Genomic DNA, 72,089 nt, shown 5'->3' with positions numbered 1-72,089 from the left:
ATATATAATATATATATGATGGTATATATAGTATATATATATAGTATATATATATTTTTTTTACGATTTCGGCCCCATTTTAACAGCTAGAAGCTTCAAATTTCACCAACTGCTTACGTGTACAGCATATATTGATGTTTAAAAAATCATTGAGATCGGTGGTACACATAATATATATCTCATACAACCGATTGTTCAGATAAGAAACTTTGCGCAATTTCTGCCCCGTTTTAACAGTTAGAAGCTTCAAATTTCACAAAATGCTTACGTATATAGCATATATTGTTGTCTGAAAAAATCATAGAGATCGGTCGTATATATATTATATACTTCATATAAACTGTCATTTTGACCCCTTTTTTACGGCTAGAATCTTCAAAATTCATCAAATTTCATCAAATAGTTACGTTTTCGTCATATATTTTTGAAATACGTGATTCGTAGTCATAGTTTTTACACGCAGACCACAAAAAACCTGAAACTTTGCATCCTCACACAAAGTACCTACCCGTTTTTTATTTTATATTTATCTTAAAAATCGTTAAGGTATGTAGATCTGTTCACTATATATTTCTTATCTTATACATCCGATTATTCGGAGATTACGAACGGGATAAGATTATTGTTCAGCCCCATTCATGAAAGGTATGAAGTCTTCGGCACAGCCGAAGACAGTCCCGTTCTTACTTGTTAATTTTGATTTAGAAACTCGCTACTTTAATTCGCTGCTTTAATGAGCTTCTTTTCTCACAACTCAAATCTTTTAAACTTTACAATTTCATCTTAACGTTTATTTATAAAAATTTCGTTTCTACTACTACTATTTCTACTAAAATACAACGTTCACTTAGCTGCAACTTCTTGTACTCCGCTCTACTTTGATATGCTTCTTCCACTTAAGAATTTTTGCGAATTTCTTGTTGTTGTTGTTGGATTCTTCCTTTGATCTGCTGGCGCACTTGCCTTGAAATTACTAGCGTCTCTGCTACTGCGTACAGTTGACTTAAAAAATTTGCTGTTTCACAATTTTCGCATGATGGCGAATTTTTCCAGCCTTTTCACAAACTAGCGGAGCATCTGATTTTGGTTGAGCCCCCAATTTGTAGTTCAATATTTATTGTGTTTATTAATTGTTAATTAGGTTTAGTTTTTACACATAGTTGTAGATTAAGTGTAGTTTTAGAATAGTAATAGTTGTAATTGTTGCTTAGATTTTAGAAAAGCATGTAAGTTCAAACATAGTTTTAGTTGTAATTGTTGCTTAGATTTTAATTTCGCATGTAATTTCAAACATAGTTTTAGTTGTAATTGTTGCTAAGATTTTAATTTCGCATGTAAGTTCAAACATAGTTGTAGGTTTTGTTGGTTCAACCAATTTATGAGTTCGTAAACGACTTTAAAAACTTTATTGCAGAAAGATATTACAATTAGAATTAATTAAACAGGTTAATATTTTGTATTAGTATACTCACATTTGGTTTTCCCAACTGCACGTTTTCACGCCGTAACCAAAGAGATCAAAGAATATACGAAAAGGAAGTAGAACGACTAAGCAATTTAGAAAAGGGTTACCTAATTGCGTTCATACATACAGCGTTGCCTGATAAATTTGTTGTGTGGTTGGAAAGACCAAGTGTGAGTTTAGACATGGAGATTAGCCAGTGACGGTGTTTCCAACATTCTCCCCCCCGGTATTTCCCTCATGAGGGAATACCCGGGCAAATTAAACACCGGCTCGGGATACCTCCAATACGGCTAACTTCGTCGCTGGGCGATGATACTGTCCTTGCGTAGTTCGAACAATCGCACTTCTGACCTGGCCGTCTCTTCCTGGTATTGTGGATATGATGATACCCTTCGGCCAGGAATAACGTGGTGAGTTTGGGTCGACAATGACGACCATGTCCCCGACTTCAATCGGCTTGGCTTTGTCAAACCAATTAGTCCTCCGTGTGAGCATAGGTAAAACTTCCGCCACCCATCTCTTCCAGAACATTTCAGCAAGGTATTGAGAGTGCCGCCAGGAGGCACGAGCAAATTTATATGCATTTTTGAAGTCGCCTACTGGTTTGAGTCCTGACGACGAGCCCAGCAGAAAATGATTGGGTGTTAGCGCCTTTTGGTCGGCGTTTTCGAGGGGCAAATACATTAGAGGTCGACTGTTTACTATATGCTCCACTTCGACGAACAAGTTGCACAGCTTTTCGTCATTTAATCTTGTGGTCGGCGTAACAATTTGGTACATAACTGTCTTTATTGAGCGCACCATGCGTTCCCATGCCCCTCCCATATGGGGCGATGCGGGTGGAATGAATGTCCATTTGGTGTAAGAGCTGGTAAACTCGACTTCTAGGCCCCCAAAGTCAACTTGCGATAATGATTCACGCAGTTCTTTTTCTGTCGCTTTCAAATTCGTTCCGTTGTCGCTAAAGAATTGCCTCGGATTTCCTCTGCGGGCGATGAAATTACGCAGAACAATGCAGCATGAGCTAGTAGTCAGACTATATGCCATTTCGATGTGCACCGCACGGCACGTCATACATGTGAACACCACTCCATATCGCTTTTCAGTACGTCTTCCGATGGTAGTCAGGAATGGTCCGAAAAAGTCCAAACCCACATAAGTAAATGGTCGTGTATAGGGCGATAACCGCGCTTCAGGTAGGTCGGCCATCTCAGGTGCGTGCGGATGAGCGGCGTTTATCTTGCAGAATTGACAACACTTTCGTACGGACCGTAATAAAGTCCTTAATCCTGGTATGTAGAACCTCTGGAATAACTCGTTGATTACTGTCTCATGGTTCCAATGCTTCCATTTTCTGTGGTACCAATCTACTATTAATCTTGTAACAGCATGTTCTTTTGGTAGTAAAATTGTGTTTTTTGTATCATTATTTATAAATTCGGCTCTTTCTAACCGGCTACGCATTCTAACTATCATTTGCTGGTCTAGAAACAGCGATAGCTTACGAATAGGGCTTGCTTTTGGCAGGCAGCATCTTGGATTCTGATGCAACATTTTTATTTCTTTGTGAAAGGCTTGGGCTTAGGAAAGGCGATATAAATAGGTTTCGCTCCAGACCAGCTCATCGGTACTAAGGCCACCTTCATTGGGGAGACCACGTAACTTACCTACAAATCGTTTGACATATGCCGTACTCCGGAGTAACCGTTCCCATTTTGAAAAACGGCTAAAATCTATCAGGGGTAAGTCTTCTACTGTAATGACGGCAACTAGTTGTGAACGTAGTTCCTCATGCTCCTGCAGAACGACATCTTCTTGCTTGAGATCGACATTTGTCCAGTTCTCAGCCGGCTGACGCAAAAAATTAGGTCCGGAGATCCATTGACCACCCCTTGAAAAATCTGGTACGGAAGTCTGCTTTGTTCCTAGGTCTGCGACGTTTAATTTCGATGGCACATAGCCCCATTGTGAGATATCGGTAGTCTCCTGCACTTCTCCAACACGGAACATAACGAACTGCTTGTATCCCCTAGGATCGGACCGTAACCGGGAAAGAACAGTTTTTGAATCTGTCCAATAGCGTACTCCATCGACTTTGCAGTCAAGGGCTTTCATCACCGTGTTACCAAGTCTCACTCCCATCACCGCAGCGAGCAGCTCCATTCGAGGGATAGATACAGGGCGTAGCGGTGCAACCTTAGATTTGGAGCACACCAACGATACTTCGATGTCATCACCTGTCTCTATCCTTAGGTATGCTACAGCGGCGTAAGCGTTTTCACCTGCATCTACGAATACATATAGTTCAATATTGTCCACCTGACTTTTTACTCTACTGAAATAGCACCTGGGCACCTTCATACTCTGGACTTGCGGGAGGTAGGATAGCCATCTCATCCAATCCCCTGACAACTGCTCTGGAATGGTGTCGTCCCATCCAATACCGCTTCGCCATACTTTCTGTAGCAGGATCTTTGCGTCGATTAAGAAAAACGTTAATAGTCCCAATGGGTCGAATATAGACATTAGCAGTCGTAGTAGTTCTCTTTTTGTTGGTAGCTTAGCTCCCTGGAGGATCTCCTCGTTTGCTTTAGTGAACTTTAAATTATATGTTAGTGTGTCATCGGACGTCTGCCACCACATACCTAACACCTTACTAGTTTCACACACTTGATCCACTCGTTTAGCAGCACTACAGAATTCGCCTGTTTCTCCTGCTTCTCCTAAGGCTTCAACAACCTCTTTAGAGTTGGATAGCCATCCTCGAATATGGAAATTCGCTTGTTTATGTATGGAGCGAACATTCTTCGCCAATTGAATCGCTTCTTGAATTGTGTCCACGCTATCAAGCATATCATCGACGTAATGCCGTTCCAAGATACTTTTAGTTGCTCGTGGATGCGTTTCGGCGAACTCGATAGCGTTGCGATTTTTTACAATTTGAGCTAAGGATGGCGAACAGCTTGCGCCAAAGCTCATTACTAATAACATATAGACATCTGGTGAGCGGGCTTCCTCGCAGTTTCTCCGCAGAAAACGCTGGGATTGCTGATCTTCTGCATCCACATATATTCTGTGAAACATTTCCCTGATATCCCCAGACAACCCTATTTTTCCTTTCCGGAAGTTCAATAAAACGTCAAAAAGAGAAGTCAGTAGATCTGGACCCTTGTCCAAGCAGGAATTCAAAGAGAGGCCTTTATATTCTGCAGCAGTATCCCATACTACCCTGACCTTCTGTGGTTTATTTGGGTTTTGTACCGCAAATATCGGCAAATACCACTTTCGAGGATGATAGGCGGAAATCTCACTAGTGCATAATTTGCGAATGTACCCTTTTTCCTCCATTGAACGAATGTGATTGTTTATAAGCGACCTAAGGTCGGGAGACGACTCCAGCTTTCTTTCGAGGCATTTGAGCCTGCGCAAGGCCATCGGGTAGTTGTCTGGCATAACAATGCTCTCCGTTTTCCATAGCAATTTTGTTACGAAATGTTCACCCTTACGTACCACTTTGTCCTGCATATCCTTTAGATATGTTCCGTGAAACTGTTTGTTTTTGCTGTCCTCCCCATAATTTTCCAGGGACATGTATTCTGTGACCAGCTTTTGCAAGGCTGCATCGTCATCGCATTCGCAAATGTGCATTTGCATGTTATCAACTTTATTTTTCTCTCCGTTATTAATGACCCCATAAACGGTCCACCCAAGACGAGTTTTGGTTGCAGCTGGTTCATGTGCATTGCCTTCTCGAAACTTTAGTGGCATCATCACATTTTTATTGTTTAATCCAATTATCACTTGTGGCACTACATTGCGGTATGAGTCTACTGGAATTCCTCTCAGATGCTTATGCATTTTGGCGAGCTCCGTTATATTCATTGTCTGGATTGGGATATCAAGGGTGTCCACAGAGCGTACGTTATATAGCGTGAGTCTTTTACTTTTCCCACGCGGCGAAATACCTAAATCAATCCTATCAGAGTCACGCTGTACACGTACAGTTCCGTCTGTCCACTTTAGGCATAGATCTGCTTTACCCCCTTGTAGTTGCAATCGTTGCAACACATCTTTCTCAATTAAAGTTGGACCGGATCCATCGTCTAAAAGGGCATAAATGTCGCACGAAGTGCCTTTGCCGTAAATCGTTATCGGCACAACACGATAAAGTGTGTTGGATACCTCCTCATGATGAGCCACAACTGCGGGTGAAACATCGACGGGTTTGTGTAGAACCGGAGAGTGCTTGTATGTGCAACCGTTCACGCCGCACGCCTTTCTCTCACGGCAGCTTCTAGAATCATGCTTTCTTAGACATACCCTACAAAGCTGCAACCTGTGCACTGCATTCCATTTTTCGTTGTATGGTAAATTTTTAAATTTGTCGCATCTCAATATTACATGCGCTTCTTTGCACAAATAGCACGCTAGTTTTGGTTTAACCCGCTCTACAGATTCTTTTCCCTGGTCCTTTCCCTCAGCATGGAGACTCACGCGCTGAACTTTGCGCTTCTCCGACTCTGTATTGCCGGCAGAAATTACCGGTGTGACGTTACTGGCTGCGTCTGCCAAATCGAAAAGCCAATCGCTAAACACCTTCAGAGTAGCGTCTGAAGAGGGTCTAGAAAACATTGCCCATTGTAAACGTATTTGAGCTGGCAACTTTTCAACTAGTTCTTGCATCAATAAAGGATTCGTCATATGCGCTTGTAGCCCTGACGCCTCCATAGTGGCGGCTAAATTTTTTACTTCAAGTGCGAAAATTATGAGAGTGTCAAGCTTGTTAACATTGACAGGCGGTGACGAACGTAGCTTTCCCAAGAGACTATTCAATATTTGTTCTCACTTGCCAAAATCCATCCGTAGCGTGGACATTATTTCGGGTACAAGTGCCGGAATCATTAGTTTGCTACTGACATACTCAAGTGCCTTACCCTTCAAGGCACGTTGCAATCGAAGCAAGTTTTCATCGTGGCTAAATCCACACAGGCGCGTGGAGTTCTGAAAGCTGCTGACGAACAGAGGCCACTCCTCAGCCTTACCACTGAACACTGGTAGGTCCTTGTGCACCACGTGTCGCGAACTAATTTGCTGTGCATTCAAGCTTACAGCATTTGCTTCCGACGTATTGCGTGCCTGCATATGAGCCTCGTTATGCCCCCTGCCTATTACTACCCCATCGTGCCCAGCACCTGTTCCAAGCTGCCTTTCTCTATTACTACATATATCACCCTGACCCTTGCCATTTGCCCATTGAGTTGTTCGATGCACCTTCAGCGCATCCAGACTGCTGTCATCATCCGATTCTTCGGAATTTTCATATCTCCGCATAATTTCGAATTTTTGCTCTAAATATGACAGTTCTGCCTTTTTTCTCTCTTCTAAACGAGCCAATTCTATTTCCATATTGCGCTTCGATTTCACGGAGCCCTGCCTGTTTGCCCTGTTACCCTTTTCACCTACCTTTTCCGTTTGTTTTTCTACATGTTCGGTTGTTGTACATGGCTTTGATGTATTTGCCTTTGGTAACGTTGCAGATATAATGCGTCCACTCGTCGCATACATCGCACTGCACCATTTCTTCATTCTCCGGCTCATGACATACAGCACATTTAACTGGCGCACTTGTCTCCGTTATTGTTCGTCTCATATTAAATAATTTTTCGGCAAACAGATTTTCTAACCTCAATGTTGTAATGGCAGATAGTGCAGCAAATTTTTTAAAGAATTGTTGGTTCAACCAATTTATGAGTTCGTAAACGACTTTAAAAACTTTATTGCAGAAAGATATTACAATTAGAATTAATTAAACAGGTTAATATTTTGTATTAGTATACTCACATTTGGTTTTCCCAACTGCACGTTTTCACGCCGTAACCAAAGAGATCAAAGAATATACGAAAAGGAAGTAGAACGACTAAGCAATTTAGAAAAGGGTTACCTAATTGCGTTCATACATACAGCGTTGCCTGATAAATTTGTTGTGTGGTTGGAAAGACCAAGTGTGAGTTTAGACATGTGACGGTGTTTCCAACAGGTTTTATTTTTACACAAACGTTCAATATTTTAATCAACTTTAGTTATTAAACAATAGTTATTTTCAAGGCTAAGTAGCCGTGCGCATGTTAAACGCGTCCGTCCGTTTCGAGTGCTTTAATTCAACTGTCCTTTTGGTATTTTTTGATCGTCCATTCGTCCGTTATTTATTAAGCGTTGGTCAAGTTTTCGTTGAGTCTCAGAGTCACTTTTTATCAGGGCCGCTTAGGTCAGAGTTGCAATCCCACATAAATAATAATAAAAGCTTTAAATTCCATAAAGCTGGTAAACATTGATAATTTTCAATAAATTTTAATATGAATTTCTGTTCTTCCGCGCACTTGTTCATTTTGAATGTCGACACAAACTAAATACAACACTGCTGTTTTGTCAATCACACCCCGCGACTATCAAATAAGCTAGCGTCAGATGAAAAAATCAAAAATTTTTGATTTTCATCAGCGTGTAGCCGACAACAAATACGTGTGTCACCCGACTGCACTAACACACACAAAATTCAGTCAATCTGGTTGTAAATCGCAGGAGGCTCTTATTTGATAATCGTGGGGCAAGCGTAAAGCTGTAGTCATTGGTGCCGTTTTTCGTATCGCTGTAGTCATATCCCTAACGTAATCAGCTGTTTATCGTTACGACGGAAAATGACTCAAACTGGGAAAGCTTCGGATACCTGGTACAGAACAAAAGAACATACAGCAGATACCATTATGCATGTGAGACAGATACATAATTCTCAACGGAATTTGATGTCTGCGAGAACAGTTTGTCCGATTTAATCATGTTGTCACTTCTGACTGTCATATGCCAATTAAAGGATTATTACGGTTTTGTTATTTTTTAAATTGCGCAATTTTCAACCGACGAATACCAAATAAAAAATAAGTTTAAAAAATGAAAAAGAGAGCATTTCAAAGCTCCATGCTAAAAGAAAAAAAAAATTCGAAAATAAAATTAAAAAATACAAAAAGCTGTCGGAATGTGTGGGGCGCACTCAAAAAATTGATGCGGGAAAAATAATAGTGGTTAGTGGTGATTCGTTTTTAAATGTGTTTCTGCATGAGGAAAGCGCTCTTCTCGCAAACTCCATTGGTGCAATTGTACCAGAAAGTACTTCCATATTCGGGAAAGCCAGTTCTTGCAATCCATCTGCAAGTGCGCTTTCATCAGAGTTAAGCGTTCCATGTGCAAGGTCTCTGAATTATGATCATATTGCATCCGAAAGTCCGTTTTTAGCTTGTGATACAACTGCAACAGAAAGTGACTTCTTGATTGAGGCAGGCGTTACTATTGCAAGTACTTTAAATTATGGTGCAATTACATTAGAAAGTGAAGTTAACAATGCCAAAGAAATAAGGGCATGGGCCATTAGGAATAATGAGTCCCAAAATTCTGTTGATGATTTGCTTAAAACTTTGAATAGAATGAAAGTAAAAGGTTTACCATTTTCTGCTAAAACCCTTATGAAAACCAGTAGGGATCGGTGAATATTCGAACTATTCCTAATGGTGAATACCTATACATCGGTATTCAAAGTTATTTTAATTTTTACCCTTTTACAAATCTTGAAGATGTTGATGAAGTCCTAGTTGATGTAGGTATTGATGGTTTAAGCCTTTTTAAAAGTTCCGACCGAGTTTTATAGCCAATCCTTGGCGCACTTTCTAATTTTCCCGATGTTGATCCCTTTTTAATTGCATGCTTTGTAAAAAATAACCCTGGGCTACGCCATGCCAAGTCCGGGTGTGTGGTATAACCGTGGCTACCGCCTCGGTGATGCACAAATTTTTTTGTGGGTACGAACACAACAACAACCACATGCAAATCGCCAACTTCAACTGCAAATATCTCCGGACATGGATAAAATTTTTCTTTTCCGCCATCGGATTATTGTTCTCGAGATTAATACGCGTCTTTTGACACCTCTCTCGATATTTTTGGTAGCGTATTAGCAGTCGACCCCTCAACTAGACTATTACCGTAGTATAATTGTTTTATTTTGTTAATCAATATCCAGCTACCAAATAATGAAAGGAAAGCACAACTTGTTCTAAATTTTTGACCGACTCCGTAGTCATTGTGTCCCACCACTATCACACAATCCAATTGTTTATAGATTTGCTTAACGCCAACTGATGCAAATATCGTGCGCGCATGCATATTTGGGATCAACATTTTTCGAATCTTCCAATTTTATGGCGCACATAAAGTCTGAACAGAAGGTACAGAAATGTGGATCTTGCAACGCCTAAACTCCTGTCCATGAGCGTCACCACCACCGTGAGAGTGAACATGCCCTCTCCCTCCATGTAAATGACCATGCCCATGTTGAAAAGCATATATTCCAACCAAATTTACCAATAGTCCAAGCACAGATACAACAAACAAAAGTTGGTGCTCCATTTATCGTTCCACGCCCTCGAATAAAATAAAAACGGAATGAAAAGTAAATCGAGGGTATAAACGTAGCGGTGCTAAAGCTTTCGCATGCACATAACCGTATGAAAATTCATCATTAGCCTTCCTTACGCAAAAATTTTAACTCGTTTAAAAGATTTTAACGAAAAACCGAAAAAAGTCCCTCCGAAACCGGTAGTGAAATCCATAGTACTTTTGGGTAGAACACCTTTCTGCGTTGGCGGCCTTTGGCCGCGCTTATAAAAAATAACCCTGGGTGGGTCCAACACCGGTTTGGAGACCAAAACCATTTCCGCACAAAACACTTATGTTCACAATTTTTTTTGTGAGTACCAACACCACAACAACAACAATCACATGAAAATCGCCAACTTCAACTGCAAATATCTCCGGACAGAGATACAATTTTTCTTTTCCGCCTTCGCATTATTGTTCTCGAGATTAATATGCGTCTTTTGACACCTCTCTCGATATTTTTTGGCGCATATTAGCAGTCGACCCTCAACTAGACTTTTGCCCATTGTACAGGTTTACAAGTATGATATTTATGAGAGGGAAACAATTTCTTTCCCTTTCTAACACACGGCAGTTTGACACTTCGGTCAGTGTCAAACTAGCGTGGAACCCAGTGGAACCTGCGTGGAACATGAGTTTTGACACTGAACGAAATGTCAAAATTACCGGGGTTGCTTCGTCGAAAGCGACACAGGGAAGCAAAAAAGGGATCGGAATATCAAATATGGGTTGCTGTGATGGTAAATTTCTTTTAACGAATTTAGTAGGAAATTTTAAGTGCACCCATGTGGGTCCTTCAGAAAATTATAAAAAAGTCTTCAATTGGGGTATCTGAGGACGCGTAGTTATTTCAGTATTAAGAAGTTAAGTTTTTCTACCCGTTCAAAAGTTCTCCGCGAAAAACAGTTTGAAACTGAGGTCGGCTGCAATAACCCGTCCAAAAAAGCGGAAAGAAAAATGAATAGACGCGTTTTGTCCTGTTGTCAATAGTCCGAAGAGAAAAAGTATTCGAATTATTGGAAGCGAGGCAAAAAAGGGTCTATTAATACCTCCCCCGACGGTTTTGGTCGTGTTTTAGCAATCGTCCCCGTAAAAAAGTGTCACAATTTGTTAATTAAAATTGTCCAAAATATATGGTTATTAAAGAGAGATGTAATTAATTGCTCGTTTGAAAGTAAATAAGTATATTTCTTTGTAATATAAGAAAAAAAAATTTTAAGCAGTTTTCGATAGCAGCTACTAAACTTTGTTTGGTCCTAAGAAGTACAACAGTGCCAAATAGCATCAACAAAAAAAACGAACAAGAACAAGCATTTTATCAGGTGAGCGTGGCTGTGTATGTGCGTGCTGCTACATATCCTACTTGTAGACCTGTACAATGCTTTTGCCTTGAATTGTGGGTATGTAGCGAATTGAGTGGAAGTCAGTGGATGAAGACAGTCGAATGGGGTGGAATGAAGGAAAATAGGACAACAGAGTTGATAGAGGGTCAATATTAATTTAAAAAGCAATTAACAAATAACTAAAAGCTTTATTATAAATTAAATTTTATGGTTTATATTAATAAATGAGGTACAATAAATGCCATATATTCAAAAATTGGTAAAGTTTATGGCTTTTTAATATATAGATTGAATTATCTTCAAGATTTTTGAAGTGTTGAGTACAGTAATGTTTGAGTGAATGTGCAAATTTTTAGCAATCAGTTCGTTTAGGACCTACACTCGATCCACCATTTCAATAAATATTGTTAATATTTATCACGATCCAAGTATAACGATATTTATTGAACGTGTAGGATCTGCCACACCTTGTGGGTGTTTGAATCATGGTTAATTCTGTATTACTATTTTTAATTCCATACTTATGTATGTATTTATATTTTTTTAAATTTTTTTAATAAATTTATGTACATCTCTTCATTAAAGCAAACAAGTATTATGGAAACAGTTGCATCTGTAATGAATGGCGTAAGCTTACTTACTTACTTAATTGGCGCTTAACCGTCTAAACGGTTATGGCCGTCCAACAAGGCGCGCCAGTCGCTCCTTCGCTCCGCCAACCGGCGCCAATTGGTTACACCAAGGGAGTTTAAATCGTTTTCCACCTGGTCCTTCCAACGGAGTGGGGGCCGCCCTCTACCTCTGCTTCCATAGGCGGGTTCCGATAGAAACACTTTCTTGGCCGGAGCATCATCTTTCATTCGCATAACATGGCCTAGCCAGCGCAGCCGCTGCGTTTTAATTCGCTGAACTATGTTGATGTCTGCGTATAGCTCGTACAGCTCATCATTAAATCTTCTTCGGTACTCGCCATCGCCAACGCGTAGAGGTCCATAAATCTTTCGAAGAACTTTTCTCTCGAACACTCCCAAAGCCGCTTCATCTGCTGTTGTCATGGTCCATGCTTCTGCCCCATATAGCAGGACGGGTACGATAAGTGACTTGTAGAGTATGATTTTCGTTCGCCGAGAGAGGACTTTACTTTTCAATTGCCTACCTAGTCCAAAGTAGCATTTATTGGCAAGATTGATTCTTCGCTGGATTTCAGTGCTGATGTTGTTGCTAGTGTTGATGCTGGTTCCCAAATAAACGAAGTCTTTTACTATTTCGAAATTAGGGCTGCCAACAGTAGCGTGGTTGCCAAGGCGCATATGCGCTGACTCTTTACTCGATGACAGCAGGTACTTCGTTTTGTCTTCATTCACCATCAAACCCATCTTTACCGCTTCTTTTTCCAGCTTGGAGTAAGCAGAACTAACAGCGCGGGTGTTTAGGCCAATGATAACAATGTCATCAGCATATGCCAGTAATTGCACGCTTTTATAGTATATTGTTCCAGTGCGGTTAAGTTCTGCAGCTAGTATAATTTTCTCCAGCATCAAATTAAAGAAATCGCACGATAGGGGGTCACCCTGTCTGAAACCTCGTTTAGTTTCGAACGGCTCGGAGAGGTCCTTCGCAATTCTGACTGAGCTGATGGTGTTGCTCAACGTCATTTTGCACAGCCGTATAAGTTTTGCGGGGAAACCAAATTCAGACATAGCGGCATATAGACAGCTCCTTTTCGTGCTGTCGAAGGCGGCTTTAAAGTCGACGAAGAGGTGATGTGTGTCGATTCTCTTTTCACGGGTTTTTTCCAAGATTTGGCGCATTGTGAAAATCTGGTCGATGGTAGATTTACCAGGTCTGAAGCCGCACTGATAAGGTCCAATCAGCCGGTTCACGGTGGGCTTCAATCTTTCGCACAATACACTTGAAAGGACCTTATATGCGATATTAAGAAGGCTGATTCCACGATAGTTGGTGCATTTTGCAGTATCCCCCTTCTTGTGGACTGGGCAAAGAACACTTAGATTCCAACCGTCGGGCATGCTTTCGTCCGCCCATATTTTGCTAAGAAGCTGCTGCATGCGCCTTACCAACTCCTCGCCGCCGAACTTGAATAGCTCCGCAGGCAATCCATCAGCGCCCACGGCCTTGTTGTTTTTCAATCTGGTTATTGCTATTCTAACTTCGTCATAATCGGGCGGGGGGACATATATTCCATCGTCATCGATTGCGGGATCGGGTTCTTCATCTCTGCGCGGTGAATTGCTGCCTCCATTTAGGAGGACAGAGAAGTGTTCCCTCCATAATCTAAGCACTCTCTGGACATCAGTTACAAGGTCGCCGTTTTCATTCCTACAGGAGTTTGCCCCGGTCTTAAAACCTTCCGTCTGTCGCCGTATTTTTTGGTAGAATTTTCGGGCGTTATTCCTGGTGGCTAGCAGCTCAAGCTCCTCGCACTCACGCCTTTCTGCTTCTGCTTTTTTCTTCCTGAAAAGGCGTCTCGCTTCCCTTTTCAACTCACGATAGCGTTCACACACTCCTCTTGTCGCGCTCGCTTTTAACGTAGCCCTGTAGGCAGCGTCTTTTCTTTCGGTTGCAACGCGGCATTCTTCATCATACCAGTTGTTTTTTCGTGGCCGCCGGTAACCAATTTTTTCCTCGGCGGCAGTATGAAGTGCTTTGGAGATATGCTCCCACTGCTCCTGTATTCCTTCAGGATGAGTTGTGCCCTCAGAGAGCAGGTGTGAGAGTCGAGTTGCGAAATCATTGGCAGTCTGTTGTGATTGAAGCTTTTCGACGTCTAGCTTTCCTTGTGTTTTTTGTTCCTTGTTTTTAGCCGCGTTGAGGCGGGTGCGTATTTTGGCTGCAACGAGATAATGGTCCGAATCGATGTTAGGTCCTCGGATCGTTCGCACATCTAAAACACTGGAGGCATGCCGTCCGTCTATCACAACGTGATCGATCTGATTGCGAGTATTTCGATCAGGAGACAGCCATGTAGCTTGATGTATCTTTTTATGCATGAACCTCGTGCTTGATATGACCATGTTTCGAGCACCGGCAAAGTCAATCAGCCTCAGTCCGTTAGGAGAAGTTTCATTGTGTAGGCTGAACTTTCCGACTGTAGGGCCAAAAACACCTTCTTTGCCCACCCTGGCGTTAAAGTCGCCAAGCACGACTTTTATATCATGACGGGGGCAGCGCTCGTATGTGCGTTCTAATTGTTCATAAAAAGTGTCTTTCACCTCATCGTCTTTCTCCTCTGTCGGCGCATGGGCGCAGATGAATGATATATTAAAAAATTTTGCTTTTATTCGAATAGCGGCGAGACGCTCGTCCACAGGCGTGAACGCCAGAACTTGGCGACAAAGTCTCTCTCCCACCACGAATCCGACGCCGTAACTGCGCTTATTCGCATGGCCACTCCAATATATGTCACAATTTTTGATCTTCTTTCTTCCTTGCTTCGTCCAACGCATTTCTTGGATGGCGGTGATGTCAGATTTTGCTTTGACGAGGACATCAACCAGCCGGGCATCTGCACCAATCCCATTCAGTGAGCGGACGTTCCAGGTGCATGCCCTCAATTCATTGTCCTTCAAACGTTTGCCATGGTCGTCATCAATAGAGAGTGTATTTATCCGAGGCTTGTTGTTATATTTCATTGGAGTATGGTTTTACGTGGCGGGTCCCAAGCCCAGCGCACAACCCGCTCAGCGGGGGTGAAAATATTACTTGGCACGTTTATATAGCGAGCCGCTTGCTCCAAGACAGACGCCCGCTTGCAGCCGCACCTAGAGGTGTACAGACGCTGCCGATGAAATCTCCCCCGGCTAGCCCTTAAACCGATTATGTCAGAGTGGCCTAGCCAGGTTGTCGCCTTCTCACATTAGCTCACCGCTAAACACCCGTGGCCGCTAAACATACTTGGCCGCAAGCGACCGGCAGTAGTGAGCTGCTTGAACCGCATGCAAAAGAATCGCTCTGGCCATTTCCAGGTGAATGGCGGTCAGAAGCTTTCCCCACTTTCGTGGACTTCTACACACGGCCCCACCCTCCTGGCGTAAGCGCCATCACAAAAAATCAGATTGTCATTGTGCAAAATTTGGAGGCACACGATCAAAATGTAAGTAATGATGTAATGCAATTATGGAGACATAAAATTTTTTTTTTTATTAGTCAGCGAATACGTTGGAAATGTTGGCGCAAAATGCGCTGCTGCGTGAGTGCAAAGTAGTTGCAGAGCATATTGAGAGGTCGGTGTGCCTCATGACGGGAGAAATCCGAGATAGCGCGTTGGACGAGATTGCAAGTCTCCTACCTCTGCAATCCCTTGAAGTGCTCTTAGAGGTGGAGGAAAAATTGAGCAATGCCGATTTCATGCAATCCATGGTAAGAATTATTTTGGTGTCGAACTCCTATTTTCAAATTGAACTTAAATGATAGTAAAAATTTCAAAAATCAATTTTATATATATTTTGTGTTTTATTATTTTACAGATTACATACATCCACAGAATAAAAGGAGCCTCGACAGAGGTGGACAATGTCTTGAGACACATTTTCGCAGACTCGCTTTTGGACGAGTTCAATTGGGATGGCAGGGGAGGGGTCAAAAGGGCACTGGGTAACCTAACATTGGTTGATCCAGTGTTAAGAGGTAAATAATCAGTAAATTTTTAAACATTTATGTCTACTTTCTAGGCGTTTTCGAAAAAGGTGCCTTGCATTTCGAAAAAGACGTCAGGGCAGCGTTAACGAAGAGCCACCACCGAACAACACAACAAAAATATGTTCAAAAAAAAAAAAATAAGGTTTATAAAACTATTTATTTTCAACAAATAAGAAACACTTATGCCTTTATCACATACAAAATTAAAAACCTAGTGAAATAAAGTAAATAAAAAGCAAAAAGCATTGTTTCATTTTTGGCGGAATATAACAATGGTCATTTGTGATAGTATAACAGTCAAACCTGATATCTACAGTAAACTATCATTTATGACACTTTTTGATAGTTAGAGTGTCAGCACTGATCCAGGAAAAGGAATGAGAGTGAGCAGTACGGCTATATACTTAATCAGTGGGCGATGTTGGTGTATAAGAAGGAGACAAAAACTCACACGTACACAGTTGTTTACAACACATTTGCGCAAGTCCCCTTAAGTTTGTGATAGAAAGTTTGTATGAGGCGCTGATCGTTAGGTTGACATTGCTGACAATCATATGATAGTCATATGATAGTCAGTATTCTTGTAGGGATGATAGTCAGCATTCTTGTAGGGTGGTTGGCTACGATACGGTTACGACCTTAGCGGCACCAATAATCGAGTGCATTGATTCTCATAAGGTTGGTCGAATCAGCTGTCATAAGGTTACCAATACGGTTACCGATAAAGCACCAATGTCTGCAGCTTAGAATACCCGACACGAACACATACAAAAATTCATTCAATCTCATTGTTAGTCGTCGGAGCCCTTTAAGCTGAGATGAGCAGCAAATTTTTCATCGGTTTACCATGAACCGATAAAAATTTAACATGGAAATGCAACACAAATCAATGTGATCGATTAATGGTGCCTTAACCTAAAAATCGTGAAAATTTCATAAAAGTGAAGAAAACGCAAAACATTACAAACATATTCCACAAAAAATAAGTCTCTTAGTGATAACGTATCCAAAACAATGAATAAAATCTACAAAAGGTTCCTAAATTCACCAACTCAAATATTTTTAGGTTATGGCTATGGTATAGTTATGGCGTTATGGTATGGCACCATTAATCGATTACATTGATTTCCATAAGGTAGGTTCGATCAGCTGTTTTATCTGGTTATGGCTTTATGGTTATAAGTCACCATTAATTGGCCCTTTATATTAGTGCTACCAGCTCATTAAGTTGATCCAGACCGTACCAATGAGAGCTCGATAAGTCAATGGAACGGTACTAATGAGTTCCCTCTTGGAACCATGATGGAATTATAGAAGGTGGCGCATTGCGCATGTAAACATTAGTTAAACTGTTTTTTATGGACAATTTTTACGTAATTTTCCTTCAGCTCTTGTTTTTTTCTCTCTTTCTTTCATTCCCTGAAGCAGACAAGTGTGACGTATATGCGCAGAACGAAGCAATTTTGAACTCGTGAATGCACAATCTGTGTGAGATTTGTGCCCTGGAACAAATGTTTCGATATATGTCGCAATTTTTGATCTTCTTTCTTCCTTGCTTCGTCCAACGCATTTCTTGGATGGCGGTGATGTCAGATTTTGCTTTGACGAGGACATCAACCAGCCGGGCATCTGCACCAATCCCATTCAGTGAGCGGACGTTCCAGGTGCATGCCCTCAATTCATTGTCCTTCAAACGTTTGCCATGGTCGTCATCAATAGAGAGTGTATTTATCCGAGGCTTGTTGTTATATTTCATTGGAGTATGGTTTTACGTGGCGGGTCCCAAGCCCAGCGCACAACCCGCTCAGCGGGGGTGAAAATATTACTTGGCACGTTTATATAGCGAGCCGCTTGCTCCAAGACAGACGCCCGCTTGCAGCCGCACCTAGAGGTGTACAGACGCTGCCGATGAAATCTCCCCCGGCTAGCCCTTAAACCGATTATGTCAGAGTGGCCTAGCCAGGTTGTCGCCTTCTCACATTAGCTCACCGCTAAACGGGTGTTTAGCGGCTACCCAGAGGATACTTGGCCGCAAGCGACCGGCAGTAGTGAGCTGCTTGAACCGCATGCAAAAGAATCGCTCTGGCCATTTCCAGGTGAATGGCGGTCAGAAGCTTTCCCCACTTTCGTGGACTTCTACAAACGGCCCCACCCTCCTGGCGTAAGCGCCATCACAAAAAATCAGATTGTCATTGTGCAAAATTTGGAGGCACACGATCAAAATGTAAGTAATGATGTAATGCAATTATGGAGACATAAAATTTTTTTTTTTATTAGTCAGCGAATACGTCGGAAATGTTGGCGCAAAATGCGCTGCTGCGTGAGTGCAAAGTAGTTGCAGAGCATATTGAGAGGTCGGTGTGCCTCATGACGGGAGAAATCCGAGATAGCGCGTTGGACGAGATTGCAAGTCTCCTACCTCTGCAATCCCTTGAAGTGCTCTTAGAGGTGGAGGAAAAATTGAGCAATGCCGATTTCATGCAATCCATGGTAAGAATTATTTTGGTGTCGAACTCCTATTTTCAAATTGAACTTAAATGATAGTAAAAATTTCAAAAATCAATTTTATATATATTTTGTGTTTTATTATTTTACAGATTACATACATCCACAGAATAAAAGGAGCCTCGACAGAGGTGGACAATGTCTTGAGACACATTTTCGCAGACTCGCTTTTGGACGAGTTCAATTGGGATGGCAGGGGAGGGGTCAAAAGGGCACTGGGTAACCTAACATTGGTTGATCCAGTGTTAAGAGGTAAATAATCAGTAAATTTTTAAACATTTATGTCTACTTTCTAGGCGTTTTCGAAAAAGGTGCCTTGCATTTCGAAAAAGACGTCAGGGCAGCGTTAACGAAGAGCCACCACCGAACAACACAACAAAAATATGTTCAAAAAAAAAAAAATAAGGTTTATAAAACTATTTATTTTCAACAAATAAGAAACACTTATGCCTTTATCACATACAAAATTAAAAACCTAGTGAAATAAAGTAAATAAAAAGCAAAAAGCATTGTTTCATTTTTGGCGGAATATAACAATGGTCATTTGTGATAGTATAACAGTCAAACCTGATATCTACAGTAAACTATCATTTATGACACTTTTTAATAGTTAGAGTGTCAGCACTGATCCAGGAAAAGGAATGAGAGTGAGCAGTACGGCTATATACTTAATCAGTGGGCGATGTTGGTGTATAAGAAGGAGACAAAAACTCACACGTACACAGTTGTTTACAACACATTTGCGCAAGTCCCCTTAAGTTTGTGATAGAAAGTTTGTATGAGGCGCTGATCGTTAGGTTGACATTGCTGACAATCATATGATAGTCATATGATAGTCAGTATTCTTGTAGGGATGATAGTCAGCATTCTTGTAGGGTGGTTGGCTACGATACGGTTACGACCTTAGCGGCACCAATAATCGAGTGCATTGATTCTCATAAGGTTGGTCGAATCAGCTGTCATAAGGTTACCAATACGGTTACCGATAAAGCACCAATGTCTGCAGCTTAGAATACCCGACACGAACACATACAAAAATTCATTCAATCTCATTGTTAGTCGTCGGAGCCCTTTAAGCTGAGATGAGCAGCAAATTTTTCATCGGTTTACCATGAACCGATAAAAATTTAACATGGAAATGCAACACAAATCAATGTGATCGATTAATGGTGCCTTAACCTAAAAATCGTGAAAATTTCATAAAAGTGAAGAAAACGCAAAACATTACAAACATATTCCACAAAAAATAAGTCTCTTAGTGATAACGTATCCAAAACAATGAATAAAATCTACAAAAGGTTCCTAAATTCACCAACTCAAATATTTTTAGGTTATGGCTATGGTATAGTTATGGCGTTATGGTATGGCACCATTAATCGATTACATTGATTTCCATAAGGTAGGTTCGATCAGCTGTTTTATCTGGTTATGGCTTTATGGTTATAAGTCACCATTAATTGGCCCTTTATATTAGTGCTACCAGCTCATTAAGTTGATCCAGACCGTTCCAATGAGAGCTCGATAAGTCAATGGAACGGTACTAATGAGTTCCCTCTTGGAACCATGGTGGAATTATAGAAGGTGGCGCATTGCGCATGTAAACATTAGTTAAACTGCTTTTTATGGGCAATTTTTACGTAATTTTCCTTCAGCTCTTGTTTTTTTCTCTCTTTCTTTCATTCCCTGAAGCAGACAAGTGTGACGTATATGCGCAGAACGAAGCAATTTTGAACTCGTGAATGCACAATCTGTGTGAGATTTGTGCCCTGGAACAAATGTTTCGATATCAAACTTCCTTGGTATTGGAGCAAAAATATCGATACTTGTGTTTGCTGCTATACATTTGCCGTCTTTCAGCGAGTTTTACAGCTCCGGCTCACGCTCAATGCTCACGGGAATGCTCTGGATTATTGGGAGACTTGAGAAGCAGATGTCGTGAAATTTTCGCACACGTGAAATGTGGTAGGCAGATGTCGCCCCTGTTTTTCATTTAACTCATACGGCGAAAGGCTAAGCAGCGACATCTATTTTTGAAAAAGAAGGTATATTAAAGGCCGCGTTGCCAACCTAAAAAGAAGTAATTAACAAATTATCTGGCTCACAAATTGAACCAGGCTTCTATTTGGATTTATCTGGCTCAAATCGTTGTTGTTGCATTTACATGCAAAATTATTTATCTGGCACAGGATTTTGCCACCGGATGATGGCTACTGTTTACTATAATTACTATATTTACAATTGCAGTCTTTCAATGGGTTTTACAGCTCCGGCTCACGCTCAATTCTCACGGGAATGCTCTGGATCATTGAGAGACTTGTGAAGCATGAAATTTTCGCACACGTGAAATGTTATAGGCAGATGTCGCCGCTGTTTTTCATTTAACTCATACGGCGAAAGGCTAAGCAGCGACATCTATTTTTGAAAAAGTAGGTATATTAAAGGCCGCGTTGCCAACCTAAAAAGAAGTTATTAACAAATTATCTGGCTCACAAATAGAACCAGACTTCTATCTGGATTTATCTGGCTCAAATCGTTGTTGTTGCATTTACATGCAAAATTATTTATCTGGCTCAGGATTTTGCCACCGGATGATAGCTGAGCCAGATAAATAATTTTGCATGTAAATGCAACAACAACGATTTGAGCCAGATAAATCCATACAAAAGTCTGGTTCAATTTGTGAGCCAGATAATTTGTTAATTACTTCTTTTTAGGTTGGCAACGCGGCCTTTAATATACCTACTTTTTCAAAAATAGATGTCGCTGCTTAGCCTTTCGCCGTATGAGTTAAATGAAAAACAGCGGCGACATCTGCCTATAACATTTCACGTGTGCGAAAATTTCATGCTTCACAAGTCTCTCAATGATCCAGAGCATTCCCGTGAGAATTGAGCGTGAGCCGGAACTGTAAAACCCATTGAAAGACTGCAATTGTAAATATAGTAATTATAGTAAACAGTAGCCATCATCCGGTGGCAAAATCCTGTGCCAGATAAATAATTTTGCATGTAAATGCAACAACAACGATTTGAGCCAGATAAATCCAAATAGAAGCCTGGTTCAATTTGTGAGCCAGATAATTTGTTAATTACTTCTTTTTAGGTTGGCAACGCGGCCTTTAATATACCTACTTTTTCAAAAATAGATGTCGCTGCTTAGCCTTTCGCCGTATGAGTTAAATGAAAAACAGGGGCGACATCTGCCTACCACATTTCACGTGTGCGAAAATTTCATGCTTCACAAGTCTCTCAATGATCCAGAGCATTCCCGTGAGAATTGAGCATAAGCCGGAGCTGTAAAACTCACTGAAAGACGGCAAATGCTGCTATAGTTTCATCTCTATTCTGAAGAAATTGAAAGGGGGTTTTGAAGAAACATACATCCTTTTATATAGTTAATTTCATATATGTATTACATATATGGTTAATTTATTGCTACAATAAATACGTCATTAAAACAAGTAAAGGATAAAATTTGGTATGTATGCACCATTTTGTTTTTCTGATTTTTTTCTTGCTCTTATTCTGTTTTTAGTTTACCTCATAAAAACTTCCTCACAACAGTCCTTTTGATAAAATTGTTGGACAATAATTTACGCACAAAAACAACTAGTTTGCAAATCAGTTTATTTACGCGCCACCGTTATATCAAATAATTAGTGAAAATTTACCATAAAATAGAAGTTGCATAATGATTCCTGTTTGGCAAATGATGGTGGGTGTTTGTGTAGGTTTAGTTGCTCTTTTATTGATCCGGCCGCCGCCACTAAGTTATGAAGAAAAGAAAAAAAATGCGGGTGGTGCACGTAACGCAAAATTCAATTCGTACGTGCATTAAAGTCATAATTCATTTGATATTTAACTAAGGAAATTATATATATATATTATATATTTCAGCAAACCCGGAGATCATTGTACAATCTGCCTGATCGAAATGACAAACAACAATATGACTTATTTACTGTGCGGTCATGCGTTGCACGACGAGTGCTGTAAACAACTCATGGAACATACCAAACAATGTCCGCTTTGCCGCCATCAACCGTTGTGAAATCGCGTCGATTTAACTATTTTCATCTAATTTAAAATAAAAATATAGTACTTTCATTTAAAGGGTAATTCTATACGACAGCATGACACTCTTAACACACGTCCAAAAATATCAAGAGGGCTATCAAAAGACGCGTTTTGGATCCAGCATCGCGAATCCGAAAACGGAGCTAAAAAATTTGGTAATAGTCTAGTTGAGGGGTCGACTGCTAATACGCTACCAAAAATATCGAGAGAGATGTCAATCGACGCTCTTGACATCAGTATTAATAATCCGAAGGCGGAAAATAAAACTTAACTCGGTCAAACGATATTAACGAAAAACCGAAAAAAGACCCGCGGGTACCTCCGAAACCGGGTGTGGGATCCATAGTATTTTTGCGCAGAACACATTTCTGCGTTGGCGGCCTTCGTCCGCGCTTATAAAAAATAACCATGGGCTACGCCATGCCAAGTCCGGGGGTGTGGTATAACCGTGGCTACCGCCACGGTGATGCACAATTTTTTTTGGGGGTACTACCACAACAAAAACCATATGAAAATCGCCAACTTCAACTGCGAATATCTCCGGACAGACACAATTTTTTTATTATTGTTCTCGAGATTAATACGCGTCTTTTGCCACTTCTCTCGATATTTTTTGACGCGTATTAACAGTCGACCCCTCAACTAGACTATTACCAAAATTTTTGGGTATGTCAATTGGTATTTGCAAAAGAAATTGAAAATTGCCACGTGTTTGTAATTTTAATTATTTTGGTGTACCGAAAAAAAAGTGAACACAAGTGTTTTTCGCGGATATAGTGCTGGTGTCCATACCGGTGTTGGACCCACCCAGGGTAGTTTTTTTATAAGCGCGGCCGAAGGCCGCCAGTGCAGAATGGTGTTCTGCGCAAAAATACTATGGGTCACACCCCTGGTTTCGGAGCACTCCGGGGGCATTTGTCTATTTTTCGTTAATATCTTTTGACAGACGCTAAATCCGTTTTCGGATTCGCAACCCTGGACCCATCCGTCTTCTGATACCGCTCTCGATATTTTAATATCAAATTAAATGCAAGTTATCTTCAATTGGAGATTGTGGAAAGGACTCTATGGCTGATATTTTAAGAATTGGTTGCTTTTAGTCTGAAGCTTAGTGTAGATCAGCGCCTTTTACACTGGAAATATAGCCGTGAAAGATTACCGAGAAGCAAAGTATGAGCGCAGCGTAAAGTAGATAAAATTTGATTAATTAAATTTTAGTTCTAGAAAAAAACCCCATGTATAAACTACCTAATATCTATTCAGCAGCACAGCGATTTATCGCTATCCGGCCTTTGGATTCCTAAAACGTTTAGCTATTGGCAAGCAGTATCGAATTGCCAAAACTTTTGCGACTACGCGTTCTCGTGTGAAAAGAGATAACTCTACACTAATGACTGAATTTCAACCTTTTCTGAAACCTTTTTTTCAGTCTTTGGAAAACATAAGTATTGTCGATAACGGTTTTTGGACTATCAGGGACAAAAATCGTTGATAAACTCAACAGAATTATTTTAAGCTTAAGCGTTCTATCAATCTATATAGCGTTTTAAAAATAATACAGAATGTATGTAGTTGTTCTACCCTTTGTAGAGTTAACGATATGATAAGTCAGATGTATTTTTATAATATTTATGCGTTATGATAATGTACACTTTCCGAGTTCGTAGCACATATTCGTTCGGAAATTTTTAATCGACAATAAAATAACAACAAAATGTTTTGGTTTTGCAGCTGTTCTGTAGAGTTTAAAGAAAAAACTAACTTCCTTGTAGTCTAAGAGCCCGTGACCGCTAGACCTTCGTCGTTTTTTAAAAGCCGAAATTTCGCACTGCAATTGTTATAGTGCTTGTGTTCACACCTAGCCTGAAAGTGACCATGGGTATACCTACCTGCCTCTTCTGGCCACCTCATCTGCTTCTCTGTTGCCTTCAATATCCCTGTTCCCAGGTACCCATATAAGGCTGATACTAGCACTTCAGTATCATCTCGTTAAGAGATCTGCGGCATTCAGTGACCGACTTTGCGTTGTCGACGAATGAGTCCAGGGCCTTTGAAGCGGCCTGGCTGTCGAAAATGAGCACCCGTTTACCATCCTTAGGCCCCTCACTAGGGTAGGCACCTTGTCGTTGGTGTGAGGGCTTAGCCGAACTCCATAGCGCCCGACTATGAGGCGGAGCTGTTTAGGACTGACATCTACGCCGTTTCGCCTCATACGAGGGCGGCGGGATGTCGGTGACCAAGAACTCGCAACCCCCTAATCCAGGGTGTTATGCGGACCGCGCTTATTGGACGATTTGCAGCCAGGGGATAAATTCGGCTGCATTCGAACGGAGCCTTCCCGATACCGGGCCACCTCGGGAAGTATTAATGGCCTTACCACAGTAAGGGGCGCTGCTGTGGCGGACGGTTCTTTCCCCGTATATAATACTGAACCGCTGAGCCCGCCTTGTCGGGCAGGTGGTCGTACGACCAAGATGAACGACTCATTACCTGACTGTAATAAGGACGATGTAAAGAGGAGGACTGAGTCGCAATCCAAGGACGACAAATACGAATTAAGCGATGCGTCGGACTCGGGGAGCGAGAGTAGGGCTGATTCAATGAACTCTGTGTTGGAGAAGCACACAAATGAAAACGGAGTAGAAGAGTGGAGAAGGGTACGGAGCAGAGGAAGTAAAAGAGCTCTCTCGCAGTACCGTGCAGCACTAAGAATTGTACAACGCTTGGGAGCAGTGGTCGACCCAACAGAAGTGGAGATCGAGCGCTTGGAATGGGCCCATGAAGCGGTAGAAGTAGGTCGAAGGCAGTTCAAAAGGTTTGCTGCGAGAAACCCTCGGTTCTGCAACCGGTACGAGGAGGAAGAAGCGTCGAATGGCAGAATGAAGAGGCAACGTTCGGCGACAAGCCTGCTTTCAAGAGGCAGAAAGGACCCAGTCCTAGAGCCGCGAGGCAGGGCAGTCGCATAGACAAGACGAGTAGGCCCAAAGCTGTAAGACAGATGGGCACCAATAGCGAGGTAGCAACTACCTCGAAAGCTGCGAGTCAGAGGGAAGTTCCAATTAAGGAAGTAGGAGATAAGCCAAAGGAAGATAACGCTAAGACTCCGGCTTTCTCGGAGGCGCTAAAAGGAGTTAACGCTAAGACTCCGGCTTTCTCGGAGGTGCCAAAGGGAGATAACACTAAGACTCCGGCTTTTCCCGGGAAGATGTGTGATGTGGCAAAGCAGTCACTGACTGTGGCGCTGGTTGATCGTAGCAGTCCTTTCGGACAAATGACTACTGAAAGGTGGAGATCTGTGGAAAGGAAGCTTATTAGCTTAATGCTTAAGATGATGTGGGAACAACCAAGTAAGCGCCTTCCAACCTTTGATTCGGGGGGATGGTATAATGGTGTGAAGATGATAGCGTGCGACAACATCGCGAGCTTGCGGTGGCTGGAGGAAGTGGTTACAAACCTCCAAAGGCAAGGCACGAACGCGCGGTTTGAGGTGGTGGATAAAGCGCAAATCCCCACGGTACCAAAAGTTAAGGTATGGATACCATGCGTGATGAAGTCGGAGGATACACTGCGACTTCTGCAGAATCAGAATCCGAACATACCGACACAGGATTGGAAGGTACTTACTGTATCTCGGCCTACCGAGGATGGTCAGTTCTACATCTTCCAAATAAACAAGCAGGCGGAGGATATTTTGTACACGCAGCTTGGTAAAATGTCCTTTGGCACTGGCAAAATTTACATGCGACTCAGGAAAAGAAGTCCCGAGGATAAAAACCCTAACACGCTAGAGGTGGGCGAAGTCGAAAAGGACCTCAAAAGCCTAAGGGAAAAAAGACAGGTGGAGGTCCCCGACGTTACCACGAACGTGCTAGAAGAGGATCAACCGCTAAATAGTGCTGTGACTCGCACAGAGGAACACCCTGCACAACAGTCACGAGAGGCTGAAGGGGGCCTCGAATACTCTAAACCAAAAGGGCAAGGGGAGGACGACGACGTCAAGACAAAGGTGCTGGAGGGTGACAAACAGCCCAATGGTGCTGGGAGTCCTACAGATAAACCTCCAACACAGTAAAAGGGCGTCGAGCGAACTCCTCCTAACCCTTGAGGAGGGTTCGTTTGACGTGGCGCTGATCCAGGAGCCGTGGCTCTCATCGGGAGGAAAGGTTTCTGGACTTAGCGGGCACGGGTTTGGCGTTTACTACGCGCAAACGGAAGGACGGGTGCGAGCTGTAGTAATGGTAAGAAAACAGCTGCATTCATATATGCTGCCTAATTACACCACTGGGAAGAATATAAATCTGCAACAGACAGCAGCTTTGCTGCCCTCCCTATCCCGACTGATGACCGCCAAGGGGAGCGTGCCTTCCGTAAGGTCATTGAATCCGCCTCGGCACATTTCATTCCCGCCGGGAGAATTCCCGAAATCCGGCCCCACTTCCCGGCGGAGGCCGCGAGCTTAGCGAGGGAACGCGACCTTATAAGACAGCTTGATCCAGGCGACCCCCAAATAAGGGATATAAACCAACGCATCAGATTGCTTGTGGACGAACACAAGCGGGCGAAATGGGAAGAGCACCTAAGAGGTTGTAACCTCTCTACCGGTGTAGGTAAACTTTGGTCCACCGTAAAGTCCCTATCGAATCCGACTAAGCACAAAGACAAAGTTTCCATCGCCTTTGGCGATAAGGTGCTGTCGGATGCGAAAAAATGCGCGAGCGCTTTCTGTCGACAATATATAATGCATCCTACGGTCGACAAAGATAGACGGAGAGCCAATAGACACGCACATAAACACAAACTCAGCGCGTCACCAATTACCATCACCGCTAGAGAGGTTGAGGACGCCATTGGTCGCGCTAAACCATCCAAAGCAGTGGGCCCAGACGGCATAGCCATGCCGATGCTTAAAAACCTAGGGAGGTAGGTAGGTTGAACTGGCCGGTCCATGAGGACCTCACATAGACTGATTGAGTCCGTAGTGTTACCAGAAGTTTGTTTTAACGACCAAACTGAAAAACCCTATCAAAAACCAGGACCTATGTTATAAAATAACTCCGTCCTCTTGGCAAATACTAGAAGCTTCCTAGGACTTAAGCCACTTGCTGCTTCTAGATCTGACAGCTGTATCACTCCTAATATCTGGAGTCTTAGCCTGGCAAGTGCAGGGCACGAGCACAGAACGTGCTCGATCGTTTCCTCCTCCAACCCGCACTTCCAACACCTGCTATCACTGACCAAGCCTAATTTAAAGGCATGTGACGCCAGAAGGCAGTGTCCAGTCAGAATACCCGTCATGATTCTACAGTCCTCTCTTTTTAATGATAGAAGCAACTGTGTTAGTCTAAGGTTGTAAGACCTACACATAATCTTCGACACTTTACAGCCCCGCGCTTGAACCCACGCCTTTTCTGCTTGGTCGATCATGTGCACCTCTCGCATTCGCTTAATATCGCCCAATCTAATTGGGACGTCTACGGAGCAAGCTTCAAGGGATGCGCCCTTTTTAGCTAATTCGTCCGCTTTTTCATTCCCATCTATTCCCATATGCCCTGGGACCCAATATAGATCTATGCTTCTCCCTGTCCCGATTCTCTCCAGAGACTGCTTACACTCTAACACGCATTTAGATGCTGTGCTATGCGAGATTATTGCCTTAATTGCTGCTTGACTGTCAATATAAAAGTTAACACGGTTGCAGCTTAAGCTATTCTCTTCCAGGGTTTCTACTGCTTTGGTTACGGCTAATATTTCCGCTTGGAAAACGCTACAGTAATCCGGCAGCCTGTAGGATCTGCTTAATTCCGGATCAGTGCAGTATACCGCAGACCCTACTCCTTCCACTATTTTGGAACCATCGGTGTACACATGTATCGCCTCGTCCGCCTTTTGCGCACCTCTGTCTTACAGCTTTGGGCCTACTTGTCTTGTCTATGCGACTGCCCTGCCTCGCGGCTCTAGGACTGGGTCCTTTCTGCCTCTTGAAAGCAGGCTTGTCGCCTTCTGGCGAACGTTGCCTCTTCATTCTGCCATTCGACGCTTCTTCCTCCTCGTACCGGTTGCAGAACCGAGGGTTTCTCGCAGCAAACCTTTTGAACTGCCTTCGACCTACTTCTACCGCTTCATGGGCCCATTCCAAGCGCTCGATCTCCACTTCTGTTGGGTCGACCACTGCTCCCAAGCGTTGTACAATTCTTAGTGCTGCACGATACTGCGAGAGAGCTCTTTTACTTCCTCTGCTCCGTACCCTTCTCCACTCTTCTACTCCGTTTTCATTTGTGTGCTTCTCTAACACGGAGTTCATTGAATCAGCACTACTCTCGCTCCCCGAGTCCGACGCATCGCTTAATTCGTATTTGTCGTCCTTGGATTGCGACTCAGTCCTCCTCTTTACATCCTCCTTATTACATTCAGGTAATGAGTTGTTCATCTTGGTCGTACGACCACCTGCCCGACAAGGCGGGCTCAGCGGTCCAGTATTATATACGGGGAAAGAACCGTCCGCCACAGCAGCGCCCCTTACTGCGGTAAGGCCATAACTACTTCCCGAGATGGCCCGGTATCGGGAAGGCTCCGTTCGAATACAGCCGAATTTATCCCCTGGCTGCAAATCGTCCAATAGGCACGGTCCGCATAACACCCTGGATTAGGGGGTTGGCAGTTCTTGGTCACCGACATCCCGCCGCCCTCCTATGAGGCGAAACGGCGTAGATGTCAGTCCTAAACAGCTCCGCCTCATAGTCGGGCGCTATGGAGTTCGGCTAAGCCCTCACACCAACGACAAGGTGCCTACCCTAGTGAGGGAGAAACCTAGGGAAAGAGGGTTTCAAATATTTAGCGCATGTCTTCAACCTGTCTCTTTCCACCTTTGTCATACCCGAGAAATGGAAAATGGCCAAGGTGGTCCCGCTACTAAAGCCTGGGAAACCAGCTAACGTAGGTGAGTCATATCGTCCGATATCTCTCCTATCGCCAGTGGCAAAGACGCTTGAAGCCATTTTGCTCCCTTATTTCCAAGCACATTTGCGGTTAGCCCCTCATCAGCATGGCTTCAGAAAACTCCATAGCACTACCTCCGCGGTAAATGTCATTAGCACCCAGATAAATTGCGGTTTGAATCAATATCCCCACCATAGAACAATACTCGTAGCGTTAGACCTATCAAAAGCTTTTGATACGGTCAACCATGGCTCGTTACTGCAAGACCTGGAAGGGTCTACCCTTCCCCTATGTCTTAAAAGGTGGACCGCAAATTATCTGGGTGGTCGGCAGGCATCGGTGCAATTCAGAAACGAAACATCAAAACAAGGGATAATTAAACAAGGGGTGCCACAGGGTGGTGTCCTATCCCCGCTTTTGTTTAATTTCTACATATCTAAGCTACCTTCACCACCGGAAGGAGTCACAATCGTTTCCTACGCCGATGACTGCACAATAATGGCCACAGGCCCAGGCCCAGAGATCGATGAGCTATGCAATAAAATAAACGGCTATCTCCCTGATCTCTCCAGTTTTTTCGCCTCGCGAAACCTGGCATTGTCACCGACTAAATCTTCCGCGACCTTATTTACAACATGGACGCCCCAAATGTCGACCATATTGAACATCCACGTCGATGGCACTACGCTACCGACTGTCCTACACCCCAAAATCTTGGGTGTGACGTTTGATCAGGATCTACATTTTGGTGCGCACGCAACCGCAATTGTTCCAAGAATTCAGAGCCGTAATAAAATCCTCAAATCCCTTGCTGGCAGTACCTGGGGAAAAGATAAAGAAAAGCTCTTGACCACATACAAAGCAATTAGCCAGCCGATTACGTGCTACGCGTCACCTATATGGTCGCCAAGCCTAAAAACCACCCACTGGAAGAAACTACAGGCCTGCCAAAATACTGCTCTCAGAATCGCCACGGGCTGTCTTCTTATGTCCCCAGAACACCATCTGCACAATGAGGCGAGAATACTCCCCATCAGGGAGAGAAATGAGATGCTGACCAAACAGTTTCTGTTGAATACCCAGAAACCTGGGCATCCCAACAGACATCTGATTGACGAACCAGCACCGCCTAGGGGCCTAAGGAGTCATCTCCGTGAGCATTTTGAGGAAATAGGCACCTGAGAACACAGCCGTATGAAGCGGAAAACACAAGCAGGTCCTTGGTGAACTCCATAGACAGGCGTCGGACCTTTATGTCGGGAATTGCCCGGTGAATCCAGGACTTGAAGAAAAATATCCAGAACTCGCAGAAGAGGAACGCATACTCCCCAGGGAAACGCGTGTCACTCTTGCTCAACTTCGTTCTGGATACTGTAACAGGTTAAACTCTTACCTATCCAGAATCAACCCCGACATACAAAATGTATGCCCCGCTTGCAATGTGTCCCCACATGACACCAACCATCTCTTTAATTGTAATGTGGAACCAAAGCCTCTAACACCCCTTTCCTTATGGTCCACCCCTGTTGAAACGGCAAGTTTCCTTGGACTCCCGTTAGAGGATATTGATGACAATTTGTGATCGGTCGCGGCTATTAGGTGGGGCGAGCATTGCTACAACAACAACAACAATAACCACTGAGGATCTCGTAGCGTGGCCGTTGAGCAAAAGAATAAGCAGGCATTTATCCTGGCGTCCTGCTACATGGCCCATGCTGCGGAGGTCCCACCGATGGAGTGCAAAAGGCTAGTACAGGAGGAAGGGCGCAAAGGGCGGTTGGTCATAGGCGCAGATGCAAATGCGCACCACAATGCGTGGGGAAGAGCAGATATGAACGAGAGAGGCGAATTTCTGTTTTGTTACATCCTGCAAACCAATTTGCAGATAGCCAACAGGGGAAATGTCCCTACATACATTGGTCCAACATCCAGCAATGTTCTGGATATTACATTGAGCTCCGAGCGTGATATATCAAGGTATGATTGGGTGGTTCTTGATAGACCATCCTTCTCCGACCATGCGTATATCAGCTTCAACATCCCCTTAAAGAGGGTAGAGAAGGGAGGAAGCTTTAGAAACCCTAGGTCAACGAACTGGACTAAATTCCAGAAACATGTAGAAACAAAACTGGGACAACCCAAAGAGGAACTGGAGGAGTCGAATGAATTCCTAACAAGGACGCTTATGGCTGCGTTTAACAAAGCTTGCCCTCTAAGAAGATTCAGAGGAAAAGCAAAGCCGCCATGGTGGAGCAATGAGCTGAGTCTTCTAAGAAAACAGGTAAAAGAAATGTTTAAGCTCGCAAAGACCGCGTAAAGCGAAGCGTGTCGGGACGAGTACAGGAATCTACTGAGGATCTGCAAGCGTGAAATTACCAGGGCGAAGAGAAACTCATGGAAAAGTTTCTGTACGGACATAGAGTGCTCCAGCGAAACAGCACGGTTGAAAAAAGTCCTAGCAAAGGGAAACATAGTCCAGGGACTAATAAAGAAAGAGAACGGGGAATGGTCACGTAATAGTGAGGAATCCCTTGAGGTGTTTCTCGATACACATTTCCCATCGGGAGACGGTTTAGAGGAGCCAGCAGACATCACTCACACCTCGATCACGTAGCTAGTAGTGCCGGGCTTGGTGACCGATACCAAGATCGAGTGGGCAGTGAAGGCGTTTTCTAAGTTTAAATCGCCGGGCCCAGATGGTATATTCCCGGCCATGCTACAAGTCTCAAGTAGGGCGGTCGTGGAATGGCTTAAAATAATATTCGATGGGTGCATACGACTGAATCATGTACCGCACTCTTGGAGAACTGCTCGTGTAGCTTTTCTACCAAAGGCGGGGAAGATCGGTCACGTGTATCCCAAAGATTATAGACCAATTAGCTTAACATCATTTCTGCTCAAAACCTTTGAGAGGCTGATAGATGTGTACATAAAGTTCAACGTGGATGAAAAGCTGCTCTCCACAACACAGCATGCGTACACCAAAGGCAAGTCGGTAGACACCGCATTGCATAGGGTGGTAATAAGCATAGAAAAATCTCTGGAATATAAGGAGTATGCTCTAGGAGTCTTCTTGGACATTGCCGGGGCTTTCAATAATGTTGCAAAATGGGCGATTATGGATGGTCTTAATTACATTAAAGTACATCCTGCCTTAATCAGATGGATCGGCTGCATGTTAAATTGCAGAAAGATTACATCACAATGGGGGTTGTACGAGGCCACGAAATCAGTGGACAGGGGCACGCCGCAGGGAGGGGTGCTATCACCTCTGCTGTGGACGCTGGTCATCAACCAACTGCTCAGGCAATTCAATGAGGGACCCGTAAAACTTACCGCTTACGCAGATGACGTTGCAATTGTCATAAGTGGAAAGTGTGTTGCAACGATTAGCTCTTTGATGGATCGGGCGCTTCGCGATATTCATACCTGGGCATCTAATGTCGGGTTGAAAGTCAATGCGGAGAAGACAGATATGGTCTTGTTTACAAAGAGGTACAAGGTCCCAAATTGGACCAGGCCTAAGTTAGGAGGGGTGACCTTACAGGAGAAACCTTGCACAAAATATTTAAGAATCATCCTAGACAGTAAGCTGTCATGGAAGCTCAACGTGGAGTGAGTGGGTTTTTACAGCGATTGTAAGCCCTATTCTATACTATGGAGTTCTTGTTTGGTGGAAAGCCACACAAAAAACAACATACCTCAAAAAATTAGAGGGGGTATGCAGACTATCGATGCTTAGCATTACGGGAGCTCTGAAAACAACCCCGACGGCTGCACTGTACGTCATTTTGCACATCCCACCTGTAGACCTGGTAGCAAAGAACAAAGCGTTAACGACCGCAACCAGGCTCGGTGCTTCGGGGCAGCTTGAGCGCCGACCAAATGACCATAGTAGTATAGCGTCATCAATCACAAGACGAACAGACTACATGATTCCCTATCTGCGCTTCGAGGGAGATCTTAAGGCCACAATAGAGGTGGACGGTTGGCGCAAGGGTGCGCAAATGGCGGACGAGGCGATACATGTGTACACCGATGGTTCCAAAGTAGTGGAAGGAGTAGGGTCTGCGGTAGACTGCGCTGATACGGAAATAAGCAGATCCTACAGGCTGCCGGATTAATGAAGCGTTTTCCAAGCGGAAATATTAGCCGTAACCAAAGCAGTAGAAACCCTGGAAGAGAATAGCTTAAGCTGCAACCGTGTTAACTTTTATATTGACAGTCAAGCAGCAATTAAGGCAATAATCTCGCATAGCACAGCATCTAAATGCGTGTTAGAGTGTAAGCAGTCTCTGGAGTGAATCGGGACAGGGAGAAGCATACATCTATATTGGGTCCCAGGGCATATGGGAATAGATGGGAATGAAAAAGCGGACGAACTAGCTAAAAAGGCCGCATCCCTTGATCCCAATTAGTTTGGGCGAGGTTAAGCGAATGCGAGAGGTGCACATGATCGACCAAGCGGGAAAGGCGTGGGTTCAAGTGCGGGGCTGTAAAGTGTCGAAGATTATGAGTAGGTCTTACAACCTTAGACTAACACAGTTGCTCATATCATTCAAAAGAGAGGACTGTAGACTCATGACGGGTATTCTGATTGGACACTGCCTTTTGGCGTCACATGCCTTTAAACTAGGCTTGGTCAGTGATAACAGATGTAGGAAGTGCGGGTTGGAGGAGGAAACGATCGAGCACGTTCTGTGCTCGTGCCCTGCACTTGCCAGGCTAAGACTCCAGCTATTAGGAGTGATACAGCTGTCAGATCTAGAAGCAGCAAGTGGCTTAAGTCCTAGGAAGCTTCTAGTATTTGCCAAGAGGACGGAGTTATTTTATAACATAGGTCCTGGTTTTTGATAGGGTTTTTCAGTTTGGTTGTTAAAACAAACTTCTGGTAACACTACGGACTATGTGAGGTCCTCATGGACCGGCCAGTTCAACCTACCTACCTACCATCCTTAGGCATAGACCCGAGATGATTCAGGGCCCTGTGTATTGCCAAAATTTCCGCTTGGTAAACACTACAGTGATCTAGTAGGCGAAAAGAGACCTCTAGACCCAGATCCGGTAAAAAGAGGCCTGCTCCCACCTACCCGTCAAGCAGAGAACCATCCGTGAATATGTTGCCTGGTATTCCAGTCTTGTCGCGATGGTATATATACTATAGTTTTTGACGAAAACGTTTGGCGTGCAGTAGTCAGTGCGTACCGGTATTGGGACTGGGGCGTTCGTGCTCAGGATTGTTTCGTGTCCACTAGATCCATTTGACCAGAGTCCTCTTTCCCTTATGCGTACAGCGGCGATGACCGCTATTTCCTTCGCCACCAGGTCAAGAGGTGGAAGGTATAGCATTGTGTTAAGTGCTTCAGACGGAGTGGAGCCCAAAGCCCCGGTAATGCAGAGCTCCGAGCTCCGTTGCACGTTTTGAAGCACTTTAAGATAGGTACTTTTAGCTAGTGCAGGCCACCAAACCTTAGGGGAGAACCCCCAGGAGGTGCCAATTACTTTCTTGGAGGTGAACAGCGCTGCTGCTGCCTTGCATCGTTCCACTATATGGTCACTCCATAATAGCTTCCTATCCAGAATTACTCCCAAATACTTGACTCGATCGCTAAACGCTAAAAACGTACCCCCAATTATTGGCGGTGTTAGATTTGGTACTTTGTACCTCCTCGTGAAAAGGAAAAGCTCGGTTTTATCTGGGTTGACTTCCAAACCTGTGGCTGTGGCCCAGTGCGAAATTTTGTATAGTGCCCCTTCCATTAAGTTGCAAAGAGTTTGCGGAAATTTTCCCCGCATGGTGACGCAGATGTCATCTGCATACGCGATTACTTGGTGGCCTTCTGATTCCATGAGGCGTAGTAGTTGGTTGACAGTAACCACCCAAAGTAGCGGAGAGAGAACGAACCAAGAACATCATGAGACCATTTTAACACGGTATGACAAATCACCAAAAGGCGTTCAAGATAAATACATACCAACCAGTATCGAGGTTATCTCCCAACGCCAGTGATAGCCCTGGAATCGTTTAACATGAACTACGTGTGCGTAACAAGGTTTTATTCTGAGCTTTACGCAGCTATGATATCGCAACGAATAAAAGACCAAAGGCATCGTTAGCTCGGTCATGGTCTAGGTGGGGGGACGTCTCCCATTGGGGTGGAGTAAGACTTCGTATCCCTTGAAGCTGGCAGTTGGCGTCAGTTATCGCGAAACTTAGTAACTAGCGTGACGTAAAAATTCTCTGGGCGGGTAACAGCTCAGTTGTTATGATTAATAATGAAGCCTTAGATGACAAGTACTCAATTTCATTATAGTCTCCAGATCCATCTACGGCAATACATTTTCATTACTCAGAGCCAGAGGCCGAAAGTGCTAGTTTCCGTATGGTACGTCGATTTTTTTTATAAAGGCTGATTTTTAGATATTGTCTTAGCAACGATACTACACCATTGCAAGTTGTTAAAGGGAGAGCGTCATATGGAAATGAGAATAATAAAGTGTAAATTAGAATGCGTCGATTTTAATTGAGAATAGTCAATTGTAAATGCGAAACGTCATATGGAAATGAGAATAGTAACTTGTAAGTGAGTAAGCGTCAAATGAAGATGTGAAAACCTAACATTGTTCCCACTGACATATCTTGGAAATTTGTCCCTGCACCTATGTTTTTTACTTTTCTCCAGAGTTTCGATGGGGATCAGCATAAGCGAGTACAGTGCTAAATGCAGCACTCTCGTTTGGCCATTTTAAATATCAGCTAACGCCGACTCGATTCTCGAATGCATGACCCACCAAAACTGAGTAGTTTAAATTTTTCGTCTACTCTTCAGATCGTTGTAAAACTGACCTTACTGATGCAGCGCATGCCCTCATGCTAAACGTCGGTCGATGGAGGACACTCCAGACACTGATATCACACCGAATAAATTAATGTACAAGCAATTACAAGTGGCGCTTTCGTATATTCAGTTTATGCTTTCTCATTAACACCTGGCTTTTCTCATTTCCATATGACGTTTTACATCCGACCCTTTCTCATTTACAATTAACTATTTTCAACAGACTATTCTCATATACAAATTACGCTTCCGTATTTTCTTTTGACGCTATCCCATTTACAAATGACCATTCTCATATCGAAGTGATTCTTTCGCATTTACAAATTAACTCTTCTTATTTTCATATGACGTTTTCTCATTTACAATTGACTATTCTTATTTCCAAGTGACGCATTTCGTTTACAACTGGATATGGTGTAGAAGTCACTACCACATTTTTATTTAATTTTTAAATAATACACCATCAATTGCGATAGCAACACGTCAAGAACAGTAAGTACTTACTTGTACACTTATGTTATTTCACAGCTTCCACATCCATGTTGTTGCTGATGCAGCTATAAAGCTGATCCTTTGCCGAACATATAACCGGTACGTTCCAGTAAAAAGCACCATTAAGGTACAAGTCCTACCATCTCGTGGACAATTTACACCGCCATATAGAATCTTCTAAGCCATGCCCGCCCTATCTTCTAGTCCTATGAAGAATTTGAGGTCGTCAAACCCTCGCCTGCTAAATATTTGTATAATACAGTCATATTCGTAACAGGATAGCCCTCGGGTGAGTGAGGTTGACAATTGGTTTGCAGAAGCTGTATAGCTGTAAAGCTTTGTACTACGCTTATCAACTCTCTGAATCCTATTACAGGTCCATTTAGATCGTAGAAGGTAGAAGTATGAAAAGGAGCAGAACGTATGAAAACCATTCTCACAAAGCTGATTTTATCAGATCTGACGGTCTGAGACTTTTCAAACGTGCTAGTCTGTATCCAGGAGCTTTCCCATGGCAACTGGCCCGAGTCCTTCAATTGTGAGCACAATTAAGCAAAAGACCATATACCTATCGTTCCGATTTGGAAACTCAAACAGAAGGCCCTTCGAAACCAGATTTCGAAAGGAGAAAATAAAAAGCATCAAAGCAAGGATCGAGGTGGTTAGGTGTAAAAACTTAAAAATCATATTTAAAGTAGCTCTGGAAGTGGGAAGATAATTAATGTAGTAGAGCATAAATCTTGGGCAATCAAATACAAAAAATGGCTAAAACGGCTTTGTTAGCAGACATGTTTTATTTTTAGCAAAATTCCCCTTAAATATAATGGCAGGTAGATAAATGTAACTTGTATCTTTTGTTTTATTGAAATAAGCTCGACCGGTTTTTTTTTCCGGTTTTGGGAATTGAATCTTCCAATTCCAATAAATGGCAAGAGGACCCTTAAATTGCCTCTTAAATCGTCAGCATAGATTAGATTGATACGAATCTTTTGCTTACGCTCTAATATTTTCGCTCTCACGACAACTAGTTGTTGCTGGCAACAATCACAGATAAATCCCTCGCGCCAGCTGAAGCGGGTGCCAGAACAAAAAATGTGCCAACCAAAACGAAAAACGTGCCAAAAATTTTGGTAAACTTTAGTTTGACCTACAACTGTAGAATAGCGTTCAAAAATTATGGAAAAAAGGATTAAAATACTTGTTTTAGTGTAAGTATTATTAGCTCGAAGGCGGAGGGTAAATATTATTTTCCATTCAAAAGTTATCACTAAAAATAGGTTTTGTAAATATGAACTTCCGATGCAACCAGTCCATTTTGATCACAGAACCTGGAACGCCAGACATGTAGGATAAGCCCTATCCATTAAATAATGTTAACTATTATATCATAGGTCCGATTTACTGCAATTTCAAAAGAATATATGGTTTTCACTGCGAGTTAAATGCGTTACAATATTTGACTAATTAATTTAATCGAAATGTAAATTTTACTTAGATTTGTTTATATTTAACTCTAACTAGTCGTATTATTGTAAAATAACTTTAAGAAAATAAATATTTTACGACTATCATTTTATTAAATGATTGAAACTATAATCGCCGAAATGTATGTCAAAAATCCCCATTTTCAGATCTATTCATTTTTGTTTGGAGTGGCATCATTGATAAATGTTATAAAAAATGTGCATTTTGACAGCGCTCTCTCGAAACAAAGAGTTGCAAATCCATTCATCTATGTCGTCAGGTTAACAAACGTATAACCATTGTTTACTATATAGTTTGGCAGCTTAAATTGAGGTTATGTTGCGAATAGGGTGGAAGGCACTCGAATACAGTGAAAGAAGCAGGCATGCTTAACCAACGAACCGATATCATTTCGTTACGATAATTAACGTTAATAAACGAAACAAAGTTATTTCGTTTCGTTTATTAACATTAATCACGTCAAATTAACGAAATGATTTTGTTTCGTTTTCTGCCATATCAAAACGAAATCAAATCGTTTATGTTGATTATTAATTTCAAACTATGCTGGCAAAGCTGATTGATGGTGGAGTCATTAAAGGTGAAAGCATTAGCCAAGCTGATTGCAACTTTTCTCATGAATTTTGACAGTCGAACATTTCTCAGAGTATTTTTGACATTACCACCAACGAATTACACAAACAAGTTACTTGGAGTTTGTGTGTGTATGTCCGCTCGCCGTTACCACCTTACGGCTTCACCATGGCTATAGCATTGCCCACACAATTCAAACATAAAGTATCACGTTTTTGTTAACGTTTTTAACGTTAATGAAAGCTTTTCGTTTCAGGATTTTGCCACCGGATGATAGCTAATATTTCGAAGTGTTGCAGCGGAAACGGTGGAAATTTTTTGATAAACGATTAGCTTAACGTTAGGGTGCATCCCTGGAAAGAAGGCACTCGAATGGAGTGGAATGAAGAACAGTAGGAAGAGCAGAGTTGCATTGGATTAATATACCTTCAATCATAGTATCAATATTAAAGATAAATTTAGAAAAAAATAATTAAATACTTGAGTATAAGCAAACATTTTCTTTCAATTACTGCAATTAAGGTGTCCTAGATGCTATACATTCCAAAGTTATAACATTTTATCTCTGTTTAAAAATTTAACTTGAATTTCCCTAAAGATTTCCGTAATGGGGCCCATTAGTGATGTTTGTGCGTGTGTGCTAATTTTGAGCGATCAGCTGTTAGTTGCGCTACTTGGTAAAATTTACAATGGTAAAAACCCGTAGCACAACTTTGTTCCTTGTAATTGTTAGATATATGGCTTGTTGCCATGTGCTTTTTCAAGATTTGTAATTCTTCGTGAATTATATTTTTGTGTCGGTATTATAATTTCACTCCCATCCAGCAAGTGGTACCCCCATCATGCCCAAGGCAGTGGCCCCAGACATCCTCCAATTGCCATAGAAATGTTAATTTAGTCCCTTTATGTTGAATGAATCAAAATATTTAATGTCACTTAAGTTTGACCATGTGAATAATGCATGTGTATGTATGTATCAAATTATATAGCAGCTCATATTTGTGGTTACTCATAAGTCGTGTTAATTTGTTAAATATTCCAGCTGGTACCATATGTGATAATTTGTTTTATTCATGTGATTATTAATTTTTATACAATGTTTCATGAATTTGTATTAAATGTTGGGTAGAACTAATAATGCAATTAATTTTCATTTTACAGTTTTGTAGCTCCGTTATGGCATGCAATTGTAATACAAAAATGTTTGTAGATCCGTTATAACAAGCACCGTTTTGGGTAATTCCCAGTGGTGACTTGTTTTCTTAATGTAGATTACTAGCCTTTACCCGCGGCCCCGTCCGCAAGGAAAAAATGAAATATATGGGCTATTCACGTTAGCCTGCTTATCAAGTTAACATTTTTTTCTGTCTAATGCATTTTATTTTTGTAATTGAGTAAAAAAAGAACTAAATGAGCTGATAACCTGATAGGATGCCCAAATGACCCAGAAATTATCCAGAAAAAGCCACGTAGTGACCCCGACGCTATCGCGGGCGCATCCCGAAAACGCTGCAGAAATGCCCCGGAGGGGTCTCCAGAAGTTCCCGGAGTAGTACCAAAAAAAAACCCGAAATACCAACGACACGCGTCTAGACTTATCCAGTGAACCCCACAGAAACGATCCCTGAAGGGTACCAACATGATCCCGAAATAGTCCCGAAAAAGTTCCGAAATATCCAGGAAGGGCCCTAAATTATCCCAACATAGTCAAGAAAAAGTTCCGCAATGACCAAGAAAGGATCCACGACGGATCGCGAAAACCATACAGAAATGATTTCGGAGGGGTCCCAAAATGATACCGAAATAGTTCAAAAATAACCACGATGGGATCCCGCATGGATCCAGAAATGATCCGGAAGGGTCCCAAATGATCCCAAAATGGTCCCGAAATGACCCTGATGGATCCGGCAATCCATCAAGAAATGATGCCGGAAGGGTCCCCAAATGATCACGAAATGACCCCTAAAGTGTCCCCAAATGATCCCGAAATAGCCCCGAAAAAGTCCCGAAATTACCCTGGTGGGTTCCCGTACAGATCCCGAAATCCATCCAGAAATGATGCCGGAATGATCCCCAAATGACCCCGTATTGGTCCCGATTTTCGGGAATGACCCCGACGGGATTCCGGACGGATCTCCAAAACCATCTAGAAATGATGCCGGGAGGTACCCCAAATGATTCCGAAAAAGTCCTGAAATAACCCCGACGGGATCACGGACGAATCCCGAAAACCATGTTGTTGTTGTAGAAATGATGCCGGAAGCGACCCAAATTTTCGAAATTACCCCGACGGGATCCCGGACGGATACCGAAAACCATACAGAAATGATGTCGGTAGGTACCCCAAAATGATCCCGAAATAGGGACGAAGTGACCCAGTCGGGAATTCCGAAAACTATCCAGAAATTATGCCATAAAGGTCCCCATATGATCCCCTAATAGTTCCGAAATGACCCTGACGGGATCCCGAAAACCATCCAGAAATGATGCCGAAAGGCTCCCCAAATGATCCCGTATTAGTCGAGAAAAATTCCCGAAATGACCCCGACGGGATCCCCGACGGATCCCCAAAACCATCTGGAAATGATGCCGGAAGGTACCCCAATGTTCCCGAAATAGTCCTGAAATGACCCCGACGGGATCACGGACGAATCCCGAAAACCATCCAGAAATGATGCCAGAAGGGACCCAAAATGATCCCGAAAATACACCGCCGGGATCCCGGACGGATTCCGAAAACCATCCAGATATGATGCCGGAAAGGTCCCCAAATGATCCCGTATTCGTCGCGAAAGAGTCCCGAAATGACCCCGACGGGATCCCGGACGGATCCCGAAAACCATACAGAAATGATGCCCAAAAGGTCCCCAAATGAGCCCGACGGGATCCCGAAAACCATACAGAGATGATGCCGGAAAATACCCCAAATGATCCCGAAACAGTTCCGAAATGATCCAGAAATACTATCCAGAAATAATGCCAAAAAGGTGCCCAAAGGAATCCCTAATAGTCCCGAAATGACCCGGACGGATCCCGAAAACCATTCAGAGATGATGCCGGAAAATACACCAAATGATCCCGAAATAGTCCCGAAATGATCCAGAAATACTATCCAGAAATAATGCCATAAATGTGCCCAAAGGAATCCCCGATAGTCCCTAAATGACCCGGACGGATCCCGAAAACCATCCAGAAATGATGCCGAAAGGCTCCCCAAATGATCCCGTATCAGTCCAGCAAAAGTCCCGAAATGAGCCCGACGGGATCCCGGACGGATATCCCAAAACCATCTGGAAATGATGCCGGAAGGTACCCCAAATGATCCCGAAAAAGTCCTGAAATGACCCCGACAGGATCACGGACGAATCCCGAAAACCATCCAGAAATGATGCCGGAAGGGACCCCAAATGATCCCGAAAAAGTCCCGAAAATACCCCGACGGGATCCCGGACGGATCCCGAAAACCATCCAGATATGATGCCGGGAAGGTCCCCAAATGATCCCGTATTGGTCGCGAAAGAGTCCCGAAATGACCCTGACGGGATCCCGGACGGATCCCGAAAACCATCCAGATATGATGCCGGAAAGGTCCCCAAATGATCCCGTATGAGTTGCGAAAAAGCCCCGAAATGACCCCGACGGGATCCCGGACGGATCCCAAAAACCATACAGACATGATGCCCAAAAGGTCCCCAAATGAGCCCGACGGGATCCCGAAAACCATACAGAGATGATGCCGGAAAATACCCCAAATGATCCCGAAATGATCCAGAAATACTATCCAGAAATAATGCCATAAAGGTCCCCAAAGGGATCCCTAATAGTCCCGAAATGACCCGGACGGATCCCGAAAACCATTCAGAAATGATGCCGGAAGGGACCCCAAATGATCCCGAAAAAGTCCCGAAATGACCACACCGGATCCCGAAAACCATCTAGAAATGATGCCGGAAGATACCCCAAATGTTCCCGCAATAGTCCCAAAATGACCCCGACGGGATCACGGACGGATTCCAAAAACCATCCAGAAATGATGCCGAAAGGGACCCCATTATCCCGAAAAAGTGCCGAAATGACCCACACGGGATCCCGGATGGATCCCGAAAACCATCCAGAAATGATGGCGGAAGTGACCCCAAATGATCCCGAAAAAGTCCCGAAATGACCCCAACGGGATCCCGGACGCATCCCGGAAACCATCCAGAAATGATGCTGGAAGGTACCTCAAATGATCCCGAAATGACCACAACGGGATCCCCGATGGATCACGAAAACCATCCAGAAATGGTGCCGAAAGGGATCCCAAATGATCCCGAGAAAGTCCCGCCATGACCCACACGGGATCCCGGACGGATCCCGAAAACCATCCAGAAATGATGGCGGAAGGGACCCCAAATGAGCCGAAAAAGTCCCGAAATGACCCCGACGGGATCCCGGACGCATCCCGGAAACCATCCAGAAATGATGCCGGGAGGTACCCCAAATGATCCCGAAAAAGTCCCGAAATGACCCATACGGGATCCCGGACGCAACCCGAAAACCATCCACAAATGATGCCGGTAGGTACTCCAAAATGATCCCAAAAAAGTTCTGAAATCACCCCGATTGGATCCCGGACGAATCCCGAAAACCATCTAGGAATGATGCCGGAAGATACCCCAAATGATCCCGAAATAGTCCCCAAATGACCCCGACGGGATCCCGGACGGATCATGAAAACCATCCAGAAATGATGCCGAAAGGGATCCCAAGTGATCCCGAGATAGTCCCGAAATGACCCACACGGGATACCGGACGAATCCCGAAAACCATATAGAAATGATGGCGAAAGGGACCCCAAATGATCCCGAAAAAGTCCCGAAATGACCCCGACGGGATCCCGGACGCATCCCGGAAACCATCCAGAAATGATGCCGGAAGGTACCCCAAATGATCCCGAAAAAGTCCCCGAAATGACCCCGACAGGATCCCGGACGGATCACGAAAACCATCCAGAAATGATGCCGAAAGGGATCCCAAATGATCCCGAGAAAATCCCGCCATGACCCACACGGGATCCCGGACGGATCCCGAAAACCACCCAGAAATGATGGCGGAAGGGACCACAAATGATCCCGCAAAAGTCCCGAAATGACCGCGACGGGATCCCGGACGCATCCCGGAAACCATCCAGAAATGATGACGGAAGGTACCCCAAATGATGCCGAAAAAGTCCCGAAATGACCCCTACGAGATTCCAGACGGATCACGAAAACCATCCAGAAATGATGGCGGAAGGGACGCCAGCATATCCTTGGCATCTTATGCCACTGTCTGATAGCTTTTGCAGGAGTTCATCCACTACTAGGCTCCACAAAAGGGGTGACAGGACACCTCCCTGGGAGCACCCTCTCGTTGTAATAACCTTAACTGCGCTGCTGCCTACTTGAGCTTCAGCGATTCTTGTGCGGAGTAGATTGTCAATCCATCTCTGGATTGGCACCTGAACTCCACTTCTCTGCAGTGCTATGTTTACGCTTTCGTGAGATGTGTTGTCAAAGGCACCCTTAATATCAAGGAAAGCGCAAAGCACTGTTTCCCCTGTTTCGAACGCCCTCTGTATTGCAGATGTTAACTGGTAGAGAGCTATGTCCGTGGACCTACCCGCTCTGTAGGCATGCTGGCTATAATGTAGGGGCCATCTCTTGAGGGCGTTCGATCTGATTTCTTAGTCTATTATCTTTTCCATTGCCTTCAAGACAAAGGAGGTTAGACTTATTGGTCTGAAGGACTTTGCTTGTGAATAGTCCTTTTTACCTACTTTTGGTATGAATACTACTCTTGCTCTTCTCCACATCGTGGGTATATATCCCAGTGCCAGGCTATCTCTCATGATCCTGGCGAGATGTGGGATGATCTGTGTCCCTTGCTGCATTAGCGCCGGGTAGATGCCATCCACCCCCGGAGATTTGTGTTTCTCAAAAGATTCCACTGCCCATCTGACTCTGGCCTCACAAAAGAGGGAGTTGGCTAGTTGCCAGTCCGATGGGGTTGTTCTAACTCTGGTGAATACAGGTTCCGGTACTTGCTGGGAGGCCTCAGGAAAATGCGCTTGTAGCAAGGCCTTTGCTCGCTCTTCCACCGTTTCGGTATAGGTACCGTCTGGGAGCCTAATTGCTAGGTTTGTCTGTCTCTGCTCTTTGGCTAAGGCCTTGTGTAGCCTTGCCGCTGCAGGCGTGCTGGAAATTGCCTCACAGAAATTCCTAAAACTTTCCCTTTTTGCTTTTCTTATCTCCTTATTGTACTTAGTTAGATTTTGGGTATATTCCTCCCAGTTGCCGGTTCTCCTTGCCTCGTTAAAGAGTTTCCTGACTTTCCTTCTTAGCAACGTCAGGTCATAAGACCACCAGGGGGTTGCCTTCTTACCCTTAATCAAGGAGACACGGCAACTGGAGTTATAGGCATCTATCATTATTTGATTTGCCCTTTCCACCCTGCCCTCTATATCGGTACAATTGGTACTTCTGCCTTTACTCTTAAGGCTATCTATGTTAGCTTCTATAATACTTTTGTAGCTGTCCCAGTCTGTTTTCATGGGATTTCTTCTAGGGTTGGTTTGCCCCGATACAGCGCCCAGCTCAAACCTTATGATTCTGTTGTCCGAAAGGGAGGGTTTTTCTGAAACCCTCCATTCCGAGATCATTCTCAGTTAGGTTGTTGCCGAGTGTTATATCAAGGACTTCTGCCCTAGCTCTCGTACTCGGTTTACTCCCGACGTTGTATATACTTAAATCATTGCTGGCTATATATTCTAGCAAACACTCACCCCTTTGGTTGGTATCACTGCTGCCCCATTCCGTATTGTGGGAGTTAGCATCGCTTCCTATGATTAGAGGAAGTTTCGCTCTTCTGCAGTGAGCTACCAGCTTCTGTACGTTATCTGGGGGGACCATGTTGTCGTCCCCCGGGAAATAGGCTGCGGCTAGCACAATGCTGGAGTCGTCCCCATTGATCTTTGCATCGATTTGCACCGCCACCAAATCTCGACTTAAAAACTCTGTAATGCAAAAATAGTTAATATCTGTTTTACGCATTACACATGCTCTAGGTCTCTCCTGGGAGGAAAGGAATCCCTAATAGTCCCGAAATGACCCGGACGGATCCCGAAAACCATTCAGAGATGATACCGGAAAATACACCAAATGATCCCAAAATAGTCCCGAAATGATCCAGAAATACTATCCAGAAATAATGCCATAAATGTGCCCAAAGGAATCCCTGATAGTCCCCAAATGACCCGGACGGATCCCGAAAACCATCCAGACATGATGCCGAAAAGGTCCCCAAATGATCCCGTATCAGTCCAGAAAAAGTCCCGAATTGAGCCCGACGGGATCCCGGACGGATATCCCAAAACCATCTGGAAATGATGCCGGAAGGTACCCCAAATGATCCCGAAAAAGTCCTGAAATGACCCCGATGTTAACTGGTACAGAGCTGTGTCCGTGGACCTACCCGCTCTGTAGGCATGCTGGCTATAATGTAGGGGCCAGCTCTTGAGGGCGTTCGATCTGATTTCTTGGTCTATTATCTTTTCCATTGCCTTCAAGACAAAGGAGGTTAGACTTATTGGTCTGAAGGACTTTGCTTGTGAATAGTCCTTTTTACCTACTTTTTGTATGAATACTACTCTTGCTCTTATCCACATCGTGGGTATATATCCCAGTGCCAGGCTATCTCTCATGATCCTGGCGAGATGTGGGATGATCTGTGTCCCTTGCTGCATTAGCGCCGGGTAGATGCCATCCACCCCCGGAGATTTGTGTTTCTCAAAAGATTCCACTGCCCATCTGACTCTGGCCTCACAAAAGAGGGAGTTGGCTAGTTGCCAGTCCGATGGGGTTGTTCTAACTCTGGTGAATACAGGTTCCGGTACTTGCTGGGAGGCCTCAGGAAAATGCGCTTGTAGCAAGGCCTTTGCTCGCTCTTCCACCGTTTCGGTATAGGTACCGTCTGGGAGCCTAATTGCTAGGTTTGTCTGTCTCTGCTCTTTGGCTAAGGCCTTGTGTAGCCTTGCCGCTGCAGGCGTGCTGGAAATTGCCTCACAGAAATTCCTAAAACTTTCCCTTTTTGCTTTTCTTATCTCCTTATTGTACTTAGTTAGATTTTGGGTATATTCCTCCCAGTTGCCGGTTCTCCTTGCCTCGTTAAAGAGTTTCCTGACTTTCCTTCTTAGCAACGTCAGGTCATAAGACCACCAGGGGGTTGCCTTCTTACCCTTAATCAAGGAGACACGGCAACTGGAGTTATAGGCATCTATCATTATTTGATTTGCCCTTTCCACCCTGCCCTCTATATCGGTACAATTGGTACTTCTGCCTTTACTCTTAAGGCTATCTATGTTAGCTTCTATAATACTTTTGTAGCTGTCCCAGTCTGTTTTCATGGGATTTCTTCTAGGGTTGGTTTGCCCCGATACAGCGCCCAGCTCAAACCTTATGATTCTGTTGTCCGAAAGGGAGGGTTCTTCTGAAACCCTCCATTCCGAGATCATTCTCAGTTAGGTTGTTGCCGAGTGTTATATCAAGGACTTCTGCCCTAGCTCTCGTAACAAACGTCGGTTTACTCCCGACGTTGTATATACTTAAATCATTGCTGGCTATATATTCTAGCAAACACTCACCCCTTTGGTTGGTATCACTGCTGCCCCATTCCGTATTGTGGGAGTTAGCATCGCTTCCTATGATTAGAGGAAGTTTCGCTCTTCTGCAGTGAGCTACCAGCTTCTGTACGTTATCTGGGGGGACCATGTTGTCGTCCCCCGGGAAATAGGCTGCGGCTAGCACAATGCTGGAGTCGTCCCCATTGATCTTTGCATCGATTTGCACCGCCACCAAATCTCGACTTAAAAACTCTGTAATGCAAAAATAGTTAATATCTGTTTTACGCATTACACATGCTCTAGGTCTCTCCTGGGAGGAAAGGAATCCCTAATAGTCCCGAAATGACCCGGACGGATCCCGAAAACCATTCAGAGATGATACCGGAAAATACACCAAATGATCCCAAAATAGTCCCGAAATGATCCAGAAATACTATCCAGAAATAATGCCATAAATGTGCCCAAAGGAATCCCTGATAGTCCCCAAATGACCCGGACGGATCCCGAAAACCATCCAGACATGATGCCGAAAAGGTCCCCAAATGATCCCGTATCAGTCCAGAAAAAGTCCCGAATTGAGCCCGAGGGGATCCCGGACGGATATCCCAAAACCATCTGGAAATGATGCCGGAAGGTACCCCAAATGATCCCGAAAAAGTCCTGAAATGACCCCGATGTTAACTGGTACAGAGCTGTGTCCGTGGACCTACCCGCTCTGTAGGCATGCTGGCTATAATGTAGGGGCCAGCTCTTGAGGGCGTTCGATCTGATTTCTTGGTCTATTATCTTTTCCATTGCCTTCAAGACAAAGGAGGTTAGACTTATTGGTCTGAAGGACTTTGCTTGTGAATAGTCCTTTTTACCTACTTTTTGTATGAATACTACTCTTGCTCTTATCCACATCGTGGGTATATATCCCAGTGCCAGGCTATCTCTCATGATCCTGGCGAGATGTGGGATGATCTGTGTCCCTTGCTGCATTAGCGCCGGGTAGATGCCATCCACCCCCGGAGATTTGTGTTTCTCAAAAGATTCCACTGCCCATCTGACTCTGGCCTCACAAAAGAGGGAGTTGGCTAGTTGCCAGTCCGATGGGGTTGGTCTAACTCTGGTGAATACAGGTTCCGGTACTTGCGGGGAGGCCTCAGGAAAATGCGCTTGTAGCAAGGCCTTTGCTCGCTCTTCCACCGTTTCGGTATAGGTACCGTCTGGGAGCCTAATTGCTAGGTTTGTCTGTCTCTGCTCTTTGGCTAGGGCCTTGTGTAGCCTTGCCGCTGCAGGCGTGCTGGAAATTGCCTCACAGAAATTCCTAAAACTTTCCCTTTTTGCTTTTCTTATCTCCTTATTGTACTTAGTTAGATTTTGGGTATATTCCTCCCAGTTGCCGGTTCTCCTTGCCTCGTTAAAGAGTTTCCTGACTTTCCTTCTTAGCAACGTCAGGTCATAAGACCACCAGGGGGTTGCCTTCTTATCCTTAATCAAGGAGACACGGCAACTGGAGTTATAGGCATCTATCATTATTTGATTTGCCCTTTCCACCCTGCCCTCCATTTCGATACAATTGGTACTTCTGCCTTTACTCTTAAGGCTATCTATGTTAGCTTCTATAATACTTTTGTAGCTGTCCCAGTCTGTTTTCATGGGATTTCTTCTAGGGTTGGTTTGCCCCGATACAGCGCCCAGCTCAAACCTTATGATTCTGTTGTCCGAAAGGGAGGGTTCTTCTGAGACCCTCCATTCCGAGATCATATTCTCAGTTAGGTTGTTGCCGAGTGTTATATCAAGGACTTCTGCCCTAGCTCTCATAACAAACGTCGGTTTACTCCCGACGTTGTATATACTTAAATCATTGCTGGCTATATATTCTAGCAAACACTCACCCCTTTGGTTGGTATCACTGCTGCCCCATTCCGTATTGTGGGAGTTAGCATCGCTTCCTATGATTAGAGGAAGTTTCGCTCTTCTGCAGTGAGCTACCAGCTTCTGTACGTTATCTGGGGGGACCATGTTGTCGTCCCCCGGGAAATAGGCTGCGGCTAGCACAATACTGGAGTCGTCCCCATTGATCTTTGCATCGATTTGCACCGCCACCAAATCTCGACTTAAAAACTCTGTAATGCAAAAATAGTTAATATCTGTTTTACGCATTACACATGCTCTAGGTCTCTCCTGGGAGAGATCCCAATTTACTTTGCTATTACTCACATTAAGGCCCCTCACATGTCCCTTGTATAACCAAGGTTCCTGTATGACGGCAATGCCCAGATCATCCGAGGCAAACTTCCTCGCCAGTACAGCCGAGGCTGCAATGGCGTGATGGAGATTGATCTGGGCTACCTGGATACTTATGCCGGTCATTTTGGCCCGGCCGGCCTTATCGGATCGTCGTAATCCGACAACCCGCTCTCGCTATCGTCCTGCTTATTTAATGCCAGCTCCTGGAGGTTCAAGCCCTCGATGAGCTCCTGTGTGGTAGGGATTTCATCATCCCTTGGCTGTGCGATTGCATCGCTTCCGCTTGCTGCGGCGGGAGGGTTTGTGGACTTACACGCTCGGATGGTGTCGGTGCTTGCGTCCCACATGTCCTCGTCCGACGTCTCGTGTTTGTCGACGCCTTCTGCCTCCGCCCTTTCTTCCGGCCGCTCACTGTTGCCTGGTTGCTTCCAAGGTCTCACATGGATCAAGCCGTATCTGTAATGCAGCTTCAAACCATTCCTACGAATGAGCTGGTAAGATTCCTCGTCAATGCCCACGTCGAGACGTAGGCCCGTTTCTTCCGCGCTACAGTTTATGATGCGCCACCTTTGCATTTTGAGGCCCTTGTTTTGGTTCGCGAGGAGCCGGATCACAAATTCTTTGGGGCGTTTCGCACTCCTGGGGAGGAACATTGTCACATTATGTGTGGGCGGTATATCATCCCCGCGCCTGGTACATAATGGTGGCCCTGTCCACCCCTCGAGTGTTGGTATTACCTCTTCGAACCACTTCGCTGTTCTCTCATCCTCGCAGTCTACGAGGAGCCCTGCTCTGAAATACACTCCGCAAAATATTAGGGCATGCACACACCCCCTGAGCACTCCCTCCATTATCTGTTCCTGGAGAATCGTCAGGTCCTCTTGACTGAGGGCATCCGCTGGGTAGTTCCTGGGCAGCACATCCACTCGGATACCCCTGAGGGCGTCCGAGTAGCTCTGCTGCCTTGGTGCTGTCTCAGTGGGTAAACCGGTCGCCCTGGCCAAATTGTCCCGGCGCATGGTTGCCGTGTTCTTCGGAGCATGGGCCCGTTGCCTTTTTGAGCTGGGAGTTTCCTCCGGTGTGATCTGCCCGATCCTACGCTTTTCAGCGGGACCGGGTGTATGCTGGCCAGCTGCCGCTGGCTGTGCTCTACTTTCGCTTCTATTTATCCGTTCGGCGGTCGCTGATCTCTGCTCGTTGGCTGGTTTATGCCTGTGCTCGTCTGCCCTGGCTCTTGCCTCCCTGGGCGACAGGCCCTCCTCAAGGTATCGGAGATACCATTTTATACCTGACCCACTTAGTCCCAGGTGCCATTTGTCTGTAAGCGATTCTGGTCTGCCCGGTGGTGGTAGTGCAGGTTGCCTCCCTCTGTTATGCCTTCTGTTGGGCCTTCACTCTTCCCGGTTTCGTTTGGTGTCGTTCCCTTTCTGGGACCTATCGCAGCTGCCTTGTGAGCTGCTTCCACAATCATGCTTCGACGGTGATCGCCCATGCTTACTCGGCTCTCTAGAGGGCCTGCTAGGATGGTTGTTGCCACCTTCTCTCGTATGTGTAGAGGTACCGTCGGAGCAACGTTTAGTTGCTGTACCTCTTTCCTCGGGAGGCCCGCGATGCTCTATGGTGGTACTGGGCCCTCCATGGTTCGCGGGTTTATTGCTCGACGCCTGTCCCTCCTGCTCCCCTTTCTTGATTTGCCCGCGCTGCTCACCAGTGGCCGAGATGCCTCTGGGGATCGCGGGTTTCGTCGCCTTTTGCTTATTATGCTCTTTTGGCCCGCGTTGCTTTTCTTGGGTATTTGTGTTACCCTTTGGGTTCGCGGGTTTAAGAGCCGGTTCTCTGCGCACTCCAGCGCTGGTGGAGGGAGATTCGTCGTCCCTCATATGCTCTAAGAAGAGCATTGCCTCCTCTCTCGAGAGGCTCTCCAGGAATTTCCTGTAGTACTTGCGTGGCCTGCTACTGCTTTGCCCGCTGCTCTTCTTGGAGCCCGTTTTCTTTGTTTCGTTGCTGTTGTTGTTTGGTTTTTTGTTGTTGTTTTGGTTTTGGTTTTTGTTTTTCTTCATTTTTGTCGTACGACAACATGCTTGACGTGGCAAGCGTAGTTGTCAAATTATTTATCTGGGGAACTGGGTTGGTCCGCCGCGGCAGAGCCCCTTGACGCGGTAAGGCCATGATTACTCCCCAAGGTGGCCCGCTGTTAGGGAGGCGCCGTTATAATACAGCCGGTGTTGTGGACCTCCTGGCTGTAAACCAGTCCAATGGGCACGGTGACGCATGACACCCTGGATTAGGAGGTGACAGTTCCTGGTTACCGATAGCATTCGACCACATCTGTCAGGTGAGCGCGGTTGCGCCGCTCCCATCTGGCCAATTAGTATCGAATGCGATCGGCATAAGCCCCTGTACCGCTACAAGGTGACTGTCTTCGCAGGAGATGAGTGAATATGGTGAGGTGAAATTGAAATGTTTGATTTGGAATAAAAGATGTGAAAGGTTTGGTAGTCAAACATTAATTCCTTTTATTAAATAAATTCTTTCTCTTTTATAGTTATTTACTTAACCTATACATTCATAATTATCTAAATACTAATAAACTAAAAATATGTACATTGATAATGGGGTATGCATACATGTAGGTTTGTATACATGCTTTGTATACATGTAGATTTGTATGCATGCTTGCATACATGTAGATTTGTATGCATGCTTGCATACATGTAGATTTGTATGCCTGTTTGCAACGTCAGCAGATCAATGCAAGTAATTTGGTTAATGCTATGCATACATGTAGATTTGTATGAATGCTTGCAAAGTCAGCAGATCAATGTGAGTATTTGGTTAATTCCCATTATTGGTTGTATGTAAATAATAAGCAGAATTTATTAGCTGTGAACGGACAAGGGTTTCATATTCGGCATTCCATTGATGTTAGCTAACCGCTGGGTTAGTTCAATAATTTATGTTGTATAATATTGTAATATGATTATTACTAAAATGTATTTGGCATAGAAGTTCATGATGCGTAATGCCGCAAGTGTATTACATAGGTGGGTATGACGCATAATGCTACACCATCCGCCTTAGAAAACGAGGGTTATATAATTGTTTTGTGAACAATTGTATAAGACTCTTTGTCGTAATTTTAATGATTTTGATATTTTACTGTAACTTGATATTGTAGTGAAAGAGGTTGTTTGCTTTGTTTCTGATTTGCTGACCTTGATATTTTTATTGTTTACATTTTATGCATATCCCTTTTTTTCAAAATTTTAAGTTTAATGATTATTTTACTTATTGTATATATTTTATAGCCGAATTTTAAATGTGTCGACCTATCTAAAATCCGCTTTGTTTTTTTGAAATTATTTTCTAATATTTATATGGAAATATGAAACAGAAAAAAAATTTGTTTTCAATTGCTTAGATACTAATTATTACTGAATAGATTGGAATATTTATTTTTAGATTATTTCCAAGAGATATCTTAGATGGACTACTAATTCCTTATTTATTGCTTCTATTACTAGTTTCTAAATTATTTTTATAATTCCTACTATTTTTATCCTACTATTATTTAGTAACTTATGCAAATTATTTTCCTATCAAGATTTTTCTATGTATATAAGTTATTGAATAATTTTTATTATTTATCTACCTAGGGTTAGAGAAAAAACAATTTTGCTATTAATATTTTCTAATCTATTGGGGCTAAAGTAGAATACTTTCCTAATATGTAAAAATATGACCTTATGAGACTTAGGTAATAAATGATCGTATTTATTTAATTTTTATTCAAGGAAAAAAGAATTTTTTTTACTTGACCTTATTTTTTTTCATAATTAGGTAAATCTGTAATAAATTGTATATATAATAGAGGGGGTTGCTGATGGAATAGCGGAGTAGTTTTATTAATGGATAAGTGGAAGGTACAGTGGGTGCAAAAAAAGATTTTCGTATCTTTAAATTTTTAATAATTTCCCTATTTTCCAGCAATATTTTTGATCTTATTTGTCATGTGATTTCTGCGGCGGCCACCAAGACAAAATCGTCATGACTTTTATGAAGAATTTATTTTTATTTCTATACCGGGATTTGTCACTTTCACAACCTTTTTGGGTTTGTGCAATTGTTTGATCTTAGAGAATTTGGGTACCTACTTTTATTATTTTAAATTTGCCTACTCGAGTAAATATTAAATTATTTTTCCCTCAGGACAACTGTGTTTTTCTTAAAAGTTTCAAGTCCTGGATTGGCGGCATTTGTACAACGTGTGTACAGCCTGATAAGTAATTGTCTTAAGTCAATTTTATCATCTACAATCAGGTTGCTTGTATTTCTTACGCTACCATTTTAGGAGCGCGACATGTCTTATTGCTGCAAATTTATATAGCGCGCTTCACTTATATTTTTATAGGTTCTCTTTGTGACTTTTCTTCATTCTTTTCTTTTTTGTTGTTATGGGCTGGTTTTTAAAATTTTTCTTGTTCTTAGTTTTTGCCTATTTCCACTGTCCTAGAACTTTATATTGCTTCGTGACTATTTTTGTCAGGAGCCTTCAAAGGAATTATACGAATTTTTGATTTGCTGTTCGCTTTAGGCAGGGTTGCCTTTACTGTCGATTGTGACATTTTTAGGTTTACTATTTGAGATTTATTTGAATTGTTTATCGCTCTTCCTCAGCTTTGGGTTTGGTTTAGGTAATGGGTTGCAAAAACTGGTGTTTCTTAGATACGAGTTGTGGCGGGTTTTACCTGCCTAAATTTGTGCTTCATATAGTTTTTGAGCATCATAGCTATTGTGATGATCAATAGCATGAATACACAACCTATAACTGCTAACCAAACATCTGGGATGTTCGGAGTATTTTCTGTATTTACCTTAGTTGGTGGCTCATACTTGATTATCTTGCTATTTGTTGTTTCAGAGCTTTCTTTCCCTACCTCGTAGCCAGCTATGGCTACCATAATGCCTTGGGCTATTTTTGTCCACCAAGACATCTTGAAAGTTTTCTAATTTTAATAAGAAGTTAGATATTTTGTTTTATGACTTTTTATTTTGTGGATATTGTTGATTAAAAATATTTAAAAAAAAAAAATTTTAAATTCCAAAAAAAAAAAATTTTCTTAGTGTAGTTTATAATATACTAGCCTTTACCCGCGACCCCGTCCGCAAGGAGAAAATAAGATATATGGGCTATTCACGTTAGCCTGCTTATCAAGTTATCTGCTTAAACATTTTTTCTGTCTAATGCATTTTATTTTTGTAATTGAGTAAAAAAAAGAACTAAATGAGCTGATAACCTGATATGTTCCCTAAATGATCCCGAAGTTATCCCGAAAAAGCCACGAAATGATCCCGACGCTATCGCGGACGGATCCGCGAAGTTCCGTAAGAGTCTCAAAAACACCCGAAATGACAACGACTCGATTCCAGACTTATCCGGAGAACTACACAGAAATGATACCTGAAGGGTACAAAAGTGATCGCAAAATAGTCCCGAAAAAGTTCCGAAATTACCCTGACGGGCTCCCGGACGGATCTCGAAAACAGTCCAGGAAGGGTTCTTAATTATGCAGAAAAAGTTCCGAAATGACCCCGACGGGTCCACCACGGATCGCGAAAGCCATAGAGAAATTATTCCGGAAGGGTCCCAAAATGATCCCGGAATAGTCCGAAAATGACCCCGATGGGATCCCGCACTGATCCAGCTGTAATCCCGGAAGGGTTCCATAACTATTCCGAAAAAGTAACAAAAAAAATCTCAAAATGACTCCTACGGAATCCTGTACGGATCCAGAAATGACCTCGGAAGGGTCCCCAAATGATCCCAACATGGTCCCGAAATGACCCTGATGGATCCGGCAAACGATCAAGAATTGATCACGAAATAATACAGAAAAAGTCATGGAATGATCCCTAAAGGGTCCCCAAATGGTCCAGAAATAGTCCCGAAAAAGTCCAGAAATAACCCTGATGGGTTCCCGTACAGATCCCAAAATCCATCCAGAAGTGATGCCGGAAGGGTCCCAAATGATCCCGTATTAGCCCGAAAAAGTCCCGAAATTACCCCGACGGAATCCCGGATATCGGTCCAGCCGTTCTTGCGTGATAGAGTCACAAAGACAAACGTCTGGACAAACATCCAAACATCCAAACATCTAAACATCCAAACTTTGCCATTTATAATATTGTAATGAATTTGCTGCAAATCCTCTTATTTGCAATCCTCTGCTAAGTTCAAATCACTAAACTGTTGAATAAATAACTCCAATTTGTAATAATGCAAAATGGCCTTTATTAAAGTACTTCACAATAACACTCAAACTGTGCAACGAATAGCTTGCTTAATAACCACACTGATTGATAGCTCAATGAAACTCTACTATTCAAAATAATACTGCTATTGCTCGCTAGATATCGTCTTAATCGAAACTGCTTTACAACTCAAATCAAACTGAATTACAGCGCCTCTACATCTGTCGCCTTTTATACTCTTTGGTTTCCTCGTTCGCATCTTCTAGAATCTACTAGCATTGTCCATGAGCTCTCAAACTTCTCAGCTGTAACTACAATTGCACAATTTTATAGTTTTTCTCATTGCATACTTATAGGAGTATCACAGATATATGCATGTATTTGTGCATTGACTCTCCGCTGCTCGTATACGTACATGGTACATATATGTAGACGCAGTTATTGTTTCGTTTATGTAGATACATGATGATTGAATTATTGATGTGCATTCACGTCACTGATTAGCATCGGCTTAGAGTTGGCAGCACTCCTTAGTTTTGCTAATATTCGTAACAATATATATTAGATTTGGAAATATTCTTATCTATTTGTATTAAACGAACTTTTAATATATATTTTTTTTCAGATGCTACTTAACATTTGGCATCGTTGGGGAACACTCTCCTCATCATACGCATTATTTCTTCCACCCTGGTAGTGGGGTTTATAATATCCTCAATTGTGGGTTCCCTTTCCATACCTATTATCTTCCACAATTTCTTTAAACCCTCTAATTCTTTTTGGGGTAGGAGTAACACTATTAAGGATTTACCATTTACTTAGGCAACAATTTATTTCAGAAAAGAAAACGCTAATAGTGATTCACGGGGTAGGGGATGTTATGAATCCACCATCGATAAGTTTGCTTCATTTATATACCGAACACTGGCAAGAGTATTTCCTTTCCTTCTGTTATTTCGTTTACTGTCATCAGTGTTGCCAGGTGATGAACAAAAAAGAAGCTAGATTGGCAAAAAAAAAAGGTTAGAAAAAGCTAAATTTAGAAAAAAAAGAAGCTAAAAAAAGGCCAGCAATTTTTTTGGTTAATTCATAAAATTTTTTTTATATTTTAGTTTACACATTTGTAAATAAAAACTTATAACCATAACTCAAACATAACTTCTTGTTTCAAAACATATCAGGCACATTTTCCTTGACTAGCACATGGAATTACCTTAAATGACTGCATATGTGCGGCCACCGTGGTGTGATGGTAGCGTGCTCCGCCTATCACACCGTATGCCCTGGGTTCGCACCCCGGGCAAAGCAACATCAAAATTTTATAAATAAGGTTTTTCAATTAGAAGACAATTTTTCTAAGCGGGTTTGCCCCTCGGCAGTGTTTGGCAAGCGCTCCGGGTGTATTTCTGCCATGAAAAGCTCTCAGTGAAAACTCATCTGCCTTGCAGATGCCGTTCGGAGTCTGCATAAAACATGTAGGTCCCGTCCGGCCAATTTGTAGGGAAAATCAAGAGGAGCACGATGCAAATTGGAAGAGAAGCTCGGCCTTCGATCTCTTCGGAGGTTATCGCGCCTTACATTTATTTTTTTTTTATTTATATGTGTATATACACAAAACAAATATATTACAAACTAATTATTTATATAAAATATTCCCCGTCTGAAGAAATAGAAGAGCTTAAGTCTGCGTATAAAGTTTGGCTATTTACCATAGATATGAGATCATCGGTAATTTCAAAATCATTACAACATTTAGATAAGCGTTTTTACGCGCATCTAATATTAAGCAGCGCATTAATCATTTTAATTTTTAGTTTGTCCCTTAATTTAGTTTTCAGAATTTTCATGCCACTAAAAATTCTTTCAACCTCCGCGTTACTGAGTGGTAATACTAAAAAGCTAAATATGAATTCTCGGACTTCCGACCAAAATTGCATAGTGGAGTGTACATTTTTCCATTGTATAGTTATAAGTTTTCGCCACTGCAGCTCTATTAATGCTATTTGACTTGAAGAATAACTATACTTCTCTTTTTCAAAGTAAGAAAATACATCTGGATTTGAAACTTTCAACGAATTTTCAGCAGAAAAAGGGTTAATCTTTTGTAGAGAACTCATATTATTAGGTATTAGGTGTTCACAGGAACTATTCAAATTATTTTATTTTAGAAATTATTAAAAAGTAAAAAAGGCTAGAAAAAATTCACGAAGCTAAACCCAAAATTTCGAGGCTAAAGGCAAAAAAAAGGCTAAATCTAGCCTCGAAAAGGCTAACCTGGCAACACTGACTGTCATTACAATTGTTGTTCTCAATGTTCAAATATTCATGTAAACTCACCACACTTTGCGTTTCTCCTTCGTACGAGCTCAATTGCTTATTTTAAAAGTCGTTGAATGCCACGCAACAAGTTAAGAAGGAGGACGTGAACTGCGATGAGTATTTCAGAAAATGTGCCTAATATTCAATGTTGTATTAATTTATGTATTTCTTTAGAAATAAACGTATGGGAAATCATTAACTAAACAAATTTGAACGTTTCCCGTTGATTTCAACTGTTCGCGTTCTAGCTGCGACGCCACAGAGTTGAATGAAAAACAGCGGCGACATCTGCCTATCACATTTCACGTGTGCGAAAATATCACGATATCTGCTTCTCAAGTCTCTCAATGATCCAGAGCATTTCCGTGAGAATTGAGCGTGAGTCGGAGCTGTAAAACTCACTGGATTACGGCAATAGATAATACTGTCATCAAGGTAAAATGTGAAAATCTAAAGCTGCCGGGCAACGCACAAAATTTGCTTGATGGTTACCATAGCAACGTGTAATTGTGTGCGTTTCGGGTGATTGTCGCTTGCCCGGTCACCACACAAGCAGAAAGCATCAAGCGCCATTTTTAATGAAAATTCGTAGCATGCGGACGTAAACATGTCATCGGATGACGATTTTTATTGCTTGTAACTGCAGTTGTTTTGGCGGAAAAAAAGAAAGAAAATAAAAAAAATATTGTGGATGAAAAAATATCATATTGCATATGCATGGTTGGAATATGCTTCACACTTTATATTCCACAATGCTGGTAAGCATTCGTAGGTTTCAATAAACCGCAACGTAAAACTTTTTTTTCCGCGATCTTGCTCATTGCACGTTCTCACAAAACTAACACATTAATGCTTGTCAACCACGTCCACCACGGTCAAATAGACCAGCTGTCAAGCGAAAAAATCTGAAAATATTGATTTTCATCAACGCGAAGCCGACAACAAATACGTGTGACACGACATCGCCCGATACGCACACAACTACACGTTGCTAGGTAACCATCAAGCAAATTTTGTGCGTTGCCCGGCAGCTTAACATCAGTGATAACATGCACCACATAGGGTTAATTCGTTTGTTTACATTTGTTTGACTTAAGCCGTGTTTTTTTTACACGTATATACGTTACGTTTCCGCGTAAAAAAGTGCTTTAAGGGCTAATTAAACTTCCTTAACCCTAACGCCATAGTATCCATAACCATCTCAAATGTGATCTATTAATGGTGCCTTAACCTAAAAATAGTGAAAATTTCATAAAAATGAAGAAAACGCAAAAAATTACAAACATATTCCATAAAAAATAAGTATCTTACTCAAAACGTATCCAAAACAATAAATAAAATCAAAAAAATAAATTCAGCAACTCAAATACTTTTAGGTTATGGATATGGCGAAAAACCAAAAACCAATTGGTTGGCTATGGTATGGTTATGGCGTTAGCGTTATGGTATGGCACCATTAATCGATTACATTGATTTCCATAAGGTAGGTTCGATCATCTGTTTTATCTGGTTATGGTTTTACGGTTATAAGTCACCATTAATGAGCCCTTTATCCTCACTTAGATAATGCTTGGGAGACCCATCTAGCGGCAACTAGCTACAGAACATGTACCTTGTACCGAGAAGCGCAGACACAAACCTCTGGTGACCATAGTGTATAACAAATAGCTGAATCGGTTGCGATGAATAGTGAACCCACACCATTTGTAGAGTGGATACATAGAATTAGTGTAGAGGTTAAACATAGACACATATTTCAGTTGCATCTGAGTATAATTCGTATTAAAATTTAGGAGTACTAATTTTGTGCGCAGCAATTTCAGAAGAGCAGATAAAGTTTAACGCTTAGCTGTCCATATAGAGTTTTGGTTAGAACTTTTGTGATGTTTAAAAAAAAGTTTACAAAATTATAGCATATCTCATTTAAGAAATATCATATTTTAACCTGCACCGTCTCCACTTTTTATTTATTTTTATTTGACGTTTTATTTCCTCGCATTGAAAATTTATAAAGTGCACGTGCACAGTTTCAACTTTTGTGAAGTTTTTCGGCCACAAAAATAATTTTACATTTTCGAATTAAAGACATAAATTTTCATAGCAAAAACATATCTAAATATTCCATCCTTGTACATTTGATTATTGTACTCACATTTGGTCATAAAAGTTTTAACCTAAAAACAAAGAGGATAAATATAATCAGCCCAATTCTAAACAAAAATTCCGTTCGAGTTTTTTCCCTTCTCCCATTCCTCGTATTCTAAATAAAAATTCCTTGTGAGTTTTTTCACTTCTCCCTTTCCTCCTATTCTGAACAATGTTCGAAAAAGCGTAAACCGGAAAAGTAGGTATTATGAATGTGGGGGAAAGGGAGATTTCTCTGCCATTTCATAAGATTTTTTTCACTTGTTAAATTAAAGGGAATGCATCAAAATAGTTAAAGGAAATTGGTTATTTTAACAAAGAACACTTATTTGTACAAATTTGTGCTGGCTATCGAACATCGAAAATCGAATTTGAAATTGGTATTATGACATCTAATCTCTGTCGAAATTTTCGTTGTGTATCTAATTTTGAAGCGAATAGAAATTTGTTGTCGACGCTGTATCGAATTGGAAGAAAATTGTTTGAAACGTAAGTTTTTTGTGTTTATCTTCTACTTTTTTGCAACCTAATAGTAATTTAGTAATATAGTGTAGGATGCTTTATTTTTATTAAAATTAATATCCGCACAAAAATTATTTAACTACATTCGTAGTTATCAGTTGGCATTATTTTCTTATTTTTGTCGCTTTTTGGTCACTAAGGGCTCATTTACATACGTATATCTGCGCACTCAGCACAAATCGGTTATGCTATTCTGCGGAGTTCTTAAAACAATAAAAATTTTATAATACTAATGGAAAACAAAAGCTTATTTTTTCATTTGGAGAACGAAATATTGTACATTAATATTGATAGAAGCAAGGCGGCTTGTTGAAATATACGTATATTTAAGCCCCTTTTTTTTACAAAAATTTAACGACAGCCTTGAGATTTTGTCTCCTTCTCTCGTTGTATATCTGTACTGTAATGTTTGACAGGCTGCACAGTTCAGTAGTAATATCCCAGCAAAAATCTAGTGACCGAAAATGGAGACCAACAACAAAATATCCCACATTGTTCCACAATTGTTAGGATGACAGAATGAGATAGCATTATTGAAATGTCCGAACCGTATATGCTTGCCTTTTCTTACATGCTATGTACCCTGAAATACGTCAAAAAATTGTCTGCGAATCCGCCATTTGTTTTCAGCTTGAAACGCCGCAGACGTACCGCATTGAAAAAGTTGCAAATTTCCAAATAAATAGAAGAAAAAGTGTTTTGGGTCTGTATAGAAATTAAAAGTGTACATTTTTCATAAAGAAACATAATTCACAACAATATCAGCAAAAGAAATCTCTAAATTTGGTGCTGTAACGTGTGTTTGTATCTAGAACCAATTCTGCGAAGCCGCCATTGCTATTGAGAAGTAAATTTTGAGCACAGACAAGCGTGGACCTAATTTATTATAATTATTAAATTAAGTACAATTATAAAACTGAACAAGAAATACCAAAGAAGTGTTAATAATACTTGCAAAATCAGGATCTTAATAGCTTGGTAAGTGCGTGCGAAACTAAACAAAAAAATATATGAAAATATGGGAAAAGCCATTTTCTGTCACTAGATTTTTGCTGGGTTGGTCCTCCAGGTATGCCGCCCGCATATACTGGACTAGGTGGGGCAATGACACCACATCAAGTTATGCCAAGGTATATACCACAACAGCAACCGGGTTATGCAATGTCACGACAGCAGTAGCAACAACCTATCTGCCAATGCCAAAACAGTCGGGCTGTCCACCACAACCTGGTCCACCTGGTTGTCCCCCATAACCTCAACAGCCAGGTTATCCCCTACAACAACCAGGTGCACCAGGTGGTTACATGGGTCAAATGATGCCACCAACACAACCTGGACAGGCGCCAATGCCCAGTCAGCCACCCATGCCGGGTCAACCCCCAATACCCGCACGTCCTGGTTATAATGTATGCTAATACAACTAATATATTTCAAATATTGCTGATGATTATTTTTGTATTAGTTTCTTTAGCAACCACCTGCACCTGGTGCTGGTATATATCAACAGGCGCAACAGTATGATCAAGCCCAACGCCGTTTAGATCCCGATCAGATGCCAAATCCGATAAGCGTTATCATTGAAAATCAGCGCTTGTGGTGGTTACTAATCAACAAGGTTTATTGCCACCATTGGTGACCACAAAATATGTGGTGCAAGATCAGGGTAACTCCTCGCCACGTTACGTTAGGTATTGATATTCGAAATTAATTTTTTGTTTGGCAATTACATTGATCTTTCTCGTTTGCAGGCCCATGGTTCAATTATATGGTTTGCTCATCTCATCAGCTGATTTTATTTATTTCATTGCATGGCCGATGGAGTTGTCAAAAGGAGATGGCAAACTCAAAATGAAACCAACACATTGGCAGCATTTTCTTACACATACAAAAACTGCTAAGTTTTATGGTGTAGGAAACAATAGTGACTCCTGGTGGTGAAGATAGCTATTGATATGTAGATGTAGGGATAGGACACCGGTTTGAATGTGAGTTTTTTTGAAGTTATTGCAAAAAAAGTGTTGAGGATTTGTAATATCTTACGAGGTACCTTCGTACATGTTTCTGAGAATGAAGAATGAGAGCTATTCAAACTCAATTTTCACCAGGACAAGGCCTCTGAGACTTTGCTATACTTTAACATACAATACTTTACCCCTTTTTAGCAGAACTATAATTTTGATTTTATTAAATTTTAAAAATCTTTCTTCTACAGTTCAGCATATCTTTTTCCAACACAGGTTGGCGATGTGTTTGCGCAGGACCGTGCCGTTGCTACTTTATAATGAATGTCAATTCCCATCAACGGATATTGCGGCGCGCGATTGACCAACAAGACCATGCCACGGCACCTTTGAGTATTCTTGATCTGAAAATCAATATGCAACGAATTTGTACAACAAACGAACAACACACACTGAAATAATGTAGGTAGTAGTGCAGTTATGGTACCCACCGAAATTTGGACCACAATTTTCGAGTGAGGTATCAAAAGACGCGTATTCGCGTCTAGATTAAGAATCCGAAAGCGGAAGTTAACTTTTTTTACCCGTTTAGAAGTTATCCGCGAAAAACAGGTTTGTGTGATACATATTGTTCCCGCACGTTTACAATCTTTTAAGCGCACACATCACTTTACTTTTTATATTTAGTATATTAACATAATCTAACTTGCACGAATTAACGAAAAAATTATGTTAAATTTCACTAATTTACTTATACCTATATGACACTACTTTATTTTCGTGTATTTTTCTTGTATTTTGTCTCCAATTTTTTGTCGCACTCCCTCCTAATACGGCTTCAGACTGGTGTAAGTGTGTAAACTATATTTCAAAAACAACATAAAATTATATTTCAAAAAACTAACGACATACAAGAAAAATACAATCTAGTTCATTAAAAACAAACGAGCCAGTTTGTATTCCGATAGGTTTTTTTGACACTCGGCCGCTTTTTCTTTATTTTTTCCTGACACGTGAAAATTTTGTTTTTAGTTTGAAAATTTGGTGCATAAAAACACGTTAAAATCAACTTTCCTGTGAAAAAAGTGAACCATTAGAGACCGAAATAATTTTCGCGTGTTATTTACATTGTTTTTATTGTTAAAAGTGTTAATGTAAAAATAAAATGTAAAATATAAACAAAAACATGTCAAACTCACTAATTTTGGGGGAATAGTGGTCTCGCCTTTTCATGATAGAAATTGTTTTTGTGTTTTGAAGTTCCGATAAAGTTTCGTCAGTTTTTTTGGCTTGGATTCAAATATGCTTTATAAAATTGTTTGGAGGTGAGTTTTTATTTTAGTTTTCTTGTTGCCGGTGTCGTGTCGGTTAATGCGGCAGTTAGGTACGCACGAACGTACGTACCAAAAACGTGTCAGCTGACACGACCTATCTTATGAGTGTGCAATGTAAACGAAAACTCACCGACGTGCAACGCCCGTACGTACGTAGCCCGGAACGTAGAAATCAAAACAATTTTGATTTTTTCCGTAAGAACGTGTCAGCTGATCGCTCTCTCACTAGACAGAGTTGCCTAGTAAACTTTTGTGCGCTAATTTTTGACCGTTTGCAGTTTTATGCAAAAACACCTAATTAAAGTTTGAAAAATTGTGAAAATAATTCGAAATAATTATGTAAAAGTGCAGATTAAAGTATATGTGATCTATTTATATTTATTTAATATTAATTCCAGCCTTTTACAACATCAAAAATTAAATTGAAAAAGTTGATGTTTCCATAAACATGCATGCAAAATGGTCAATGGCAACAGTGCTTATCTGTAAACAATACACACACAAATATGTTATGTACATGTACACAGACGCACACATTGATGCCTACGGGATTGAGGGTTCGGTCAAACGTGTTGCCTACGACAAACGTCCGTACGTACGGCACACGTCGGTGGGTAATTGCCGCTTAAGGGTAATTTTTTTAAAGGTGTTCTACGCAGAATTATTGTGCATGGCGTAGCCGGTGTTGGATCGGCTAAGGGTTATTTTTTTAAAGTGGGGCCGAAGGCCGCCTACGCAGAAGGGTGTACTACGCAGAAGGACATCAGCGTGGCGGTATCCACGGTTATATCACACACCCGGACTTGGCTATTTTAATATATTAAATTGCAACATATTCAGTAAATTACAAAAACAATGTAATTGTATGTTTATTTAAATTTATGGTGAGCCGCCACCGCTTTGTATTAAGGCCCGATTAATGGTGACTTATAACCAAAAAACCATAACCAGATAAAACAGCTGATCGGACCTACCTTATGGAAATCAATGTAATCGATTAATGGTGCCATACCATAACGATAACGCCATAACCATACCATAGCCAACCAATTGAATTTTGGTTTTCTGCCATATCCACAAACAGCTGATTGTTCATTCGCCTATTTTTTTTTGCCATTTTGTGTATGTGTGTATAATTTTTTTGTTTGCCGATTTTTTGTTTGTGTAATTAAAAATTCTATTGTTTCGTTTATTTGAAAGACAAATTAATTTCGTTTATTGTTTATGCAGATCATAATGGATGACTGCAAATTAATTGAATTTGTACGCGATTTCCCATGCCTTTATGACAAGGCAAACCGGGATTTTAAGGACGCAAATAAAAAAGTGCCGCTTGGAAGGATATAGCAGAGAATTTAGGTGTGGATTGTAAGTAAAAATGAATAATCTTATAATATGTGCGTACATAGGTATGATTATTCCCAATAGTGGCAGTAGCAGTAAGGCGATGGGGGAATTTACGAGAGCGTTTTAGTAAAGAGATAAGGAGCAGTAAAAACACTTCAGGAAGTGGCGCGTCTGATGGAAGGCAATGAGTTTTCTTAGAGAGTCTTCAGTTCTTAAGAGCCCACATTATACCCCGACCGTAAGTATAATGGAATTACTTAACATGTTTGATTATGAACAAATTTTCTATTACAACAGAATGCGGCATAGCTCTCAAAATATAACCAGAAGTGTTGAAGGTGGCAAAAATACACCCACTTTTAGGGATGAATGTGCGTGTAGGGCTCGCCGCGAGAATTACAGTGCCGATATAAGTCCGTCATATCAAGTTTGAAGAAGAAAAATCAGGCGGTGGTGACAACGGTGCACTGAGATAGTCATGCAAGCTCAGATTGAGGAGAACAACGAAGCAGATATTGTGGAATACTTGTATGACAACCAGTAGGGTGATTGCCATTTTTGTAATTTTAAAACTAAAAGGCTGGCACTACAAATGGGTAATTGTTTACTTTAGCTCACAATCACTAAAACACGTCCAAAATGTCGGGAGGGATGTCAAAAGGCGGGCCTTGACCGCGGGATCAATGCGAAGGCGAAAAAAACATTTTGCTTCTATCAAAAGGTGTTCAGAAACAAACAAACAACCCCCCGGTTGAGCCAAAATCGAGAGCCTGATCCAACGCCGGGTACGCGATGTAAATTATTTCTGCGTAATTGTGGTCTACAACAAAATCATCAAAAATACAACCACATGAAAATTTGAAACCGGTTTTTGAAAATATCTATTGCCTGAAATAAACTTTTTAATTTTCGCCTTGGATTATTTATACCGAGGTCAAAACCCGTCACCCGACACCTCTGCCAACATTTCTGGATGTGTTTTATCAGTTTGGAGCTAAAGTAAACAATTACCAAAAAAGGCAGGCATACAAATATATGTAAGTAAGAAATTTTTGTGTATCCACTTTTTATACATATTTGTATGTCTGCCTCTTTACGCTTTTTAACGCCAGCCTTTCAATAGCAAAACCTATCTTCTTAGTTTATAAAGAAATTGACTGATTTTTCTATTTAATTTCCTTTTAAATTGTAATGAAATCTGAATACATCCCGTGATATATTTAATATGTCAATATGAATGCGACTGCAAATATGCCACGGGATGTTTAGTTGAGATTCCTAATGAAAGTACAAACTGTATGTATAAATGGATGTACAGTTTTGTTCAAAAAAGCAGTAGTAGAAATGATTGCAACATTTTATTGGTTATTTGTTTCTATAATTTAATTTTATTAATTTTAGAAAAAACTTGAATGTATTGTATAACGAAAACTGGATAAACCATTTTCAAAGACGTTTTCAAACAAATTAGAAAATTCCAGAAGCTTTTGTAAATCTTCATAAAAATTTCAAACTTTTTACTTGGATATTTTAGAACATTTTTTAGTATGGAGTTTTGTAGGTTGATGAATTTTAGTCTAACAAAGTGCAATTTTGAAGTCTGCCAAAATTCCCATTGACTTTTGACACACTTCAAAATTGCACTTTGTTGGACTAAAATTTATTAACCTACTAAACTCCATACTCAAAATTTTTTTTAAATTCCAAGTAAAAATGTTTAATTTTTTATGAAGATTTTCAAAAACTTATTGAATTTTCTAATTTGTTTGAAAACTTTTTTGAAATTGGTTTACATAGTTTTCGTTATACAATACATTCAAATTTTTTCTAAAATTAATAAAATTAAATAAAAGAAACAAATAACTGATAAAATGTTGCAATAATTTTTGTATGTAGATATATTTGAAATTCCTAAGAAAGTACAAAATGTAGATTGAAAATCGAATTGTGATACATTAATTTCTTTATTTATTAATATATTATATGTTGTGTTGCATGTAACATGAAAGTTGACCTATCCTAATATAATAATACGTTAATTCGAGTAATATGGTGACTATTGAATTGTGATAATGTAACAAAGAAACACACATAAGAACTTAAATTTTTATAATAGTAGATTTGTAAACACCTGCGCATATTAATAGTGAAAATAGTATAATTCGTAACATATATTGATGTACAGTTGCGAGCACTAAAACAGCAGTGAAAATTACTGATGTATTTATCAGTTATTTTCTCCTTTTATTTATTTTCGTTAATGGTAGAAATAGCTTCAATGAATTGTATAACCAAACAAATGTAAATTTATTTCGCAAACATTTTCGGGAAAACGCGAAAATTTGAAAGGTGTTAAAAAATCTTCATGCAAATTTCAAACTTTTATTTAGAGTTTTCAGAATTTTCTTTAGTATGAAGTTTTGTAGTCCAATCAATTTTAGTATAACAAAGTGCATGTTTGAAGTCTCTCAAAAATCGCATTGATTTTTCCCAATTTTTTTTTTAAGAGTGTTTTAGATTTGGTTCCAAACAAAGAGTAAATATTTATATGGAAGGAAATCTAAAACACTCTTTGAAAAAAAATTGGCAAAAATTAATGCGATTTTTGAGAGACCTCAAACATGCCCTTTGTTATACTAAAATTGATTGGATTACAAAAGTTCATACTAAAAAAAATTCTGAAAACTTTAATAAAAGTTTGAAATTTGCATGAAGATTTTTTAACACCTTTCGAATTTTCGCATTTTCCCGAAAATGTTTTCGAAATTAGCTTACATGTGTTTGGTTATACAATTCATTGAAGTTATTTCTAAAATTAACGAAAATAAATAAAAGGAAAAAATAGCGTTTATAATTCAGACTGCTAGTTTGTTCCCGATCTTGCAGGAGTTCCAAATAAGAACAATGAAAAACACTTACACGTACGATGCAATGTTGTTTTATTTCCTATGGGAACAATATGACGTACATAAAATGTTAAATACAAATCACATAACATTAAAATTTAATCTTACGCTTTTGTGCGTGCTCCTGCTGCTGATACGACCGAGAACTATAATTTATTTTAAGGAAATAAAATGGAAAACGGTGCCGTTTCGCCAGGGTTGCTAAATACGGGCAATGTAACTCAACTACGCACGGTCGCAATTCAGAAGCAGGAGGGCGCATTCACAGTGCGTTGCCAATATAAATTCTCCACAACACTGCTATTGTCGTATTCACAGCTGTATGTGTTATTATTGATATTCATTTAAAATATAGCATAATCTATAACAAAAATCTAATACGTATATAAAAGTTTCAAAGTTTACACATTGCCAGAATTGATTTTTAGGTAATCTTTGAGTATGCAGCTTTGTTGCCCATTGGTTAGTAATAGCTCAAACGTAAATTTTTGTTCATGCATTAGGGGATGAAAATTTAACACTTTCTAACTTGCACATTATTATAACAAAATTGAATAAGAAACAAAGTTGCATACAAGAGATTTTTTAAAAGTTCTGCTCAAAAAGTTTCAAAGTTCGTGACGGGTTTTTAAAGTTATTTATATGAACTAAATTTGCGTATTTATGAAAGTGCAGACATTTTTTTCATTTTCCTTCAAAATTTTGAATTCAATTTTTCGTTTTCCGGCAAAATATTTAAATTGAATTTTGCACTTTCCATTTTATACTAAATATTAATATGCGTAAACACTAAAGTGCATAACTATAATAAGAATGCAAAATACAAACTTTGTGGTATTATATTATGCTCTATTTAATATACACGAAGCAGAATTGCAATTTTTACCAATTTTTTATTTAGTGAAATTATTTGAACTAACTTTATATATAAAAAACCATAATATATGTTTTAAAAATATATGAAGTATTGTTTCAATATCGTTCTTTACTGTATGTATACAGAAAAAAATGAAATAAATTATATTATTCTATGTTAAAATAATTTGAGAAGCTTGTGATTTTGTAGCAGCATTGTGTTTGTGCAGCAGCAATTGTTGTTGCTTTGTTTTGTTGTGTATCGCCTTCCGCCTAAATGATCTATAAGGAGGTAGTCAAAATGTGAAATAACTTCTAGACAAGTGTATATAAGTTGCGTTCTTACCTCCTGAAATATATTACTCGATGTGATTTTGAAATGCTACTGCACCATCGGTCATAAAGTAGTTGGTAAGGTATTCCCAATACTCGTATGTACTATTTCGGCCCCTTCTTCGAAATGAGTGTACTGCCCGCAGCGGACCTCCACAAGTTCTTAGTTCGTTCCTCCATTCTGCACCCGCCCCTTCTCCGCAAGTGTAGTTTTCTGGGCAATACCACCGACTAGTATCGTGGAACATAATGAAATTATGCAGCACTAAACATGCGAAACGATTTTTTCCGCATTTTCAGGATAAAACTCCATTTTGGCTTTCAATACTCTCCATCGCGCAGTCAAAATTCCAAATGCGTTTTCTATAACGCGGCGGGCCCGCGACAGTCTGTGATTAAAAACTCGCTGTTACCTTGTCGTATTCTTTCCCGGATATGGTTTCATTAGATTTTTTTTTAAGCGAAATGCACAATCTCGAACGAAGAAATGCGGAAAGGGTTGTGGCGATAATGGAAGAGGAGTATCTGGTGGAAGTGGTAATCGATTTTCCAACAGATCTTCTCCAAACCTTAATGCATGAAAAATGCCTCCATCTCTTTGACTTCCATAAGCTCCTACGCTTACAGCGGTAAACTGGTATTTAGCATCGCATGCTGCCAACAAGACGATGCTGAAAAACTTTTTATAATTGAAAAACAGTGATCCTGACTTCGGAGGGCATTTTATAGCAACGTGATTTCCATCAGTAGCACCTACACGATTTGGCATATTCCACTTTTGGGAAAGTCAGTTGTTATATCTTTTTATTGTTGCTCTGTGGGTTCACTTAAATATATTGGGGAAAGCGTTTTCCACATAGCCTCGCAAGTCTCCAACACAATCATCCTCACAGTGGCTCCAAGCTATTTTTTGAAAGGAATACCATGTGCCAAGTACCTAAAAATCATACTAATTAATACAATATACGATGCTAATATCTGAAAATTTTTTACTGAAGTGTAATGGATAAACGTTCTTCCACACCAAGAAAATTAGGTAATAGTCTAGTTGAGGGGTCGACTGCTAATACGCTACCAAAAATATCGAGAGAGGTGTCAAACGACGCGTCTTGACATCAGTATTAATAATCCGAAGGCGGAAAATAAAAATATTAACTCGTTCAAAAGATATTACACGAAAAACCGAAAAAAGACCCGCGGGTACCTCCGAAACCGGGGGTGGGATCCATATTATTTTGCGCAGAACACCTTTCTGCGTTGGCGGTCTTCGGCCACGCTTATAAAAAATAACCCTGGGCTACGCCATGCCAAGTCCGGGTGTGTGGTATAACCGTGGCTACCGCCACGGTGATGCACAATTTTTCTTGTGTGTACAAACACAACAACAAACACATGGAAATCGCCATCTTCAACTGCAAATATCTCCGGACAGAGATACAATTTTTCTTTTCCGCCTTAGGATTATTGTTCTCGAAATTAATACGCGTCTTTTGACACCTCACTCGAAATTTTTGGTCAACTAGACTTTTACCAAAAATCATTGCTCTCAATGCCGAGATCAAGCAATTGGTCGACCATCAGACCAAAAGGTAAGAGCACCTCAGGATATGCAACCGCTTTGCTGGTTTTGGTATATATGGTCAACCGTCAATCCCTAACAGATCCTACCAAATATAACGTCAGAGTATTAATGCACTTCCCACGGCAGCCGGTTCTAAGCACAAAAAGGTTTTGTGTGGCAGTTTCCGTGTTTTATTTGAAGATAATTACGGTTAAGTTCACGTCCTTGCACTCAAATATATATACAAAATCTTCGCCTATATGTAGTGCTATATTTAATTAAATCTGTAAGAATACCGAAATCCTTATTAATTTGTTAAACTTTTAATATGTGAACAGCTCACATTGAGATACGCGTAGATATGGGGCTTTATTCACCACCTAATTGTTTCACTATGTAGATATGCACCCAATTTGTTGCAATATTAATAAAAATACTATTAAAAATGTTTCTTTTACTTTATTTTGATTAAAAATTACCAAATTTGCAATCACTTTGCACAATCACTTTTTATAAACAAAACATTCGCAGCTCGTGACAGCAATGGTCAGCTGTTTACGGTTATGGCACCATTAATCGATCACAATAGAGATGGTTATGGATATGGGTATGGTTACGACTATGGCGTTAGGGTTAAGGAAGTTTAATTTGGCTTTTAATCCTAACAGAGAACAACAAAAGTAATCACCAGCGTTGCGGAGCTGGCAACACTGTTCACTTTCATGTGTTTTCATTTCAACAGAAATTTGTTGCAATATTTGTTTTGATATTTTATAAGTAAATTAGTGAAATTTAATATAATTTTTCCGTTAATACGTGCA

General features: G+C 41.5%; 2 long non-coding RNA genes across 4 annotated transcripts; one reads left to right on the top strand and one right to left on the bottom strand.

Annotated features, from left to right (window-relative positions):
* Window positions 1–65,342: 65,342 nt before the first annotated feature.
* Window positions 65,343–67,217, top strand: LOC137245944 (uncharacterized). Of its 2 annotated transcripts, XR_010951422.1 has the most exons (4): window positions 65,343–65,430; window positions 65,497–65,634; window positions 65,695–65,851; window positions 65,911–67,217. It is a non-coding gene; the product is annotated as an uncharacterized lncRNA (long non-coding RNA). The 2 variants fall into 2 exon arrangements; XR_010951418.1 differs by having other exon boundaries at window positions 65,400–65,634.
* A 576-nt stretch (window positions 67,218–67,793) lies between these two features.
* LOC137235519 (uncharacterized) lies at window positions 67,794–71,720 on the bottom strand. Of its 2 annotated transcripts, XR_010947944.1 has the most exons (4): window positions 71,612–71,720; window positions 71,376–71,552; window positions 69,721–70,644; window positions 67,794–69,656 (listed from the first exon to the last, which is right to left on the bottom strand). It is a non-coding gene; the product is annotated as an uncharacterized lncRNA (long non-coding RNA). The 2 variants fall into 2 exon arrangements; XR_010947950.1 differs by lacking the exons at window positions 71,376–71,552; window positions 71,612–71,720 and adding an exon at window positions 70,701–71,358.
* Between the last annotated feature and the right edge of the window lie 369 nt (window positions 71,721–72,089).

This window comes from Eurosta solidaginis, chromosome 1 (genome assembly GCF_040869045.1).
Source record: "Eurosta solidaginis isolate ZX-2024a chromosome 1, ASM4086904v1, whole genome shotgun sequence".
NCBI classification, from domain to species: Eukaryota; Metazoa; Arthropoda; class Insecta; order Diptera; family Tephritidae; genus Eurosta; species Eurosta solidaginis.
The sequence above is the reverse complement of the archived record's forward strand: the minus strand, read 5'-3'. Positions and strand labels throughout refer to the sequence as shown.